Source organism: Euleptes europaea, chromosome 13 (assembly GCF_029931775.1).
Source record: "Euleptes europaea isolate rEulEur1 chromosome 13, rEulEur1.hap1, whole genome shotgun sequence".
NCBI classification, from domain to species: Eukaryota; Metazoa; Chordata; class Lepidosauria; order Squamata; family Sphaerodactylidae; genus Euleptes; species Euleptes europaea.
In genome coordinates this window covers 63,183,263-63,244,210 of record NC_079324.1, presented here as the reverse complement: position 1 = coordinate 63,244,210, position 60,948 = coordinate 63,183,263, and the positions used below count along the sequence as shown (strand labels likewise).

Genomic DNA, 60,948 nt, shown 5'->3' with positions numbered 1-60,948 from the left:
CTGGGAGATGCTGGCTCGGACCTCGTTTACTGTCTCTCTGGGCTTGAAGTCAAGGCTCTCACTGGCTGCCGATTATCCCGAGAGCTCTGTTGCCCCACCAGGGACATTTCGTTCTTTATTTGAAACATTTATTAGCCCCCTTTCTCCCTTGCAGAACTCAAGGAGACTTACAATATAAACATTATAACAAACAAAATGAAGAAACAAAGGCACAGAACACGCCGTGGCTGTAAGGTGGGCAGCCGGCAACAGGAAAAGCCACATCTCCCTCCCCGTGTTCCATATGTAGGGCTGCCAACCACCAGGTGGGGCCTGGAGATCTCTTGGATTCACAACTACTCTCCAGACTACAGAGATCATGTACAGAGGAAATGGCTGCTTTAGAGGATGGACTCTCTGGCTTATACCATGAACACATGAAGCTGCCTTATACTGATGGCCCTTGGTCCATCGAAGTCAGTATTGTCTACTCAGTCCGGAAGCAACTCTCAAGGGTCTCAGATAGCGGTCTTTCACCTCACCTGCTTGCCTAGTCCCTTTAACTGGAGATGCCGGGGATTGAACTTGGGATCTTCTGCATGCCAAGCAGATGCGTTACCACTGAGCCACAGCCCCTCCCCTGTTGAGTCCCCACTTCTCAAACCCCACCCTCCCCAGACTCCTCCTCAAATCCCCAGGAATGTCCCCAGACAGAGTTGGCAACCTTATTATTAGCACATGACCCACCTGTAATTCACATTTTAAGAGAAACAGAACCAACAAAAAAAGAAACAATGATCCCCTGCTATATCCCATATCCCCACATTCAAATTCAGCACGAACCCTTCACAGCCCTCAATGTGGGGCCAGCCCAAGGTTTTTTCTTGCCACAGCCACCCCCTTGGGGGTCTGTAACACCACGGGCCTGGCCAGGTCTAAGCCAAGCTCTTAGGGCTGCCACCTCTGGGTGGGGAAATACCTGGAGATTTTGGGGGTGGAGCCTGAGGGTGGGATGGACGTCAGTGGGGTATAATGCCAGAGTCCACCTTCCAAAGCAGCCAATTTATCCAGGGGAACTGATCTCTTGTCACCTGGAGATCAGTTGTAATAGCGGGAGATCTTCAGTCACCACCTGGAAGTTTGCAACCCTACAAGTAGGGTTGCCAACTCCGGGTTGGGAAATACCTGGATATTTTGTGGGGTGGAATAGGCTATAGCTATAAACAAGGGCTTTTAAAAGCAGGACTAGAGGAAGGCATAGTTAGGACCAATTGGCTGGAGAGCATTTACAAGGAGGACTAGAACCTTGAAATAAATAGAAGCCTGCTCTTCAGCTATGAGATCAGTGATGGGGCTGGCAGAAAGTCCCATTGAGCACTTGACTGGACCATTCAATCTGAACCAGACTCTGCTCAGTCCAAGCATTTTGGAGGACTCTGTTGGTTAACATCTCCGCCTCTTGCAGCGGCAGTAGCTACGGGCTTGACTCTTCACTTGCACGGGGCAGCTGTCATCATAAACCATGACACTGTAGCAGCTGTGGAGCAATTTCGGTTGGAAATCTGAGCTGACAATAAATTATTTTAAGGAGCGCATACCTCTTCCAGATAGCAACTGGTGCTTGGCAAGGGGGGGGGGGGAAGAAGTATTTGGACATCTCGTAAACACAACTAGGATGTCTGACTTCCCCAAGATTTGTTGAGGGTGATGGATTTATTAAGGTTCACACATTCATGTATCGTGCCTGCACCCCTCATTGGTCACCACTGCATGGCTTACAGTTGAGCATGCAGAACGGCATTCTCTGGCACAAGACCAGAAACAGCAGACCCCAATACAGCCATCGCTGGCTTGTGGGGGGGGGGAGCATTTGGGACATGATTTTTAACCATCTGGTCTATCCAAAATTATTTGGGAAGAATTAAAAAAAATTAATACAGCCGCTTACAAAAACCCCAGCCGGCAAATGCCGTTTTAGAAGAGGCGAGCCTCTTACACACAAGAGCCTGCCTTGAACCTGGACAGCACCTGAGCAAATCTGGGAGGCAGTACTGAACACATGAAGCTGCCTTATACTGAATCAGACCCTTAGTCCATCTAAGTCAGTATTGTCTACTCAGACCGGCAGCAGCTCTCCAGGATCTCAGGCAGAGAAGGGTCTTTCACATCACTTACTGCCAGACTCTTTAACTGGAGGTGCCGGGGATTGAACCTGGGACCTTCTGCATGCCAAGCAGAGGCTCTACCACTGAGCCACAGCCCCCCTCCGAGGCTCTCCAGGGTCTCAGGCTGGGGTCTTTCACATCACCTACATGCCTAGTCCCTTTAACTGGAGATGCCACTGGGGACTGAACCTGGGACCCTCTGCATGCCAAGCAGAGAGACTTCCACTGAGTCACAGCCCCATGCCTATTGTGTGCAAACACATTATTCCCCCCCATCCCACTACTTTTCTTAAACTTTTGTATCCCAAACATCTGCCTGTGCAACAAACATGCCCTGGAAAAGTTCTTGCCAAGACAATTGTTTGCTCTGAATGTCATAAGGACTAGTAATTTGTTTATAAAGAAGAGTTATTAGTTGGCCACAGCAGGAGATTGTTCCAGACAGCTTTGCTCCGTGCTGACAGTTCTGCCCAAGAATAGCCGCTGATCCTACCCTCGTCATGAGGCAGTTGGGAAATGGAGTGTTGATCTGTCACTATTCCTGAAATGCACAGCTTCCTGGGGCATTCCCACTGGGACTTGGCAAGGCCCCGCTCATCCAGGGAACCAGGGTAGGAGAAGCCCAGGTGAGCTCTTCTGAGAACCAGAACCCAGCTGCAGCAGGGGCAAAATGGGGACAGTGCAATGAATATCACCCCCCCACCACCACCAGACACACACATTGGCCATGGACATGGTAAAGAACCTTTTTGTTCAAGAAATTGCATCAGTTAATATGTTGTGTAGCCTGTGTAATGTGCTGCCCTCTAGTGGGGCTCAGTGCTTTTTCAAGGGATTTAAAATAGCCTGAGGTCAGCCAATTTTGCACGCCCCACTGCAAAGAGCACGCCTGTTTCGCCCGGTTTAAACACCGTGCTGACTAATGTAAAAGCACTCTCCAGCAGGACTTTGCACTTCTTGCTTGCACTGGGCTGCTACCTGGTCAAAGCAGCTATCAGCTTTGCATGGGCAGCCGTCCAGTCTAAATCAGGCGCCATGTGCTTGGATTGGGGCCTTAGTCACAAGTCTGAGTGATAAAGAAGAGGAGTTGGTTTTTGTATGCCGATTCTTTCCCTTTAAGGAGTCTCAAAGCGGTTTACAATGGACTTCCCTTCCTCTCCCCACAAGACACCTTGTGAGATAGGTGAGGCTGAGAGAGTTGGGAGAGAACTGTGACTAGCTCAAGGTCACCTAGCTGGCTTTATGCGTAGGAGTAGGGAAATCGAACCCAGTTTATCAGATTAGAGTCTGCTGTTCATGTGGAGGAGTGGGGAATCAAACCCGGTTCTCCAGATTAGAGTCTGCTGTTTATGTGCAGGTGTGGGGAATCAAACCCGGTTCTTCAGATTAGAGTCCAACCACCGCACCATGCTGGCTCCCTGATGGGTGCCTACAGGGTAAAATCCACCTTCAGGAGGGAACTTAGGCTGCTCCTTCGGCTTTCCTCCCCCAGCTACTGTAAGTCGAAACAATAACTGTGAGGCACCTTCAGGCTTGGCCTTGGGCGAGTCTCCTGTGCTCGGTCCACAGAAACCTTTAGCTGGAATGGCCTCGTTGCAATTCTCCAAGCTCCTCTTTAGAGGAATTCTAAAACTTAAAGCACATCCACTGGCGGAGAAACTCTGCAGGAGATGTTTCCCCAAAACATGGCTTTGTTTACAGAAAAGTCTAGTTTCTAGACCAGTGGTTCCCAAAGTGGGCAGTACCACCCCCTGGGGGGTGGGATTACTTAGGGGGGGCACTAAGAGGCAAGTGGGCAGAAGGGAAGTGCTAGAGGTGGGCCCCTTCAGTTGTGTTGTTGGATAGGGTAGGGGGCGCTGGGGTTGAATTTGTGGAACCAAGGGGGTGGTGGCCCGAAAAGTCTGGGAACCACTGTTCTAGACCATGGCTGAACAATAAACAATAAAATACCAAGTCCACGGTTACACAGCCCGGATAACTTACAAGAACCAATAAACTCTTCCCTCATGATACAAAGGGAAAAAAATGACACGCTGGCTTAGAGAACAGCTATGTATTATTTCTGTGTACAATTATATAGCATATGTTGTACATAAAATAAATCTGTATTTTGTGCATAAATAGCCTGACCAATGCAAAACCCACTCCTATACAACAAAAACTTAACAAGGATGGTGGAAGAGGTTGCCCACATTGGTTCTTGTAGGTTATCCAAGCTGTGTGACCGTGGTCTTGGTATTTTCTTTCCTGACGTTTCGCCAGCAGCTGTGGCAGGCATCTTCAGAGGAGTAACACTGAAGGACAGTGTCTCTGTGTCTTCATTGGGTAGTCTTCAGTGTTACTCCTCTGAAGATGCCTGCCACAGCTGCTGGAAAGAAAATACCAAGACCACGGTCACACAGCCCGGATAACCTACAAGAACCAATGAACTCTGACCGTGAAAGCCTTCGACAATAGGTTGCCCACACTTTCCCCTTTTGGCCCAGGGCTTTGTGTAAGCTCCCTCCTTTATGTTAGTCAAGGAGAACAGGGTAATGCAAGAATGAATTGAGCCAGGGGTCCCCCTCTAACAGTCTTTTTGCCCTGCAGCCCCACAGTCATCTACTTTATTACCTCCCCTCTTTCACACCACAATATCTCATTGTCGGCAGGTGGGTGGGAGCGGCCCATTGCTGCCTGCAGGTAATCAACCCTCCCTGACAGGCAACCTTTTCTTTCAACAGGGAAAGCCCTTCCCCCCTCAAGTATGTAGGCAACAAAAGCCCTCCTCCCTCCCTACTTATTCGATGTTCTCACTAGCGCCTGAGATGATTCTTTGCTAAGGATCAGAGAGTCTAATGTTGAAATCACAAGAAGGTTTTCTTTGCAGAGGTACATGGAAATAAGAACAGAGGGCAGCTAGAGCCAAGAAAGTGCAAAGGTGATTGGCCACTACCCTTGGCCTGCCCCGATGGTTCTAGTACATTGTGCGTATGAGGGGTGCGCTCCCCCCTCCCCCTGCAATTCACTAGAGGCAGGTGGATTGGTTTCCTAATGTGACTGCCCAGTAAATGCAAACGGGAAGGAGAGAGGAGTCAGCTTTGCCACGAAGGGCTCCTGCTACCCGCTGGCGGTATCCTTCTCTGCCTGGCTGCTCTCTGGGTTTTGTTTCAGTTTGTAATCTGCTAAGGCAGCCTTGATGGCATCTTCGGCCAGCACTGAGAGGGAAAAGGGGGAAAAAACCACAGTTAAAACAGATTTAAAAACAGAAAAATCACACACAGAAATATTTTGTTTGGTTAATAAAAACAAGAGAGCGTGAAGGCCAGAACAGCCAGGCTTCTAGCAGGTCACACTTATCAACTCTCTTCATTTCATAGTTTGCAGCTTGCCCAACAGATCTCTCCTGCTGAAGGGTTAATTAATTTAATTTAAGAAGCCCACTCATTTCATATATTTGAGGTGCTGGTTAGGATATAAAAGGACAGAAATATAGCACTTCAGCATTCGAATCATTTGTAAAGGCAAACACCTCTTTTGGAGCCCATCAGGCACTTTGTGTGAATGAGAGAACAGAAATGCACTTCTCCGGAGAAGACCAGAGGTGTAAAACTAGCAGCAGTTGAAAGCTGTGGTCTCTGTTCTTCATTCATGCACAGTGGAAGAGGACCCTACTCTAATGGCAATCCATTTTCCTGGTGTAAGAGCTCTGCAGCGCTGCCATCAGTGGGTCAAAAACATTTTTCTATTTTGGTCTCTTGCCTTTCTTGACTCAGCTCCAATTCTCCAGCTTCACACTTAGGAGAGGAGGGACCCAATGAGCTAACTGAGCAGGTGCAGTAATCCAAATTTACTTACTGGAGCAGTGAAGCTTGACCGGAGGAAGGCAGAGCTCTTTAGCAATGTCTGTGTTTCTGATCTTCAAGGCTTCATCAACCTGAAATGTACAAGTGTCACAAGTTGTTTTTCATTTCTCCGTCTTTCACCAGATACATGCAATCCTGCTCCAACTGCACTGTGCATGATGAGGAATGGCTATCAGGCTTCAACACTGTCACCTTCTTAGGACCAAGGTCCAGAATACAGACCAGCCTTACCGTCTTCCCTTTCACCCATTCGGTAGCCAAGGAACTCGAAGCGATTGCTGACCCACAGCCGAATGTCTTAAACCGGGCATCAACTATTTTTCCTTCTTCATCCACTTCAACCTGAGAAAATTTCAGTGAAGTTAGTTTCCACACACTATATTTTTTTTTTTTAAAAAAAATTCATCTACAAATAATAAAGAATGGAAGATGGGAAAAATTTCATTGCATCAGACTGGGGGGGAGGGGCTTTGGCTCAGGGGCAGAGTATCTACTTTGTTGGCAGAAGGTCCCAGGTTCAATCTCTAGAAAGTCCAGGTAAAGGCAATGTGAAAGACCTTTAGCTGAGATCCTGAAGAGCTGCTGCCAATCAAAGCAGACAACACCGATCAATGGTCTGACTCAGCAGAAGGCAATTTCATGCACAGTGCCTCAAGGTCACAATAACGTACTTGCAGTTTCATGACATCTCCACAAGCTGGAGCTCCCACAAGGCCAGTCCCAACATTCTTGGCAGTCTTGTCCAGAGAACCAACATTTCTAGGGTTCTCATAGTGATCTACAACCTGAAAAACAAAGTTCAAAGGCAAGTGTTTGACAGGTCTTCATCTCTCAGCTACACAAAAGACTTTGACCAATCCCTGAACACCCAGAAAATTATGCTCATCTTCTTCCCAAAACCTTACCTGATCACTCAGACAACAATCAGGTCTGATCTAGGAACTTGTTGTGTCATTAGTGGCAATAAAACTACAGGGCCTAATGCAAAAAACCCTCCACGCCTCAGAGCCTGGCACCATACATGAGGGAAGAGCCACAGCTAACATGCTCTGCCTGTGAGCTTCTCAAGCACATATGGCAGGCACAGACTGTGAAGAGGTGAAGTCATCACTTTAGTGTGCTGAAATGATACAGCAAGAAAAAACTAGGTTGTATGACTGCTACCCTGTGGCGCATGTCTCTAGTCTAAGGCTACGTAGTTTGCTGTTCCTCAGAAAGCTTGTGCTCATCTCTCGCCCACAAGAAGCCCTAAGAATAGTAGGTGACACTGTGGGCATGCAATCAAGCCCCTCCCTTCTTAAGACAGATCTTCAACCACGGCCCTGCAAGATGACAGCCGGTACAAAAAGAAATTTAGTACCATCATCAATACCACACATCAGCAACACTAAACCCAGAGGCCATAGAATGAGCTTAGGAGAGCCACTAGAGGCCATGTTCGTGTGCCAGATCAAAGACTACATTTGCACAGAAAAGTAAAACAGAGTTCAGGTTTCCCAGAACATGGACAAACTTTATTGTTGTACCACAAAATGGGCACAAAGATCTCCTTGCCTGAGAATTTCCATAGCTCTAAAGACTCACATACTTAAAAGGCATGCTCACTCCTCCACTCTGGGTTCAAGGGCAGCCAGTAGCCCCTGGCCCATCTCCTTCCCACCCCACATGGTGGAAGGCTTGCAGTGGCACACCTTCTGATCCTTTAAGACAGAGTGCATGCATGGGGGGTGGGGGTGGATTAAGTAGGCAAAACGTTTAGCCACTAAAGACAAAGCCATGAGAAACACCGCATTTAACAGAGGCACTTTGTTTTCTTGGCCACAATCCAATCCAGCTGGCTGGCCAGCCAGATGCTCTTCCTCAAATAGCCTGTCCTCAGTGCCCTTCACATAGGGCATCACTGTCCCTGCCCCAACTTTAGCAATCTATTTTCCTCCCATCCTCCACACACACAGGCTTGCCACCTAGGCTTGCCAACCTCCAGGTGGAGATCTCCTGGAACAGTGGTTCCCAACCTTTTTTTAACCAGGGACCACTAGGACTTTTTTGTTCGGAGCAGGGACCCCAAGGTTCAAAATAAAAATTCCGAGAATTTGAAAATAAACTTCAATCCTAACTGTTAGTTAAACATTAAACTTAGAATAATATTTGAATATGGTTTTTTTTATAATAGAGAACTTTTAATTGAAAAGATTAATTTATTATGGGTTTATAACTTTGTTTCGCGGACCTTAATTTAGTCCTTGCGGACCCCTGGGGGTCCGTGGACCCCCGGTTGGGAACCAGCGTCCTGGAATGACAATTGATTTCTAGAGATCAGCTCCCCTGGAGAAAATGGCTGCTTTGGAGGAGTGGACTTTACGGAATTGTACCCCGCTGAGGTTTCTCCCCTCCCTAAACCAGCCAGCGAGAGCCAGCGTGACGTAGTGGTTAAGAGAAACAGTTTGGAGCGGTGGGCTATGATCTGGAGAACCAAGTGGGTTTCCTCCACATGAAGCCAGCTGGGTGACCTTGGGCTAGTCACACTCTCTCAGCCCCACCTACTTCACAGGGGGGGTCTGTTGGGGGGAGGGGAAGGGAAGGGGATTGCAAGCCGGTTTGTTTCTTCCTTAAGTGGTAGAGAAAGTCGGCCTATAAAAACCAACTCTTCTTCTTCTTGAAACCCTGCCCTCCCCAGGCTCCACCACCAAATCCCCAGGACTTTCTCAGCCCAGAGCTGGCAACCCTACCGGCTGTAGCACGGGGCGCCCCATGGCCACCAGGCCGGGGTGATTCAGCCCCACCACTGCGGCGGCGGCGGAGCTCCCCCAGGCCGCCCCCGCCCCTCTCTGCTCTCCGTCCAGCCCAGGCCCTCCATCGCCTTCCTCACCTTCTTGTGATATTCAGCGGCCGGCAAGGCCTGCTCGGCGCCCAGGCGGGGCTTCAGGAGAGCCGCCGCCGCCGTCTTCACGCCGCTCGCCCTCAGCGCCGACATCTTGGCTGTTTTGAAACGACGACACAAACCTGTCAGTCGCTGGGAGGGGGCGCGGGAATATGACGCCACGCACAGCGCGACAGAGGGAGCCGCGGCCTATGACGTTGCCAGTCCCGCCCTCTTTCCCCCCCCAAGGAAAGGAATTAACCATTTGCTGCCTGGAAGGTTTGTGCGTGTTATGGGTGTGTTCAGCGCAGTCAAGTCGCTTCCGACTCAAGGCGACCCTATGAATGAAAGTCCTCCGAAATGTCCTCTCTTTGACAGCCTTGCTCAGGTCTTGCAAACTGAGGGCTGTGGCTTCCTTGATAGAGTCCATCCATCCCTTGCTGAGTCTTCCTCTTTTCCTGCTGCCTCCACCTTTCTTAGCACAATTGTCTTTTCCAGTGACTCTTGTCTTCTCATAATGTGACCAAAGTACAACAGCTTCAGTTGAGTCATTTTAGCTTCTAGGGTCAGTTCAGGCTTGATTTGATCTAGAACCCACTGATTTTTATTTTTTTTGGCAGTCCACGGTATCCGTAACACTCTCCTCCAAAGGAATCTACTTTCTTCCTATCAGCTTTCTTCATTGTCCAGTTTTCACACCTGACCCATACAAAGTAATAGGGAATATGATGGCATGAATTAACCTGATCTTGGTGGCCAGTGACACATCCTTACACTTCAGTATCTTTTCTAGCTTGGAAGGTTTAGCGACACTCAAATAACATTGATGAGTTAAAACTCATAACTGGCACGTATGAAGCGGGATCTGAGATCATTTATTACATTGATAAATTGTATTTATTAAAAAATGATTTGCAGTTGTGAAGTTAATGAACTGCATCAATCAAAGACCTGAGCAAGGCTGTTAAAAATAGGATGTTTTGGAGGACATTGATTCATAGGGTCACTATGAATCAGAAGCAAATTGATGGCACTTAACACACACACACATTAATCGAACACAAACTACCTGGGAGTATTACAGGGTAGGTTAACACGGAATGCCCATGTACAGAGGCAGTGTATCTGATCCTGGGGATGAAGGAGAACCGGCTCCAACTTCCTCTGCTTGTGAGAAACGTCTGGCTGGGTGTTGCTGATAACAGACTGCTGAGCTAGGCAGCCTACTCGTTTGATCAGGCACACCCCTTTCTATCATCTTTCCAGCCACCTAAGTTTGCAGTTTGGGCAATAGTTTGATGTCAAGGGCGACCAATGTCAAGGGACGCCCCCCTCCCTGCCATGCCCACCCAATAAAACCAGTTTTTAACTTTGGAAGATGGGACTCAGTAACAACAACTCCTGATATCGCAGTGGATGACCAAGTTCCAATCACTACGAAAACAGTTTATAAATGAAAAAGAAGAGCCTGTAACTCATAAAAGCTCATATTGAAAGAAATGTTGTTAGGGTTTACTAGAGTTGCTAGATGGTTTAAAAAACAAACCCAGCCCCTCCCAAAAGGTTGTCAGTTGACCCGGACAGTCCAGTATTTTTGCTGACTGCCCTGGAAACCCCCCCCCTGAAAAATACAGGACATTTACATGTGTCCGGTTTGATACTGGACACCTGGCAACCTTAGGTGACACTAGATTCCCCCCTCCCCGCCTCGAAAGCAGCATTTCTACTAATGTTGATTTAGATAAAGCTCTCTCTTCCCCATCCCTTATGTGTTGGTCTAGATAGTTTCAGGGAACCTGAGGGTTGGCATCAGTTACCAGGTCCTTTCCAGGGAACCCTTATGCTAAGGATGTTTCCCCTTATGCTAAGACACCTTCCATCGCCTGCTCTGCCACATACGAACCCCTCTATGGTGAGAAGGACTAGGCTTGCCAGCCTCCAGGTGAGACCTGGAGATCTCCTAGAATGACAACTGATTTCTAGAGATCAGTTCCCCTGGAGAAAATGGCTGCCTCGGAGGGTGGACTCTATGGCTTTATACACCACTGGGGGGGGGTCTCTCCTCTCCCCAAAGCCCGCCCTCCCCAGGGTCCACCCCCAAGTCTCCAGGAATTTCCCAGCCCGGAGTTGGCAACCCTTGTTTCCCTAGAGGAGGGCTAGCACGTGCCAAAGCAGGGCCAAGCGCCGCCCGTTCCTATTGGCGCAAACTAGCCGGCCTCCGATTGGTCATAGCGAGGGACGCGGCAGCCCCGCCACAAGCAACGGCGGGCTCTAAACGGACCTCCTTTGAGGCCCCCACGCCTCAGAACAGCGTAGAGGCTGTCCACAGAGCTGCCTGTTTGAAAACGAACTCTGAGACTCGACCTCTCTCGGCCCACCCTGGCTCGCGAGCCTCCTAAAACCAGCCTCTCCCTCGACAAGGAAAACTAGGGATTTCAGAACAGCGCAGGGCGGCGCGGCCATTCCTGGGGGCGGTATTTTTGACTCAGGCGGCGCCGGGGCAGCCTCCTCAGTGGGCAGGGGCGGGCCCGGGGCTTCCCACGGGGGCCGAGAGGAGCGCGGCGGCCCTGAGGCGGCGGCTGTGGCAAGATGGCGGCGAGCGGCGGCGGCGGGGCTGAGGCGGCCGCGGAGGAGCTGCGCGAGGCGGGAGGCTCGGAAGACGAAGGCGGGGAGGGCGGAGGCGACGAGGACGCCGAGGAGACCTCGGAGGAGTCCTCGGGCGAGGATGAGGAGAAGGAGAACGAGGCCGAGATCCAGCGCCTGGAGGAGCAGGTGAGGGCCCTCCGTGGGCGAGGAGGCTGCCCGCCTCTCTGCGTGAGTTTGTGCTCGGGCCTAGCGGCCCGAAGGCTTCTGAAGGAGCAGCTGGTGATCCTCAGGGGGATGGCGGTTTTGAGGTCTGCTGGCGTGTGGGGGGGTCCTGCTTGGGTGGGGTTGCCAAACTCCAGGTGGTGCCTGGAGTCACATGAACACATGAAGCTGCCTTTATACTGAATCAGACCCCTCTTGGTCCATCAAAGTCAGTATTGTCTACCCAGACCGGCAGTGGCTCTCCAGGGTCTCAGGCAGAGGTCTTTCACATCACCTACCTGCCTGCTCTCTTTCAATTGGGGATTGAACCTGGGACCTTCTTCATGCCAAGCAGATGCTCTACCACTGAGCCACAGCTCTCCCCAGTTACGCTTGATCTCCAGTATATAGAGATCAGCTCTAGGGGAAATTGCAGCTTGTGGGGGGGGGGGGGGCAGACCTTGAACTGAGCCTGGAAGCAAATTGGAAGCCCGTGTAAATGGAACAAGACTGGAGTGGTACGGTCCCTTGGACCCACTCTGGGGGCGGTATTCTGTACCAACTGTAGTTTTCGGGTGGTCTTCACGGCTGGCCTTGCAAAGAGTGCATTGTAGTAATCTAACCTAGGTGCTTTTCCTGTCCAGGAAGGGCCACAGCTGGATCATTAGCGGAAGCTGATGAAAACCACCCCGGCCACCGCTATTTGAGTGTGGAGAATTTCCTTGGGTTTTGGGGTGCTTTAATTTACAACCAAAGAAAACCGCATGAGAGGCCTATGCTGAGCATCACTTTCAAATTATTCATCCCCATACTTGAGAGCTACTTAGCTGAAGCAGTGCAGTTAGGGTTGCCAGCCTCCAGGTGGGAACTGGAGATCTTCTGTAACGATAACCGATCTCCAGAATATAGAGATCAGTTTGCCTGGAGAAAATGGCTGTTTTGGAGGGTGGACTGTGTGGCATCATACCCTTCTGAGGTCCCTCTCCAAATGCTGCTTTCCCCAGGTTCCACCCCACAAATTTCCAGGAATTTCCCAACCTGAAGCTGGCAACCTTTAGCACAGCAAAGCTTTTCTATTGGCCGTCGGAACATGCTGTGCCTTAAGGAAACATGTATAGCCCAAGAATTGGCCACAAATGGGGGGATGTGTGGAATGCCACAAAAGAATAATCTTTGCATCTTGATTGAGTGAGCAAATGCTTGCTCCGTTTCCAGTCAGAGCTTATAAATAAAGGCTTGTGTTATTACCTTTCTTTAAGCTGTCCATCAATGCATTTGACTATAACTGTCACCTGGACTTGATCAAATTGTTGCGCCAGGAAGGAGAGCTGGTAAAACTTCGAAGAGCCCGTCAGAAGATGAGCGAACTCTTTCCTCTCACTGAAGGTAGGTGATGTCTTAAAACTTGTAGCTTGTTTTTTTCATGAACACCCTTAAGCTCTTAGGACTGTTATAGGATGAGCACATTTGCGACTTGAATAGGATGTTGTGTGTGTACCCTGTCAGTTATGCCTTTGCATAAACTATCAAAATACCTTCTTTTCACTACATATCCCTCTGAATCAAATATTTGTGAAATCTGTGTGTGGCAGTTAAGGGTTTTTAGTGTACACTTTTGGCCGAGAGGGCCTTCAACAGCTTATCAGAATGCATTGTCAGGAAAGACAGGAGTGGTGTCCTTGTGAGTATCTCCCAACTGAGACTTTTCAACGTTGCGAGAACAAACACTTTTATGATAAAAAGGCATGTATTAAATTTTGATGACTATCTTGGCACAAAACTACACAGAAAGTGGCCACTACAAGAAACATTAGAAATGCTCTGTACCTACATACTAAATTTTGTTTGTTTGGATGTGAATGGCCCAGGCTAGCCCAATCTTGGAAGCTAAGCAAAATTGGCCCTGGTTATTATTTGGATAGGAGACCACCAAAGAAGTCCAGGCTCACTACCCAAAATTAAGCAATGGCAAACCACCTCTGAAAGTCTCTTGCCTTGGGAACCCTACAGGGTTGTTGTATGTTTGCTGCAGCTTCACAGCTCTTTCCACTACCAAATCTTTGAGACTCATAGATATCTCACGCTGAACATATGGTTGTGTTGTATTAACATTGGAAAACTCAGTGGAGGGTTGGTCAACTTGCCCATCTCGTATGCAGACTTACTTGTGACTGTGCCAGTTCAAATATGCCTCATTCAGATGTGGCAGTATATCCCCCCCCTTGAGGACCAAGGGATAAACCCTTCAGGGTCATGCCCCTCACCCCATTGTGCAGCTTCTGAATGTTGACACATCCCTCATTTATTTATTTAAAATATTATATGCTGCTCTTCTGTCATACACTCAGGATGTACGTTCTAAGTTTCAATATCTGTATTGCTTTAAGAATTGCATGTTTCAAATAGCTATATGTTCTCTGGAATGGTGCATTACTTTAAACATGCCCAAGCACTGGCGGGTCATAGTGCCAAAAAAAAGCACAAATTTTAATGCAGGCACCTTCAGGCAGGTTCTGGTATGTTCTGCCTCTTTCTTAGGCTTTTAAAAATATTTTAAAATCTTTTTATTATTTGTGCGTAGTAGAGCTGTATGGATTGTACCCATGTCTTGCAGAGATCTGGTTAGACTGGCTGAAGGATGAGATCCGAATGGCATCAGATAACTCAGAGCGGGAGAAAGTCTATGATCTCTTTGAGAGAGCTGTGAAAGACTACATCTGTAAGTTTTCCTTTTTTTGGAAAAACGTTCTCCATTTTACACATTAAAAATTCATAATCCAATGTTAAAAATGGGTTTTGTTTAGGAAATTCAGGACCTTCTAGCTAAAAAGACTTTTCTGCAGCCAAATGAGTGTGAAGGTTTGGATTTGAAAGATAGTCTGAAGCTAATTTGTTGAGGTCTGGTTCTCCAGCTCCAATTATTCCTCACTGATCATCTCTTATGATTTTTGGTTTTCCTTCCTTGCTAGCTTTGCGCTGTGTTGGTGTGTGTGTGTTTCAGGAAAGACTAAGTAGAATCAGAAGAAAGTAACTCTTAAGTTAGAGCAAATGCTGATGTTTACAAAGTTAAGGTGTGAACTAGGGCCTTGTGCAGAGAAACATGTCAAGCCACTCTTATCAAAGGGAAGTGCAGACTCATGGTCAGGCCAAGCTCTCATCCTGCCCCATTGGCAGAACTGAGTAAATAATACCTCTATGGCTTCCCTTAGGTCCTGAGATCTGGCTCGAATACGCCCAGTACTCGATTGGCGGCATTGGCCAGGAGGGAGGCATTGAGAAAGTCCGCTCAATATTTGAAAGGGCGCTAACCGCTGTTGGTCTTCACGTGACGAAAGGAGCTGCCGTTTGGGAGGCCTTCCGAGAGTTTGAAAATGCCATTTTGGAAACAGTGCAGGTAAAGCCTCTGTGTGAGAGATCCCCCTCTCTGAGTTTGCTTCTCCAAATCAGTTGCTCAGACGTTGATACAGAAACAATAGATTTATTGAAGCCTTCAGGAGATGAGACAGGCACAGGTAGAAAGTTGCAAGTGAGGGGCTATACGGGTTTACAGAATATATTGACTCCAGGGCACTGGGGCACTGGGGTTCACACTTATTGTTATGGGAAGTTACAAGCTTGGCATAATACAAAACATCAGACGGATCCCAGGAAGTCTGGTGCGGCTATCACACTTCCAAGGCCGCACCGGCCTGAGGGAGTACTGGCAGGAAGAACAGCGGGGGGGAAGATACATGGGCCATCAGGCCTGGCGCCTGAGACCAGAAGGTGTGAACTGCTTTTACGAGTTCACTGATAACACCGCAGGTGATGGAAAGCAGAGACACAAAGACAGAGACCCTCACATTCTGCCCCCCTTAAGGCCCCCCTCCGAGAGGACGAGGCTTATCGGGATAAGCGAGGTGGAATTCTCGGACCAAGCGAGGAGCTGCCATGTGGGGTGCGGCCACCCATTCGTCATGAGCGGAGCCAAGGTTTTTCCAGCGAACAAAGTAAAACAGTTTCCCTTTCTTCCATTTGGAATCTAAAACCTTGGATATTTCCAAATGGGTATCCCCTCCTACTACGGTAGGAATCTCATGAGCGGGAGGGGGGTGGAACTGGGGAGCTGCTACATAAGGTTTGAGGAGGCTTATATGGAAGACTGGATGAACTCCCTTGAGAGTCTTAGGGAGACTCAGTTCCACGGTAACCTCGTTGATTACTCTGGTAATGGGGAAAGGTCCTACATAACGGTCGCTCAGTTTTTTGCAGGGGCGAAGAGAGCGGAGGTTTTTGGTGGACAAATAGACTTGCTCCCCCACCTTGAGTTCCCATCCCGGAGACCGGTGTTTGTCTGCTTGTTCCTTGTACTTGCTTTTTGCCCTTTCCAGATTTTTGAGCAACCATGGCCAGGTGGATTTAACCACCTGAATCCACTCCTGAAGATCAGGGGTAGACTGGAGCTCTGGCGAGACGGGGGCAGAACCGAAAGGGCCAAAATCCGTCCCGTATATAACTTGGAAGGGACTAAAGCCGGTAGAGGAATGAGGCGCATTGTTGTACGCATATTCGGCAAATGGCAGCAGGTCGACCCAGTCGTCCTGGTGGAAATTTACATAGCAACGCAAATAACATTCTACTACCGCATTTACTCGTTCCGTTTGACCATCCGTTTGGGGGTGATAGGCGGAAGAAAGGCCCTGTTCCTCCACTCCCATTAACTTTAGGAAAGCCCGCCAGAATTTGGCAACAAACTGGACCCCCCGGTCGGAGAGGACCTTCCTCGGGATCGAGTGTAGCCTGAGGACGTGCGTGATGAACAGTTTAGCTAAGCCCTGGGCTGAAGGAAGACCTGCACATGGAACGAAATGAACCTGTTTGGAAAAGAGGTCTGTGATAACCCAGAGAACCGTTTTCCCCCGACTTGGAGGTAGGTCGGTGATAAAATCCATGGCGATGACTTCCCAGGGACGGGAGGGGTTCTCAAGCGGTTTGAGAAGCCCCGGGGGTTTTCCCATCCGTTTCTTGGCTGTGGCGCAGGTGGGGCAGCTGCGCACATACAACTCTACATCAGATCTCATACCGGGCCACCAGAATTGCCTTCGAACCAGGTGAAGCGTTTTTATGAAACCAAAATGACCCGCTAGCCTGGCCCCATGTACAAGTCCCAATACTTCTTTGCGAAGGGAAGATGGGACATATAGTTTCCCCCCTTGCACCCACCAAGTGTTGGTTCGTTCCAAGCCAGTGGGGAGGAGATGGTGCTCCTCCTCCTGTAAGGAGGCGTCCCGGAGTCGCTGTTGGAATGCTTCCGGGATACCTTTGAGCGTAGGGGGGGTCTCCGGTTGGCGGGCTTGGGATCGGGTGGTGACGGCCAAGCCAGGGACTTCCCCTCGCTGTTCGGGAGTGAACAGGGAGTCGACGGGGCGATCGAAATCGTTGCGATACTGGGGAAGTCGTGACAAAGCATCAGCTAGGGCATTTTCTTTGCCAGGGACATGTTTGAGGGTGAACCGGAATTTTGCAAAAAATTGGGCCCACCGAATTTGTTTGGCATTGAGTTTTCTAGCTCCCTTGAGAGCCTCAAGATTCTTGTGATCTGTGCACACTTCGAACGGCAGCTCGGCCCCCTCCAAGAAGTGTCTCCATATGGTAAGGGCATGTTTGACCGCTGCTGCCTCCTTCTCCCAAATGGCCCAGTTGATTTCGGACTGGGAAAACTTCTTGGAGAAGTAGGCGCATGGCCTCAACCGTCCCCCCTCATCCCTCTGCAATAGGGCCCCGCCCATGGCTACATCCGAGGCATCCACCTGCACCACGAAGGGCTTGGTGCAATCCGGGTGAGCCAAAACGGGTTCGGATGAAAAAAGTAGCTTTAAACGTTCAAAAGCTTGCTGGCACTGGGGAGACCATTGCAGACGGGCTGAGGGGAGTGCGGCGCTAGCCCCCCTGTCCTTGGTACGCAACAGGGCAGTGAGGGGAAGCGCAACTTGGGCAAAGTTGGGAATGAAATTCCGGTAAAAGTTGGCAAACCCCAAAAACTGTTGAAGTTGGCGGCGGGTAGTGGGGGTTTCCCAGTCCCGCACCGCCTGGACCTTGGCGGGGTCCATTTCCAACCCTTGGTGGGAAATCACATACCCCAGAAATGTAATAGAAGGTTGGTGGAATTCACACTTGGACACCTTAGCATACAGTTTGTGCTCCCGCAGCCGCTGGAGCACTTCTCGCACTAGGCGCACATGTTCTTCCATGGTCTCAGAGTAAATAAGAATGTCATCGAGAAATACCACCACCCCCCGAAACAGTAAATCATGCAAAACTTCATTAATTAATTGCATAAAGACACTCGGAGCCCCCGAAAGTCCGAACGGCATGACCAGGTACTCAAACATCCCAAAACAACTGGAAAAGGCCGTTTTGGGTTCGTCTCCTTCTTTGATGCGAATGCGGTGGTAGGCTTCTACCAAGTCCAGTTTGGTGAAGATTCGGCCCTCCTTTAATTGTGCTAGAAGGTCAGGAATAAGAGGGAGGGGGTAAGCATTAGACTGGGTGACTGCGTTCAGTCTGCGAAAGTCAATACACAGTCTTAAATCTCCCGTCTTTTTCTTTACAAAGAAAGCTGGGGCTGAATAAGGAGCCTTGGAGGGGCGTATGAAACCCCTCGCCAGATTGACATCCAGATAGTCTCGCAATACAGTCTTTTCACTAGGGCTCATGGGGTAAACCTTTCCCTTAGACAGTTTGCCTTCCCCTACAATCTCGATGGCACAGTCCGTTTCTCTGTGGGGAGGCAGTTCGTCGCACTCTCTAACATCGAAAACATCAGTAAACTGCGAGTACTCAGAGGGTAATTGAGGAGAGACTGGGGCGGGGGACCCCACCAGTGCGGCGGCTGGAGTTCTGAGTACCCGTTCCTTGTCATGCAACCCACAGGGGTTTTCGGGGAAGGAAAGCACCCGTTTAACCCAATCAATGGAGGGATTGTGTCCCCTTAACCAGTTCATCCCTAACACCACAGGGGTTACAATAGGGGCGATGGTGAAATACAACCGTTCCCAATGTTCCCCCACGGACATAATCACGGCTGCAGTTCTGTGGGTCACAGGGCCCCGTTTAAAGTCACTCCCGTCCATTTGGGAGAAACGGAGGGGTCCCGGAAGCCGCTTGCGCCGGACACCCAACTTCTTGGCAGTTTCCTCATTTATCATGGTGCGGGCACACCCCGAGTCGACCAACGCGGGGACCTCTAACGGGGGACCCCCTTTGGGTAGGGACAGATGAACACGCACAAATACATTGTCCTCTTGGGCGCTTACCATCGGTGGAGCTCCTTGCACAACGATAGGGACGGTCTGCTGCGGAGCCCCCTCTACAGCAGACCGACGGCGTTTTTTGCCGGCTGTTCCCACTCTTCCTCCTCGCTGGAAGAGGGGGACGGGGTGGTGGCTTCCGGGGAGCCGTCCGAATCAAAGACGGTATTTGTAATCCGGGACCCCGATGGGACCGTAGAGTCGGATGCCCCATCCTGGGGGCGCGCGTGGAGAGCGGAGGGTGCGCCGGAGCGCCGGCTCAGTGGTCCACTTCTGCGGCGAGGCTGGCTGTCGGCGGCCGGTTTCGTCGGCTCGGCCTGGGTTTGGCGGGGGGGGGGGGTCGGACGGCCTGAGCGAGAGGGGCATTGCGATGCAAAGTGACCCTTTCCCCCGCAGATCAGGCAGACGCCGGCCTCGAACCGCTTGCGGCGTTCCGCGGCCGAGAGACCCCCGCCACCCCCTTGCCGGAGTTCCCGGCCACGGTCACCTCGGGGCCTGGGGTCTCGCCCAAGCCGTTGCTTGGACAAGTTCAGGAGTTGTTTGCGATTCTCGATGTCAGCAGCATGGCGAACCCAACCTTCCACATCCGGGGGGTTCCCTTGCATGAAGGCCCAATGTTGGAGGTCTGGGTTGAGACCCTCCCTGAAACATTGTACCAAGGTAGCTTCACTCCAGTCCAGAATTCGGCTAGCCAGTGACTGGAACTCACTTGCATACTGCGCCACCGACTTAGTCCCTTGGCGCAGTTGCATCAGGGAGGCTTTAGACCGCTCACCCAGAGTCGGGTCCTCAAAACGGTTTCGGAGTGCTACCATGAACTCGTCCAGGGTTCGCAGCACCGGCGAGCGGAGTTCATACTGCAACACCATCCAGGCAGCCGCCTCCCCTTGCAGTAAGGAAGCCACGTACTGCACCCGGGACTCCTCAGAAACGAAGGTTCGGCCTTGTTCCCGCATAAAAATGTCTACTTGGACCATAAAAAAGGTCAACTGGTCTCCCGACCCGTCATACGTGACTTTCAGGTCCCGACGGGCCGGGGGGGCAGGGGTTGCGGGCGGAACTACCGGCGCCCCGTCTGGGGGAGCACCGGCTGGAGGTTGCAACTTCAGCGCATCTAGGGTCGTGGCCATCTCACCCATTACGCGTTGCATGATCTCCATCTGCTCCTGCATAGCCCGGCGGTCTTCCTGCCACTGCTTTCGTTCTTCCTCCATGAGGGCTTCTTTGCGGGCCGGGTCCCCTTCGAGTCCCGTGCTGGGGAAGGCCAACCGGCGATCCTTCGCCGCAGTCCGCGAGAGCGACCAGCCCTTGGGAGAGTCCAGCCAATAAGTAAGCCCCCGGGGACGTCCGTCCCGATCTTGGTCGGGTGCGCGACCCTTCGGTTTCTTTGGCTTGGCTCCCTCCTCCTTCGGGTCCGGCTTCTCCGGCTCGTCCGGTTCCTTGGGGGCATCGGGGTTAGTGGTGGTGTCCTCGTCGGCTGACATTCTGTCCAAAGCGGTACAGCTGCAGTCCGAGAGGCAAGGACTTGCAACTTAATATGAGAGATCCCCCTCTCTGAGTTTGCTTCTCCAAATCAGTTGCTCAGACGTTGATACAGAAACAATAGATTTATTGAAGCCTTCAGGAGATGAGACAGGCACAGGTAGAAAGTTGCAAGTGAGGGGCTATACGGGTTTACAGAATATATTGACTCCAGGGCACTGGGGCACTGGGGTTCACACTTATTGTTATGGGAAGTTACAAGCTTGGCATAATACAAAACATCAGACGGATCCCAGGAAGTCTGGTGCGGCTATCACACTTCCAAGGCCGCACCGGCCTGAGGGAGTACTGGCAGGAAGAACAGCGGGGGGGAAGATACATGGGCCATCAGGCCTGGCGCCTGAGACCAGAAGGTGTGAACTGCTTTTACGAGTTCACTGATAACACCGCAGGTGATGGAAAGCAGAGACACAAAGACAGAGACCCTCACACTCTGCCACCTTGACCACTATGAGTGTGTGCAGTTGTTTAGTGAAAGGAAAGCCTTGTGGTTAGGATGCTACTCTGCAACCTCATGGCAAGTCGTTTGGCCACTAGCGGGTGGGGTGGGGTGAAGGCAATCTGAGGGCATTCACCTTCTCTTGCTGCCAATTCTCTTCCTTTGAGTTTGGTGACGTTCTGCAGAGAGAGGAAGGCCTGTACCAGAGTGAGGATGGAGACTCCATCATCTCTGCAGGTCTCTTCTCCTGCTTTCCTTTTCTCCTCTCTCTTGTCCCCTCAGGGGGCTGGGGCTGGTTTTCCCGTTCATTGGCATTGGGCCCATTGACAAATCTCATTGCTGGTATGGCGTTTACATGCTTTGGATGAGCATGTGGTCTTGTTTGTGGCCAGGGGAGGTAGGCTGTGCTGACTTACGATGCCTCTTGACTTCTCTTCGTCGGTGGGTGGTTTCCAGTCTTCTACTGCGGCAGGAAGCTGCTTGCCTGATGCCCCCAGCCTTCTCTCTGTCCCAACAGCCGGCAGCTGGCAGCATTCCATCCCCTGAGCAGCAGCAGACTGTCGGTGCTCAGCTTGAAAAGATCCACGCGCTCTTCAGGCGCCAGCTGGGGATTCCACTGCTGGGTAAGAACTCCTGAGCTTTAATGGTTGCCCTCTGAGGCTGCCTCTGTTGGAAGGAGCGTAGCATGTGGCAAAGCTATTCTGCTGGCAAAGACCCTTCCACCAGAGGAAGATGTATGGCTGGAACTGGGTGGGTGGTGGTTTGTAGGATTCCTTTGGGCAGTACCATCAGAAGAACACATCCACTGGGCAACCAGGACTGTTTCTCTTGCAGGGGTCCTTGGTATGGTGGCAGTTTTCTGGTTGGAAGGGGTGGCTTTAGGGGGGTGTAAGGAAAGCTTCTGGTTCAGGCTCGCAGATGTTGAACTCACCAGGTGCACAGGAGCCTTGGTGTTAGTTGCGGACTTCTGCCTGTAATCTCAGTGTACCTTAAGAGGGAGATGGGCGGGAGGACAGAAGCCCATGAATTCTCCAGCCTACGGATGCTGAGGTCAGAACTGAGCCTTCTGTCTTTCGAGAGGTGCTCCAGCAAAGGGTTCGTGGAGGCTGCTATGCTTTCTGCTTGGCCTGTTCATGGCTCTCTTTGAGTGCCTCAAAATCAGCAGAACTGAACTTGTATCCTGCTGCTAAAGACCTTGGCCTTCCAATGTTTTTATACTTTTCTGCCCAGACATGGAGGCTACTTACGCTGAATACGAAGAATGGTCAGAGGAGCCGATCCCAGAAGCGGTGGTCAAGAATTACAAGAAGGCTTTTCAGCAGTTGAAGAAATGTAAACCCTATGAAGAAGCTCTGGTAAGCCGGGTCCCTGACTGCTGGCTACAGGAGGAGATTTTTTGTTTACCCAGCTGACAGTGGTGCAAACAATGTTGGGAAAACTAAGTATATAATAAAACTTTGCTTTATTGGGTCGCTGTAAATATTGCAAGCTCCTTTGAATTCAGGGAGGCCTTTAAAAAACACATTAAGAATTGTTTGGTCACAACTTTTGGAAGTCTTGGTAAGACAACGCATAATTTTTAAAAGGCTTTCTGCCTTCCAGACATTGTTGTGGTGTTCTTACAGTTTTCTAGTGGAACAGAAGCTTTCAGAGTGACTGTCGGCAGGGCTTTTCGTACAGGTCACTGGCAATGGTCTGTACACGTGCATTCTCTGTCTGGTATTGTGGCTCTGGTCTTGTGGAACATCTTGCCCCGGGGTGGTCAGGAAGGCTCCCACAAGTCTATCATTTTGTAGAATGAAGAACAGGAATCTTTAAGGGACACTTTTTATGAAGGGGTCCGACCTGTAGGGAACACTCAAGAGTTTGCTTTTATAGGGGATTAGGATTGTTGTCTGTTTTGCAGTGTTTGTTATGTGTATTTCCTTCCTTTTACGGCATTGTTTACAGTCTTTGCAGCCCGCATTCTGGCATTGTCATGCCTTAGGACGATTTTTGTTTTTGTTGTAGTTTGTGGCCTACTACGTTGTTTATTGGAGGTCCTTACTGTCTGATCAAGTTTTTAAAAATTTTTGTATCCGCCTTAAGCATCAGAGAGAAAGGTATAATTACATGTAGATGAAGTCAGTAAATAGAGGGATTTGAACCCAGGTGCAAGTCTCTGTTTCTAGGTTCTCATGTATCCCAAACAGCCTCCCTCATAGTATTCATAGCTGTGTTTGTTCCAAAACCTTGCTCACCTTTGGGTCTAGTACACCTGAAATCTTCCTGTGCTTGTATCACACAGTCCAAACTTTATATAGAACAGATTGTTCCGTTCCTCCTCCCCCCCCCCCCGCTAAGTGTGCTGAAATGGCTTCCTTTCTCTACTCCTGCTTGCTTTACAGCTGGTAGCCGAGACACCGAAACTGGCAGAACATCAAGCCTACATTGACTTTGAGATGAAGGGTGGGGATCCGGCTCGCATCCAGCTGACATATGAGCGAGCACTGGCAGAGAACTGCCTTGTGCCAGACCTGTGGGCTCAGTACACTCAGTATCTGGTAAGGAGCCCAGAGCTGGTGACTTCCTTGGGGGTGGGGGTGGGACTATACACTTCTGTTTTCTCCCAGCTTCACTGCTGTTCAGCCACAGCTGTGTGAGCTAATATTGAGCGCACATGAACATACGAAGCTGCCTTATACTGAATCAGACCATTGGTCCATCAGGGTGTACAGGGTATTGTCTGCTCTGACTAGCAGTGGCTCTCCAGGGTCTCAGGCAGAAGTCTGTCACATCACCTACTACTTGGTCCTCTCAACTGGAGATGCCGGGGATTGAACCTGGGACCATCTCCATGCCAAGCAGAGGTTCTGCCCCTGAGCCACAGCCCCTCTCCTCTACATGTTAGCAATCCTGAGACCTGCATAAATGTTCCATATTTGCATTCAGACTATGCGTAATTTTAATATTGATAATTGTATGTGTGGGAATAAGCAGGCTGCTGAAGACATTCCTCTTAACCCCAAAAACCCTACTCTACTACTTTTTTTGGATTTTATTACTTTAGCAGCTATTACCCATAGGCGTTTGAAGAAATTTCTCCATAAGTGTTAAAAATGGGCTTTTTTAAAAAATGGACATTCCCAGGAAACAGATTTTTGTGGTGGAAGCAGAACACACTCACAGCCCTGGCCTGAATCCTTCAGTCATGGTGTTTTATTTCCCAGGACAGACAGCTGAAGGTGAAGGGGCTGGTCCTTTCTGCACACGAGCGGGCGGTCAGGAATTGTCCTTGGACTGTCAAGCTGTGGAAGCAGTACCTGCTGGCCATGGAGAGGCATGAAGTAGAGCATCAGCTCATTTCTGGTAAAGAGACGCCTTGAAATACAGATTGCATCTTGTAATCTTTCCCTTTCCAAAAACTCTGAGAACTTCCCTGCCAACCCTTCTTTTTGTACAAACTCGAGTTGTGCAGGCAGGGTCAGGGTGCAAAGATGCCTTATTCGTTTTGACACTGTCCTGGGGCTTCATTTCAGCCCAGGTGAGTTCCTCTTGAGGAAGTGTGATCTTCAGAACATAATGGCTTCATGCACCTCTGGTTTGAGGGAGGGTTCTGAAGCTATTTTCTGGGACCGAGCCCTCTGCTGCTAAATGGGTTTGGACGGAGGCTGAAGTCGCATCCATACTGTTTTTTGTCTTCCTTATCCTTCTTAGAAAATTTTGAAAAGGCTTTAAACGCTGGCTTCATCCAAGCTACTGACTATGTGGAAATCTGGCAGGCGTACCTGGACTACCTGAGAAGACGGGTGGATTTTACTCAAGGTAATTGTGTTGTGGCTCAGGGCTGGGGAAACTTTGGCTTTGCTTATTGGTAGCCTTCAGGCCTGGCCTTGTTATGAGGCCTGGTTTTCACAGTTGGCTCATGGGGTGGTCAGGCTGGGCAGTATCGCTTCTAGTGCAAGTCAACTGAGTTCTTTTCTCTACACAAAATGTCTCCTGCATGTTGCAGACTAACATTGGGTGAGGCGAGGCTAGAATCCTCCTCCCTGACAACCAGCTTTCTATGTGTAGGGAGCATTCAAGCATGCCAAGTCTCATCTTATGTTCTCAAATGGTGCAGGCCAAGAACAGGCTTATCCCCTTACTGGTTGTGTGTGAGAATGAAGGCCGCCTTGTCCAGGGTATTCCTAGTTTCTTCCAGGAAGCCTTGGAGGCCTTTGGAATTTTGCTAAATGGCTCTTCAGTGGGAACTGATAAAGGCTGAAAGCTGGTCAAAGTTGCACTGGGGGGCGGCAAGCAAAGGGAGGGCCTGGAGGCCCAGCAACCACCCTGCTCGTCCTTTCCGTTCCTATATCTCACGATGCAGCTGCTGTTTTAATGGTTGCTAAGCGTAGAGAGTTGCCCGCTGCAAGGCCCAAGTTCTGTCCGTTGCTCTCACTGTTTATGCAAAGGGTGACCTCGATCGCAGAAATTGCTCTGAAACATGCATTTACTTCTGTATCTTTGCTGTGGTCACTTTGGCCGGCCCTGCAAGCAAATTGTTCTTTCCCAGTTCTTCCCATCTGTCCCCTCTCTCTCTCCCAAATACATGCCAGTCGCCTAGAGAACTTGTCCTTTGCTATCTGTTGGGTGTAATCTTAGTTTCCACTGTATGAGCAGACTGCTGGACTTGATGGATCTTGATCTGATCCAGCATGGCCTTTCTTATGTTCTTATGACTGTGGCTCGATGTCTTTCAGACTCCAGTAAAGAGCTGGAAGAGCTGAGGTCTGCATTTGCCCATGCTGTGGAATACTTGAAGCAAGAAGTGGAAGAGCGTAAGTTGGCGCTTTTTATTTTAAACCCGGGAAGGTGTGTTTGAGCCTGGAGATGCAGAACTGAAAGCTTAAAAGGGGTTTTAAGCCTCTTTTTGCACAAGAAGCCAGAAGGATCTCCCCTTCCGCCTGGGGGGGCCTCCTTCAGGTAGTGGAAGCAGCAGATTGACCTTCCCTCCTCACCCTGAGGTCTTTGCTAGAGCAGCGCTGCAGAATCTGACCTCAGAGGCCATGCTGCTTAGCAGTACGTTCTTCTGGATTCTCAGAAGCTTGACCCCATCACCTGGTTTTCAGAGATGGACTGCCTCTGAACAAGGAGGTTCTAAGGAAATATGTCATCCTTGCTTTTGCTACCACTGGCTTCCTTGTGGAAGACCTGCCTGTGGCAGATGGGGCGGGAAAGAAGGTGCCCAGAATGGGGGGGGGGTGGTTATGGGAAGCCCCAGACAGCATTCAGCCACCCTGAGGGGTATTCCTCTGGTGGACCACATTTTGGGCCTGATTTCAAGGGATCTTCTTCAGTTTTTGGTGCAAGGCAGCTGGATGCCTCTGCACTTTCATCCCCTAGAGAACTTGCTTTCTCCATTGTTTTCTGTTGGGTGTAACCTTAGTTTCCTTTGTCTGCAGGGTTTAGCGAGAGCGGGGACCCTTCATGTACCATAATGCAGACCTGGGCGAGGATTGAGGTACTGTTGCTCTTTTGAAACAGAGATCGTCTCACAGTGTACAATAACTCTTACCAGTCTTCAGAGCTGATCTTGTATCGAAATAAAGATTTGATTTGAATTGGAACTCTTACCAGTGGGGAAGCCTTTTTCAGCATACCTGGGAGGGTGGGAAGCTCTTGCCACTGACGAGCCTGGCCCAGCTGTTCCTGGCCACTCTGCAGAAGAAAGTGTGTGTGTGTGGGGGGGGAGACTGTGAGGTCCCTGCCACTGGCCAGTTTTCACCAGATGCGCCCTTTAAGCTTTCTGGCTTGGACACCATTGGTTTTTCCTTTGCAAAAGGAAGCTGGGATATAAACAGCAGGGAGCGGGAGCCTAAGAGTCATTCGTTAATCATAATTAACTGTGAACATAAGATAATAGTAGATTACCCTTTGGACAATACTAAAATGCGTTGCCTGTGCATCTCTGTCACAGGAAGTTCTTGGTGTCGTTGCATCACATTATGAACACAAAACTAGAGAATATTCATTAGTAGACACTCTTGGAACTGTAAACAGCACTATCAAACTTACCAACCCTCTGATCTGAGAACCGGGTTGGTTTCCCCGCTCCTCCACATAAAGCCAGCTGGGTGACCTTGTGCTAGTCACAGCTTTCTTAGTACTCTCTCAGCCCCATCTACCTCACAGGGTGTCTGTTGTGGGGAAGGGAAGGTAATTGTAAGCCGATTTGATTCTTCCTTAAGTGGTAGAGAAAGCTGGCATATAACAACTCTTCTTCTCTACCCCAAGCCACCTTTCAATCCATTAAAACAACGAATCAAACTTGCCCGGATCAGGCTCACTTGTACTGCCTTTGCAACTGCATGCCGGCGGTACAGGTAACAGCCAGTTCAAGCACCTGCTGTATCTTTTGGCTTCCCCGTTTCAGGGAGAGGCAGCAGTTTCTTTTTGTGAATGTATTTCAAGAAATGCTTTGAAGCTCCGTTAGGCCTTTTAAAATCTCGAGTGGGTAACTGGAACCACTAGGGATTGGAGCTCACAAACAGTCACAGCCCCTCTGGTGTGAAGCTGCTCTCTACTTAGTCAGGAGTTGGTCCATCTTGCGCAGATTGTTCTGACTGGCGGGGGCACTCCAGAGCAGGGTCTTTCCCGGCACCTGCTACTAGGGGGCCTTTGAACTGGAGAGTCCTGAGTTTGAACCCGGGGCCCTCCTCATGCAAAGCAGGGGCTCCATCTCTGAGCTGTGGTTCTTCTCCTGGCTTCTCCGCAGGCCCGCCTGTGTCACAACATGCAGAAGGCACGAGAGCTCTGGGACAGCATCATGACGAAAGGGAACGCCAAATATGCCAACATGTGGCTGGAGTACTACAGCTTGGAGCGGTGAGAGATTTTGCAAGGGCGGCTGTGGAGTCCCCAGCCAGGTGTCTCCGTCTGTAGAATGTGGGGGCTGTTCGAACACTGAAGGAGAAAGTGGGCTGGGACCCCTGGATCCGATGCTTCCTCTTGGTTTCAGGAGCCTCCTTCTGTTTCAGCCAGTAGTGGAACAGATCTGCAGGATCCTACCCGGCGGTTCAAAGTCCCCACGGTGTAACTGAGAGGCAACTGTCAAAGTACCAGAGATTCTGATGAGTTGTAGAAGCAGAGAGAGCAAAACGAAAATTCTCATCACTCTCTTAAAAACAGCCTATTTGAAGGCGATTTCCTTTTGCAAAAGCACACTTAACATTTAAGCAAACGTTTCATTGCTTGTTCTCTGGGATTTCCTCTCCCCCTTGTCCTCCATTATTCTGTCTGTTGCTTTCTGTTCCCTTTTTTTCCTGCCTCTGACAGTTGTGAGTTTTGCATCAAGTGTGAACTGCAGGCCATTTTTTTTTTTTAGTTAGGGTGTGTGAAAGATCCTGTGGAGGAGCCACAGTGCAAGAACAACTTCCAGGCAGTGTAGGCTGCCTGCCTTGCCTTCCTGAGTAGCTGTAGCCTCCAAAGTTGGGTGAAGTGAACGTGTTTAGAAGGGTACCGCTCAGCTGAGGATGCCATTGCTGCAGCAGGAAGCTCACTGCGCTGTGTTCTGCAACACTAAAGCCCTCTCTTTCTTTTGCTCTCTGGCTGCAGGGCACATGGCGATACCCAGCACTGCAGGAAGGCCTTGCACCGGGCTGTGCAGTGCACGACGGACTACCCGGAGCACGTCTGTGAGGTGCTGCTTACGCTAGAAAGAATTGAAGGTGAGATGCTTTGGGGCTCTCCAGGGTTGCATGATCAGCTGGTCCAGCATGACCCTCTGTGCAGGGAAGAGCGTGCTAGACTCACCTGGGCTGCTGGCGGCATGGAACAGGAGCCTGTGTCTGTGCCGTTGGTAGGCTAGCGGGGCCTTCCTCTAGGAAACACCCACAAGTTGGGGCTCTGTTTGGAAGCCAGCTGCAAAGTTCAATCCCACCACAGTTTTGCCCGTAACAAGTTAGTTCCTATGCTAATTAAACCTTATTCTAACTGTGGGGATTTATTTATTTATTTCATGATTTATAACCCGCCCTCCCTGGCTGAAGCCGGGATAGAGAGAAAATCTTTAAACTGAAAAAAAAAATTCTGTCTTTACTGCCTTCAATCTTCAGTATTGCCCAATTAATGAACTCATGAAATTTTTCACTGCTAAGATGTGATTAATTTTTTTAACAGTGACTGGATTGCCCTTCCAAGTTCTTAGAATTAAGTTCTTAACATTTTGTTAGTAAATAATGCCCAGGTTTTTTTTTACTTAAGCTCAGTTACTGTGAAGGCTGCTGGTGTGGCCATTATGTCCCCCAATGCTGACAGTCTTTCTGGCTGGGTTATTTATATGTTCTTTCTTTGATGTAGCTATACTCCATATTTCATTCTTGAGAAGGACTAGAAGCTCTTTTTTTAAAATTTAAAAAATGCATGTTCAGAATCAAAAGGCACCCCCTTGTATGTCGGTCCTGCAGTGTTTTGACTTGCTTATTCAGTTGTAAGGTTTATTATGACTTTACCTCAAGTCTTGGGGGACCCTTGCAGGATGGGCAGGGAAGCTAAATCGCCTTTTCTTTGGTCTCTCCCTCTCTCTCTTAGGCACCTTAGAAGACTGGGACGCCGCCGTTCAGAAAATAGAAAACCGGCTTGCGCGAGTGAATGAGCAGAGAGCCAAGGTTGGGGCAGCTTCTGAGGTCCTTTTGAAAAGCAGCATGCCTCTTTTTGAGGCATCCTTGCCTAGAGTTCACTACCTAACCAGGAGTTCCTTCAGTCTGTGCTTTGCATGCATGATCCCACTCATTGGATTTGCAGCTCTCTCTCCTGCATTATGAGCTTGGGCGGCAGGCGAAGAAGCAGCCACTTTTGTCCTCTCCCCACCAGTTCCTAGCTGGTAACATATTGGAGAAGCCCATCTGTGGTACTGGGTGGGTTAAGCCTGCCATGTTCTGCTTTGGCCCAGAGAGCTTCACTAGTCGTTGCCAAGGCAAGAGCATTCCCCAGATCCTTTTTGATTGATGTCCCTTTTTCTCTCTTATACACGTGTGTCCCTCTCTCATTGACCCTGAGCAGGGCTAGCCCAAGAGAACAAGCCCCCAAAGAATTGTTTAGGGGTTCTATATTTGGAGGGGGGGGGCTTCGGTGAAGCGGCATCGCAATCTGAATATGCTCCCCAGTGTTCCCTGTGGTCTGAGAAGGTCTCCGGGGGCTGCAGCCCTTGGCTCTGGGTAGGGCAGTTGGGGGTCAGCCTTGATCCTAGTGCCTGGCCTTCCATCCATGCTTCCACATTTCACTGGGCTCGACATCCCTCCGGTCCAGTTTCCATCTGTCCCATCATTCCCTCCAGGCCAGATCTTCTGCTTTTCATTTACTGCCCCGTTTGCCCCCGTGCCACCTAGGCTAGGTAGTTCCTTCCCCGCTCCCGTGCTGGGCGTGGGCTCCATCCCAGGGTAACGGAAGAGCTCTGCTTCTGTTGGGAAGGTGGACATTTCTTCTGGTTTGTGCCTTGCTCTCCAGGCTGCTGAGAAGGAGGCTGCCCTCGCTAAACAGGAAGAAGAGAGGGCTGAGCAGCGGAAGCAGACTCGGGCGGAGAAGAGAGCATCCAAAAAGTCTAAGAAACCCAAGGCGGGAGACAAGCGCAAAGCGGACAACGACGATGATGAGGAATGGGGGCAAGAGGAGGAAGGTATGGACCCTTTCTGAGCAGACAGCCTCTCTCAGCCCCTTCCTTGGCTAGCACAAAAGAGCTGCTCTGCCCTGTGCTCTGAAGGAGCCTGCTCTCTTGGCTGGGGTAAGGAACGGGGGGCGGGGGGGGGGCTTCATTTGGCATTTGGAATCCTGAGTACGTTTGCTGGGGAATAGGTCCGGTTCCCAGTAGGACTTAGTGCTAAGCAATCATGGATGGGATTGCACAGGACGCAACCAGCATCTTTACGAAAATCCACAGTTCGTTATTTGAATAAGTTTTGCTACTTAGTGGATCCTTCCACTAAGATTGGTTGGAGCTGCCAGCTGGGGAGGGGCATTGCCCGCCTCTGCCCCTGGCACCTGAGTTTCTCTCACATTCCTGGGAGGCCTGAAGCGGTTAGGCCTGTGGGCATTTTCCTCTTGCCCCCCTCCTCTTTGGTCCATAAGAGAGTATTGGGGGGCTGGGAGGAAATATATTGAGGGTTCTGCGTTGCCTTTATAGGACGGGAATGTGATAGGCAGAGAAGAAAGCAGGATGGTATCTGGTAGTAGCTTGTGCTCTTGATCTTGCTAACCGTGCTCCCTGCCCAGCTGCCCCTCCGTGGGTGAGATGTGGAGCATGCAGCTGGCACCAGAGAACGGTGAGACAAGAGCGCTCGTTCACCTCTCATATATACCAACTAATTAAATTAATGTATACCATTAATTAAATCAAAAGAGTTTCCATCTAGACATTAGGAAGAATTTTCTAACAGAGCAATTCCTCAGTGGAACAGGCTTCCTTGGGAGGTGGTAAACTCTCCTTCCCTGGAGGTTTTGAAGCAGAGGCTAGATGGCCATCTGTCAGCAATGCTGATTCTATAAACTTAGGCAGTTCATGAGAGGGAGGGCATCTTGGGCACCTTCCGGTCATGGAGTAGGGGTCACTGGGGGTTGGGTGGGGAGGTAGTTGTGAATTTCTTGCATTGTGGAGGGGGTTGGACTAGATGACCCTGGTGGTCCTATCCAACTCTATGATTCTATGACCTGCTTAACCTGTGTGCTGGAAGTGATCCTGTGCTCATGGGGAACGTCTCAGCTTCTTGACTTTCCTTCCACCAGCTGACCGGCCCAGCAAGAGGCAGAAGGGAGGCGGCGATATGCCAGATGAGGACAAGGTGGAAGACATGGAGACGGAAATGGGGCTTTTTGGGCGGGACGGGTCCACGAAAGCTGACCCAAAACCAAAGGAGGAGGCGGCTTCCAAATGGAAAGAAGCCCCCAAAATCCTGCACGACCGCGAGAAAGAGAACGTCACTGTCTTTGTCAGCAACCTCTCCTACAGCATGGTGGAACCAGACGTCAAGCTGCAGGAGCTCTTTGAGAGCTGTGGGGAGGTGGTGGAAGTCCGGCCCATCTTTAACAACAAGGGGACTTTTCGGGGCTACTGCTACGTGGAGTTCAAGGAAGAGAAGTCAGCTCTGCAGGCCCTTGGCCTGGACCGCAGAATCATTGAAGGGAGGCCAATGTTTGTGTCTCCTTGTGTTGACAAGAACAAGAACCCAGATTTTAAGGTACCCAAATCTGGTTTGTAAAGCCCCCACACCACCTATAATGCAATTGCTAGTCAGGGGCTTTGGAAGGCAGTAGGTGCAAGTGAGTGCCCCCAAAATACCAGCTTTGGTTTAAGTGTGTGGGGGGAGGCTTCCCCAGTGATTATCGTAGCGTGGTTCAGATTATGACCCTCTGCTGGCCCAAGGGGACTAGCATGGGATGCGGCTGCTTTATCTGAACTCGGGGGGCATCTGTGGCCTCGAGCTGTTCACACTCCCAAGCCATGCCTGCCAGGCCGATGCAGGGAATGAGGGAAAGACAGAGCTTTGCAACAGTCGAGTTAACTCCTGTCCTCGATTCATGGTCTGTGTAGCAGCTTGCCCTCTGTTTCCACAGAACAGATGCTTTCTCTGTTTAGTACCGTTATTCAACGAATTGTGCAGAAAGAGAAGCATCCCTTTTTAAATGGGAAAGGTGAAATCCTGCATTTGCATCGGGAAGCTGCAGTGCAGAATGCAAAGCTGGATTTAAAAGGGAGGAGGACAAGGCAGGAGTCCTTCTCCTGCGGAGCTTTGCCCTCCTGCGGCCTCCTCTCTTTTTACCTGTGCGAAGTGGCTGTGCAAGAGGTGCAGCTGCTTTACACAGGTGGCGGCCTGCTTTGAAGGAGACGGCTGTGGGAGCCCCGCATCCAGAGGTGGGATTGCTTCTGCCCGAGCCAGCGTCATGTTGAGATCTGGCCTCGGCTCGTTTGAGCGCGAAGGGCAAAAAGGACATTTATTTTCTCTGCAGGTGTTCAGGTACAGCACTGCCCTGGAGAAACACAAACTCTTCATCTCTGGCCTTCCCTTCTCCTGTACGAAGGAGGAGCTGGAAGAAGCGTGTAAGGCTCACGGGAACGTGAAGGAGATCCGGCTGGTTACCAACCGAGCAGGAAAACCCAAGGTATGGTCACAGCCAGAGCCCTGCTCCACACAGACTCCCCCAAGAGGAGTTTTTGCTGGGTTCCTTTTGAACATGTTCCTTCAGTGGAATTGTTGACTTTAAAGGTGGTTTGGCACAGAGGAGAGTGAGGACACCTCCTGTGTGTCACTGAATTATTTATTGGTAACCCTGCCTTAATTCAAAAATAAATACTAAAGGCAGCTTACAAAGGAAAATTTTTTAAATGGCGCAAAAGATTTTAAAAGCAGGTTCACAACCATTATCATCCAAAGACTTGTTAAAAAGCACCTTTCAAGAAATTAACTTAACCTCCCCTCCAAATCTGGAATAAAAGTGTTTTCAGGTGATGCTAGAAGGTCTCCAACAAAGAAACCGCTTGTGGTGCAGCCCCCCCCCCCATTGTAGGGGGAAATCTGTTGAGTCCAGTTTTCTGAATGCCACAGATGTGTGTCTTAAGTGCCCTCAAGTCGCTTCTGACTTATGGAGACCCTACCAATTAGTGACCTCCAGAACATCCTGTCGTTCACAGCCTTTTTTAGGTCTTGCAAACTGAGGGCCGTGGCTTCCTTCCTTGAGTCAATCTATCTCATGTTGGGTCTTCCTCTTTTCCTGCTGCCTTTGACTTTTCCTAGCATGATTGTCTTTTCCAGGGACTCTTGTCGTCTTATGATATGCCACAAATATTCGTAGAGAATGTTTTTTAATCAGGTTACCAACCTGTTGCCTTATTTGTGAGTGTTGTCTTTTAGTGGTTAGGGGTGTCATACTAGGACCTTTGAATCCTTGAAATTAATTCAGTGACCTTGGCCTAGTCAGGTTCTGTCCACCTAACCTGTACTGGGGTGGTTGGGAGGATAATTGGGAGGAGGGGGAGGACCATCAATGCTGTCCTGATTTCCGTAGAGGGAAGGGCAGGATTAAAATGTGATATGTTAATCGCTGGAATTGCTGTCAGGGTCAGGACTGTGAGTTATACTTGTGCATTCTTGTATACGTTTGGTTCTGATTCCTTGCGTGGCGCAGTTGCTGACCAACTGGGTCCTTTGCTTCTTTAGAAAAGCTACACTTGGTTCTTGAAACACGCCAGGCTGCATTGCTTCCTCATGCTAATGGATGTGTCTAGATCGGCATCCGCTAAATTTCCCGATTCCCTTTCGTTCTCTCAGGGCCTGGCTTATGTGGAGTTTGAGAATGAGACGCAGGCTTCCCAGGCCGTGCTGAAGATGGACGGCCTGACCATTAAAGAGCACGTCATTAAGGTGGCCATTAGCAACCCGCCTGCTCGAAGATTCCCTGAGAGGTCGGAGGCTGCAGGGAGAACTTCCCAGGTGCCGGGCCTACGGCAGATCTATGGCGCGTGAGTATTTTTGAGGGCTGCCTGTAGATGCGGGGCAGAGAGTACAGGAGGTGATCATCTTGCCTGTGTCAGGAAGTGTTGTATATTCTGGGGACACTTTTCCCTTTTGTTGAAATAAGTGGGAGCTCTGCAGAAGTTCCCTGGGAAGTGCGGAGCCCCCGAAATGAAGGGGGCAGTTCTCATGGTTCTAAAGACTTCTGCTTGGAGGCAGAGCTGTCGTGTGGACGTTCCTAGAGATTCACTTTCTTCCAAAAAAAAACCCTCATTTGCTGGAGGGCTTGAATTTCCTGGAGATTTTGAAAGCGCAGGACCACGTGGGGCTTTTGGGAGGAGAGACCTTGAGAAATCAGGTTGCTAGACCTTGTAGCTGTGAACCAGTTCTTAAATGACTGGGGAGAAAATGTAGGAGCTAAATTGAGGTTAAAGGTAGTCCCCTGTGCAACCATCGGGTCATTCCTGACCCATGGGGTGATGTCACATCCTGACGTTTACTAGGCAGGCTTTGTTTTACGGGGTGGTTTGCCAGTGCCTTCCCGTCATCTTCCCTTTACCCCCAGCAAGCTGGGTGCTCATTTTACCGACCTTGGAAGGATGGAAGGCTGAGTCAACCTTGAACAGGCTACCTGAAACCAACTTCTGTCAGGATCGAACTCAAGGACAGCAGGATTTTTAGTGGTTGAGGGAGGAGCATCAGGGCCCTGCCTGGTCCTTGTGTTTCCTTGTGGTTATCAACACCAGATGAAGGTGTGCAGTAGGGTTCCCCAACCTGGTGCCATAGGCGCCACCAGGCTGCCCACCAGTACTTATCTTGGCACCCACCATGCTTTTCAAAAAGTGGGCTTTCACTGGGAGGTAGGGCTTTCTGCTGGTTGTCCTCATTCACACAAAAGGGTTTTTCACTGAAGGATCAGGACAGGCGAGCCCCTGTGCTTTTTTTAGTCTGTGTGTGGTTCCATTCCACCTTCAGGTGTTCCTTCTTTCCCGGAAGAGGGAGGCGTTCCATTTGGCTCTGCCTCCTGTGGAAGGCATTTTGGGTTTGCCTCCGTCTCCTGCGGCAGCCATTGTGGGGTGGTTCTCATCACCTGTCCCAAAATTCCAAATGTGCCCACAGGCTCAAAAAGGTTAGGGACCCCTGGTGTACAGGGTGCCGAATCCTGCTTTTATAGCATGGAACTTGCATGGCAGAATTTAATTCTTTTATTTCAGTGTCCAGTACTTTGTGTGTAACTTTGGCCCTGTCATCTTTGTTCTTTCCAAAGCCGGGGGAAAGGAAGGACCCAGCTGTCGATGGTCCCTCGCGCTTTGCAGCGTCAGAGCAATCCCACAGCCAAGGCAGCCAATGGAATGGCCCAGAACCCACCCGTGACTCCGCCCTTTTCTGCAGAGGAGCCCAAAAAGATGTCTAATGCGGACTTTGCCAGGATGCTCCTGAACAAATGAGTCAGAGGTGTGAAACGCCACCTTACAAGCCTCGGGAAGTCACAGCCACATGCCTGTTCTCCTCTGCACTTCTGCACATACCAAGCTCAACAGAGCATGGACCTGTTGAAATTGAGAGCGAGGAATGGGGTGCCTTGGGTTTTATGGTGTGGGGGGAAAGCAGAATCTGATGAAATGGCTTTAAATAAGTGCTCCCTCATATTGAGGGGTAATGTGAGAAGAACTCACATCGTAGGTTGGGGTACAATTCAAAGTTTAATTGAGGTCCTTTATTCTTTAGAAATCTTCTGAACAACAGAGGAGTTTAACGTGACAGCTTTATTACTGTGACTTGCAGAATCCCACCATGGCCACAGATATCCAGTGAGTGGTCATTGGCAGCACCTGGTGCCGTTTGGGTTGGATCCTGTGGATCTGCTCTGCCGACGTTGGTGGCTTCCTCTAGTAAAAGGAGATCTTGGGGTGGAGGAATGCTTCTCGCCCTGGGGGAAGGTACTACAGCGTAGCAGAATCCAGCCCTTTGTACACAGACGTACCCGTGCCCCTCCAGCTGTGGCTATATCCACCTCCTTCTGTATAAAGTTGTTATAAAATAGTATAACCATAATGGCCTATTTTAGTACTGGGCTGCCAGGATTGGCATTTATAATGAACCTGGATTATTGATTTGCTCAAGTTGGTATGTTTTTATATATCTATATAATATATATATAGTGTATTTGTAAATGACATGCCAGTTATTTTTAAGCATTGCTCAGCACAATGCTAGGAAGGTCTCCTATACAAGCTTGGATGTCCTGCTTCAGTAGACCATTCAGTGTTTCGTTTGGTGAGTCTACTTTTTTTGTGTATATACATATATCTTGGCCATTTAATTTTCTGAGTTTTGTTTTTGGACTGTTCAGGTTTTTTTGTTTTGTACACAATGTGAAGTATGACCTTCCATTCTTCCCTGCTGGGTTCATTAAAGTATAGTTCTGGAAAACTTGTTACTGGTGCTGAATGCTAGTGGAAAGGGTGCGCTATTTAAGAACATAAGGCCCTGCTGGATCAGACCAAGGCCCATCAAGTCCAGCAGTCTGTTCACACAGTGGCCAACAAGGGGCCCTTAGGAAGCCACAAACAAGACGACTGCAGCATCACCATCCTGCCTGTGTTCCACCACACCCAAAATAATAGGCATGCTCCTCTGATACTAGAGAGAATAGGTATGCAGTATGACCAGTATCCATTCTAACTAATAGCCATGAACACCCCTCTCCTCCATGAATATGTCCACTTCCCTCTTAAAGCCCTCCAAGCTGGCAGCCATCACCACATCCTGGGGCAGGGAGTTCCACAATTTCATTATGCGTTGTTGTTAAAAATTTTTTTCCTTTTATCTGTTTTGAATCTCTCGCTCTCCAGCTTTAGCAGATGACCCCGTGTTCTAGTATTATGGGAGAGGGAGAAAAAGTTCTCCCTGTCCACTCTCTCCAAACCATGCATAATTTTATAGACCTCTATCATGTCTCCTAGCCGCCTTCTTTCCAAGCTTAACAGCCCTAAGCGTCCTAACCGCTCCCTTAATTTCTTCATGTTCTGTGCTTCTTGTAGGAAAGCTTCTGGCATCATTGTACCAGGCTTTAGTGTTTTGATTGCTACTTTTGTGGTTCCATTCCATACTTCACCAAAGCATCCTTGCCCCAGCTTAACTTCTAGCTGTAAGGATTCTCTAGGAATTTCCCAGGCATCTTTCGCTAAACCTTGGATGGAGAAAAGCTCCAAACCATCGCTCTTAACCACTACACCACACTGGCTGTGAGTGGGATTGCCTATAGTGGTCTCAACAGTGAATTAAAAACACACACACAAAAACTGGAATTGGAGTGCCTTGTTAGAACATGTTTAAGTAATCAGCCACAAACTAATGTTGAACTGCACTGGCAAATTCTTTCAGATCGAAACAAACCTGGGGCCTCTTTCTCTACTGCTCCTTGCCTAGTGGTTATGAAGATCCCTTTCATAACCACTAGGCAACCTGGCATAAATTTTTTTTTTAAGCTTTTTTAAATAGTTGCCAGCCATGGCAATTCTCATGCCAGCCCTGAGGCTTTCAACAATTTGCTTTTGTGCAATGAGGGCTCCATAACTTAAACCAGGTAGGCACATGTCTCTGGAGGAGGCCTGCTCAGTAGCTCAAGAAGAGTTGGTTTTTATTCGCTGACTTTCTCTACCACTTAAGGAAGAACCAAACCGGCTTACAATCACCGTTCCTTTCCCTCCCCACAACAGACACCCTGTGAGATAGGGTGGGGCTGAGAGAGCTCTAAGAGCGCTGTGACTAGCCCAAGGTTACCCAGCTGGTTTCATGTGTAGGAGTGGGGAAACAAATCCAGTTCACCAGATTAGCCTCTGCTGCTCATGTGGAGGAGTGGGAAATCAAACCGGGTTCTCCAGATCAGAGTCCTCTTCTGTTGTTACCACAACTTATCAAATGGGAAAGATGGTTCCTCTTGTTTCATCAGTGCAAGAATTCACATCGAAAGCTTTACAAGCTTTGTCCCTAACCCTTAGCAGATGGCTTTCCCCACAGGTAGCCAGTATGCAAAACCTTTTATCTGTTTTCACGTGCTACAGAATAAACTTTTGCCGGTTACTAAGTAGAACATAAACCGAAGGATGAGAACTCCGGTGGCTTTTTACAGATAGGAGATTTCAGTGCTTCAATGTGGCCTCGGCTGTTTCTGTGAGATTACCCAGTGTCGATTACTCTGGTGCAGAAAACTGCCTGCAGGCACTGAGTATTCTTTTAAAACAGCTATGCCAAAGGACCTCTTTGAAAGCACGGTGTCATGCCCTGCAATGCTACGTCAAGCTGAGTGTCACCTATTCCAGTTCTCCCCAGCTACGAAGGGACAGGACAGCCCTGCTTTTTGCTGCTGGTCTCCCCTTGGGTTTCCTTTAGCTGTTAACGCGTATCATGGTTTTCTAATAGATATTTCATATAACTCTTCCAAGATCTGGATTTAGACTTTGCAGAGAGGAGAATGTGGACAGATGAACAAAGAATAGGGTGGGGAGGAACGGGCGAGAGGAAGAAGAGCCAGAAAACCAGTCATGCAAGGAATTGCCACTCTCTTGCCCTCTGAAAGCATTGCTAGGTAAGATCCTGACATTTCAAAGTCTTCCCCAAGTAAATTCCTTCTGTTGTTAAGCAGAAGGGGTAGAAATTTTTTAATTAAAGAGGGTGAGGTGTGTGCCTATGGGTACGAGGAATACACCCTCTCTCCCCTCCAATCAGCAACATAAAGCTGGATGGTACCTCAAAGGTCATCTAGTCCAACTACCTGCACAACACAGGAAATTCACAATTACCTCCCCCCTGCTTTATGGGCAGAGGAAGGCAGAAAACCTCCAGGATCCCTGGCCCACCTGGCCTGGAGAAAAATTCCTTCCTGACCCCAAAGTGGCAATCAATTGGAGTTACCTGGGCAGGTAAGAAAGGGCCACCAATGAAGTACAAAATGTTTTGGTGCTGGAGCAGTCTTAAGGGCCTTTCTTTATTGTTAAGTGGATTTTGGTAAAGTGCTATCAAAAAGGCTTTACAAAATCATTCAACTTTAATATAACTTTTCCTTGAAGGGAGAGGGAATCAGCCAGACCCTAAAGTCAACTGGACAGATAATCAGGATCAAGCTGAAGCCAGATTCCAACCATAGGATGCCCAGACAAATGTGTGCCGCCTTCTCTGGAACAGCCACTCTCTTCCCGCTCCCCCCGTTCACAAATTATTTTTAAAGTCCTTGTCTATTCCAGAAGAGACAAAGTCCCCTTGCCGCAGAAGTAACAGGGACCTTCTACGGAGCTGAGCTCAGGTTGAGGAGTGTCACAGTATTGGAAAGAACATAAGGCAAGAGAACATGTGCAGCAGGACCAATACACTGGGCTGCAGAGGCAGTGGTTGGTTGGCTTCAAGCTCGGAATGCAACTGCCCAATGCACACACCCAAAGAGCAGCGGGGATGATTCGGTCTAACAGTGACCAAGTTGTGTTTTTCTGGTGCTTTCGTAGGTTTCCCTGGCTTTTCTCCAATCTTTCTCAAACCTACTTTGCTCTGAAGTGTCAGGAAAGATCACAGTAAGGCCTAAAAAGCTGCTAGGTGGATAGAAAATTCAATTTTCTGGTCCACCTGGCAGCCATTTATCTTAACCCTGTCTTCACGGTAGCCAATTCCTCCCCCCGTTATGGGTTTTTAATTTTTTAAAAATTGCATTATAATATCACTGTATCAATACACTGTTGTACTGACAGGTGTAGCAGTTTCTCTGAATTCCCAGCTTTCATTTTAAAAGTCTTAGCCCCTTCCCATTGCAGAGATATATTGGAAAAAGGTGTATCTCTGCCAATTTTAAAAAAAATTGCAAAAACCCTAGTGGTCCAGGGGAGGGGTGGCCACTGCTGGGGGACAGAGTCAAGAAAATTCTAGGAAAACCTGCCATGCGGCAGCCCCCGTCACTCTTTTATCTGCAGTAGTACACAGAAACCACAAAATCCTGTCCCTGTGTGGAAGACACCCAAGCGTTGACTCTCAAGGGGAACTACTCTAGAGGAGGGGGAGCGTACACAGTGGCCGGAGTTCTCTGGACAAGTGGCAACAATCCAGCAAGCTTTGGCTGTCCATCCCACACTGAACTTATTCCGGGGATGTAGTTCCACTTGACTGTCTACTGCTGGTGAGTTTCAGCATAAATATCTCTTAGGAAAAACACTGGATCCAACTCCCTCTCAAGTTGCTGTCAGTGCTGGGTTTCTCTTGGCAACTGGTCTGCTCCATGAAAAAACCGGACAAACTGGACTGCAGACGGCCCTTCATACTTGGCCTGACATAATGGGATAATAAATACTTTAAGATATTACTGTACATAAGGTATAACTTAATCTCATTTAAATAAATGAAATGCTTAAAGTGCCTCTATTCTGCCCGCTTGAGATGTTTGGACACATGCCAGCCCCACACCAGTCCCAGTCCCACACCAGTGTTCATGGCCGGGTTTTCACTGAGATGGTCTGCTTGCAGTCCGTGGTGCTGCCATGTGCTTCCGGTAGGCCCACTGAATACTCTGTGGTAGCAATGAGCAACATATCTAAGGTGGTCTCAGTACATTTGGCAATAAAACGGATGAACGGCCGGACGTCTCCTTCGTTGGCCACCTCCAAGACGTGGTAGTATTCCGCTCGCTGTTCCTTGCGGATGGTGATGGGCGGGTAGCCGGCCTGCATGAGGATGAGGTTCATCAAGAGGCGGGAGGTCCTTCCGTTGCCATCTACAAAGGGGTGGATGTACACCAGTTTGTAATGGGCCAAGGCGGCAAACTCAACCGGGTGCAAACTCATGGCGTCCTCGGAGTTGATCCACTGCACAAACTCAAGCATCTGCTTCTCCACGTCTCGTGGGTGGGGCGGAAGGTGATGCCCCACAAATACCTGGGTAGTCCTAAACCGCCCGGCCTCCACAGGGTCCACATACCCCAGCACCCTCCTGTGGATCTCCAAAACATCGCTGAGAGTCACGGCCCCTATCCTAGACACCAGCGTGGCGTTGACGTACTTCATGGCGGCGTGCATGCCAATGACCTCGTTTTGTTCCACCAGGCTCTTCCCAGGGACGGCGTAGCGGGTCTCGATGATGTGGCGTATTTCAGACAGCGTCAAGGTGTTCCCTTCGATGGCCACTGTGTGGTAGATGTGGTGGTAATAAGACTCCTCCATCACCCGGCGCAGGGCAGAGCTGCCCTTCGGGATGGACATCACTTTCTGGACCTTGCTGTCGATGATGCTGAAGTATCTCTGGTCAATCTCCTCGACCAGGGGCAATGTCCGGTCGCGACTGATCAGAGCCTTCTCGTTACGAGGAGAGATTGTCAGCGCCTTGGAGTACAGGTAGTCGGCCTGAATGATGTCCTTCTCCTCCTCGGAGAAGAGGCCAAACTCCGTCAAAGCATCAACGTAGTCCGGATCCATCTTGAGGGCGTGCAAAAAGAGCTTGTGAGCCTTCTCCCGCTTCCCTTGCCTTTTCATCTCCAGGGCTTGATTCAGCGCTGCTCTGGCTTCCAGCCGGACCTCTGAAATGACATCACCACCATTAATTAGCACGGTAGAAGATCGTGTTCTTGGACAACTCAGCTTCTCCGGTAATGACCCTTCCTAGTAGAACAGAGAGAACTTAGGTGTCTACAGGATGGCACGAAACTGTTTCTAGCCTTACTGCTTGGATTTTTTTTTTTACTTTCAGTCTTGGAGAGGGGTGTTTAATCCTTTCCTCTCACATTAATTTGTGCCCAGTTAGCACCTTTGAGACCAATAAAAGTTTCAGGGTATAAGCATTTGAGAGTCAAAGCTCCCTTTGTCAGATATCTGAACGGATATTGTTTCCCCTGATCTAGATCCTGCCCTCTGAGCTGCTGTTGGCACCAAAAGGAAAAATGTATGCATTTGATTTGTGCCTGGATTTGTTGGGGTGCAGAGCAGCAGCGGTGGTGGCGAGGTCAGGAAAATGCTATTGGGGAGAGGGAGGCTTAAATCCCCCATCACTACAGTCCGGCTCTTCATACAAGCTGGGAGTTGTTTTTAAAGCAAAAATTAAAATACCAAGTGATCCAATAGACCTGATTTTGTTTCTAATTTGCCCCCACATTTGTTTCAGCTTTTAGGCTGTTTTTATGAGCTCGCTGTAAGGGGAGGGGGTGTGGCTCAGTGGTAGAGCATCTGGGTGGTATGCAGAAGCCCCCAGGTTCAGTCCCTGGCATCTCCAGTAAAAGGGACTAGGCAAGTAGGTGATGTAAAAGACCTCTGCCTGAGAACCTGGAGAGCCGCTGCTGGTCTGAGTAGACAATACTGACTTTGATGGACCAAGGGTCTGATTCTGTACAAGGCAGCTTCTTGTGTCTTAGCACTATGGCAAGAGAAACCCAGTTAGCATGCCTTTCAAATGTTTTCCCTGTAATATTTGCCACATTTCAACATGAATTTCCAAAGCGGCTAATAGTGGAAAATATAAAATCGCATATGATACAACACACATAATAAATCCGACAAAGCCAAGAATGCTCTGAATATGGCAGCCTCATTCAAGAATGCTTGTCATCCTCTGCCACTCTCCACACACCTGCGGGGACTTTGGGCTTCAGCACCAGCAGCTCCAATCTGGAGGAAGTCACGCTGAGGCCGGTGGTCTGCCCCTGGTACGTGGCGATGCCCACGTAGCCCAGCCCCAGCCGGCCCTTCAGGAGGGACAGGCCCTTGAGGACAGCCTGGCACTGCTCTTCGACAGAGGGCAGCGGCGGCAGCAGCATCAGCAGTGAGGCCAGCAGGACCACCAGAACCGCCGCCCAGCGGAGACGGGGCCACAGCGACAGCCATTTCAGCTCCGGCTCGGCCACCGCCACCACGGCTGCCATCGGTACGAGGTTCATCTGGCCACAGCGGTAAAGGTGAGGCACATCTCTTCCGGTGAAGGAGCCGTCTGGGAACAGAAAGCGTCTTAGTGCAAAAGTCTCCCGGCCCATGAACTGAGCCAACTGCCATCTGCATCGCCCATAAACCTCAACGGCTCTTGGCCACCTTTTCTGGCGGGAAGACCCTGATGGACCTTAAAAGGAGTGCTTATGGCTGCCAAGGGGTTTCTTACCATGGCCAGCCCACAGGATCTCCTTGCCCACATTTTTTTAAAGGAGGGCATGTCCCCACAGGGTTGCCAACCTCCAGGTGGGGCCTGAGCATTTCCCAGAATTACAGCTGGTCTCCTGCCATCAGTTCCCCTGAAGAAAATGGCAGTTTTGGAGGGTGGATTTTCCCCCATCCCAACTCTCGCCCTCCCCAGGCTCCACCACCAAATCTCTAGGAATTTCTCAACCTGGAGTTGACAAATGTACAGACACAGCAAGTGTTTCTGGTCTCCAGGGAATTTCTTGACCGTCCATCGACACGTCCCTGATCCTCCTTGCCATTCTTATACACCACAGGGAAGCACCAGCAGGGTTGCCAGCTCTGGACTGGGAAATACCTGGAGATTTGGGGGGGGGGACGCAGCCTGGGGAGGGGAGGGTTTGTTGAAAGGCTCCAATGGAGTATAATGCCATATACTCCACCTTCCAAAGTGGCCATTTTCTCCAGGGGAACTGATTTTGAGAGATCTCCAGGCCTCACGTGGAGGATGGTAACCCTAGTTTTTCCGTCATGACTCTGGTGGTCCCTTCCAACTCTATGATTCGGAAGAACTTTCTAACAGAGCGGTTCCTCAGTGGAACAGGCTTCCTCGGGAGGTGGTAAGCTCTTCTTCCCTGGAGGTTTTTAAGCAGAGGCTAGATAGCCATCTGTCAGCCATGCTGGTTCTGTGACCTTAGGCAGATCATGAGAGGGAGGGCATCTGGGCCATCTTCTGGGCATGGAGCAGGGGGTCACTGGGGGTTTGGGGGGGGGAGGTAGTTGTGAATTTCCTGCCTTGGGCAGGGGGTTGGACTAGATGACCCCGGTGGTCTCTTCCAACTCTATGGTTCTATTCCTTGGGCGGTCTATGGGGCTGGGGAGAGCCATGGGGGCGGAGAACCCAGTCCGTCATTTCTATTTCTATGGGGCTCTCTCCACTGGGGCAGAGGAGAATAATGTATAGATCTCTAGGGGGGGTTGAATGTCGAATGAATTCTGTGGGGCACAGGAAACGACAAAGCATCTGGGGGGCTTGTAGGGGAGCCCGTATCCTCCCTAGGAGCTCGGTGGGGCTGAGTTAGGCTTGCCACCTCCGGGTTGGGGAATTCCTGGAGATTTGTAGGCTGGAGCCTGGGAAGAGGAGGGTCTGGGGAGGGTCCTAGTGCCAGAGAGCCCCCCCCCCCACCTCCGAAGCAGCCAAGTCCTCCAGGGGAAGGATCCTCTGCCTCCTGGAGAGCCCTTGTGATTCCTGGCAACCCTACAAGCAGGTGAGGTGTCCCATCACTTCCGCCCCCCGCCTGCCCTTGACCCACAAGCATAGATCCCCCCCCAAATCCTGACACCCCCAACTTCAGCCTCCCCCCCCCATCCCTCTGGGCCCTCCAACATTCTCTCCCCTCCCCCCAGCTGACTCCCCTCCCCCAGCCCGGCTTCTGGACTCCCCTCCCCCAACCCTTCCCCCTCCCCCAGCCCCTCCCCCAGCCCCTCCCCCTCCCCCAGCCCCTTTTACCCAATACAGAAGCTCAGTTTTCCTATTGCCACATTTGGGACAGCCCCCCCCCCCCCAAACACACACACTTGGGAGACCCTCTCACCGCTCCCCCACAACCCCTCCCCCAATTCCCCACTCCCCCCCCCCCCAATACCTCCAGGCCGCCCGCCGGTCCCTTCTCTCCTTCCTCCACCTCTCTCCGTCTCCCATTGACAACCCCACTTTCCTCCTCCTGCCCCTATTGGTCGCCGCCCACGTCCATCTCCCTCCGCCCCGCCTCCGCCGAGCGCTCGTCTCGCCCCGCCCTCTCAGGCCATTGGCTCTCCCGCCTGCTCCTCTCGCTTCCGTTCCCTCCGTCTTCCGCGATCCCCCCGCCCCTCCGGAACAGAGCGGACGGGAGCCGGACTCGACGCTCGGTCTTCGTGGAGCGCCCTGATTGGTCAGGACGCCTGTCCATCTGGAAAGCCGGCTTCGGCCGATGGGGAGGATGCAGAGGCGGCGATGCGTGCTTTTAAAAGCCTGGGTTGCCTAGGAGACGGGGGTGGGCTTGCCAACCTCCAGGCGGGGCCTGGAGTTCTCCCGGAATTTCAGCTCCTCTCCAGACTGCAGAGTTCAGTTCCCCTGGAGGAAGTGGCTGCTTTGCAGGGGGGAGTCCATGGCGTCACATCCCTGCTCTGGTCACTCTGGTGACGTTGGACCAGTGCGCCATACACGCTCAGCCTAGCCCACTTCTCAGGGTTGTTGTGAGAACAAATGGAGCAAATGAATAAAACTGGAGTTGGCAACCCAGGGGGGGGAGTGTACCAGATGCTTTTTAGAAGCCTAAATTTAGGGGAGTCTGGATTGTTATGATTGCCAACTCTGGGCTGGGAAATTCCTAGAAATTTTTGGGGTGGATCCAGGGGGCAGCAGGTTTGGGGAGGGGAAGGAGAAGGCAGAAATAGGCACTGGGGTGCTGGGGCTGCCATCCACCAGGTGCTAGCTGGAAATCTCCCGCTATTACAACTGATCTCCAGCCGATAGAGATCAGTTCCCCTGGAGAAAAGGGCCGCTTTGGCCATTGGACTCTATGGCATTGCAGCTCCTCCTCTCCCCAAACCCCGCCCTCCTCAGGCTCTGTCCCAAAACGTCCCATCGGTGGCAAAGAGGGACCTGGCAACCTCTATGGGGTGAGAATGCAGATATAGCCCTACAATCCAAGTCTTCTAGGTTGGGGATGGTGGAAATGGGGGGGGGGAGTATTTGGAAGAAAGAATAATTTATAAAACAAAAATAATTTTTTTTCTTTCACCAGCAGGTGGCAACAAGCGATTTTATTTTGCCTGGATACGGTTTATAAAAATCTCCGCTTGACTCCTGTCAGTTTTGGATTTTGTCGTCTTAATAATGAAAAATGGAGTGTGAGGCCGAGAGGGGCCTCCTGTGTACGTACAGCTGAGACGGAACGGTTCTTGCAAGTCAGCCGACCCAAACTTCGGCATATTCCCATTTGACCCTTCCCAACCGTGCTAGTCATCTTCCAAGCAGTGTTGCTAACTTTGGCCTAGGAAGTCCCTGGAGATGTGTTTGCTGTTCGTCCGACTTGGCCTTGGCTTCTGATGGCTGAGAATTTTGCTTCCTCCCAGAGGTGGATGTGTGGACTGTACTGCAGAAGGCCTCCTTGCACTGAGCTGGCTTCTTCCCCCCACCCACCTTTTGCTGGCTTGTCATGTTTATAGCCTGGGTTTCTATGAAAACTGTTTGCTATTTCCGGGTAGGGCCTGGAGATCTCCTGGAGTTGGAACTGATCTCCAGACTACAGAGATCAGTCCCCCCCAGAGAAAATGGCTGCTTTGGGGGGGGTGGACTCTATGGCATTATACCTAGCTGAGGTCCACCCTTTCCCAAACTTTGCATTCGTAGGCTCCCCACCCCCCCAAATCTCCAGGAATTTCCCAACTTGGAATTGGGAGCTGTAGTTAGACTGAGTGTGTGTGGCTGGCCCGGGCACACCCAGCAAGCGTCTATGATAGAGTAGGAACTGGAATCTAGGTCTCCAACACTCTAACCACTAGACCACACTAGCTATCAAAGATTCTCAAGCCAGGCAAGAGTCAAAGCTGCAGTCTTCAGATCTGTAGTCTGATCTGTAGTCAGCTGTGTCGTATGAAAGATCAGGCCCCTGTCAGCACTAGTCAACCAGACACACAGTCTGCAAAACTAACACATCTGGTCCAGTGGCAACTTCCTGAAGTGCTTCTCTGGGGCAGCACGTTTGATGTGATGCTTGATGGGTATTCTACCGGGATAAGTCTCCCAACATCTGGCCACACCCAGATTTTTCCTTGCATGGTGGATTATGTAAATAATGATTGGATTGAGCTCCTGTAGGCCAAAGAGAAAATGATGCTTTTGTGTTACACGTGGCTGAACTAGCTTGACCACAGCATTGTTTTCCAGTTCGTAATGGGGCGTTGCGTTGGATACTGATTGCATGGAGACAGGCGGGTTGAGAGAGTTCTGCATCCCATATTGTATCCAGAGGCCATGAACCTTTGCTGCAGGGGCTTTGTGCATCTCCCCTGAGTATTGTGTTCAGTTTTGGGCACCACAATGTAAGAAAGATGTAGACAAGCTGGAACATGTCCAGAGGAGGGCAACAAAGATGGTGAGGGGTCTGGAGACCAAGTCCTATGAGGAAAGGTTGAAGGAGCTGGGTATGTTTAGCCTGAAGAGGAAAAGACTGAGAGGGGATATGAGAACCATCTTCAAGTACTTGAAGGGCTGACATATAGAGGATGGTGCTGAGTTTTCTGTTGCTCCAGAAGGTCGGACCAGAACCAGTGGGTTGAAATTAAATCAAAAGAGTTTCCGTCTAGGCATTAGGAAGAACTTTCTGACAGTTAGAGCAGTTCCTCAGTGGAACAGGCTTCCTGGGGAGGTGGTAAGCTCTCCTTCCCTGGAGGTTTTGAAGCAGAGGCTAGATGGCCATCTGTCAGCAATGCTGATTCTGTGACCTTAGGCAGATCACCAGAGGGAGGGCATCTTGGCCATCTTCTGGGCATGGAGTAGGGGGTCACTGGGGTATGGGGGAGGTAGTTGTGAATTTCCTGCATTGTGCAGGGGGTTGGACTAGATGACCCTGGTGGTCCCTTCCAACTCTATGATTCTATGAACGAGAGCATAGTCCTCTGCTGGGTAGGAGTGCCAACTCTGGGTTAGGACATTCCTGGAAATTTGGGGGCAGAGCCTAGGGAAGGTAGAGTTTGAGGAGGGAGGGAAGCTCATCAAGGATGTATGGCCATCCTTCAGACAAGCCATTTCCTCCAGTGGAAGTGATTTCTGTAGTCTGGCGATTAGTTGTGATTGCAGGAGATCCCCAGGCCCCACCCGGAGGCTGGCAACCCTCAGCAGTGGCAGTTGGCTGCCACTGCCAGCCGTTACTTGCATGTGTGAATACAGGAAGCAAGAAGTCATCATGCAGAGTACCTGGTGCCAGAAGGCAGCCCCAGCCCTGCACTGCTTTTCCGTCCAAGAGAAGCCCCCTTAGGCTCCAAGCCACATAGCTTGGGAGGTCTGCTGCCCCCCACACCCCGGGCTCTGATTTGCTGCTTGTCACGCTCTGGAAGTGACCTTGGCCAGTAGATCACAGCCCTCTTCATGGACTGGTCCCTCCACCCGGCTGCAGCTCACTCCCTGAGCACGGTTCCCTGTCTGTCACTCAGGAATTATTTAGATCCACTTGGCAGCTGACTCCCAGGAAATAATTGGCTTGTTTGTTCCTAGGGGTTTAAGAAATTCAAAACTGAAATTAGATTCCCCCCCCCCCACTTTTGCTTGCTTTAGATCAGGAGACTGACTTGGCAGGTGAAAGAGAAGAATTGGTTTTGAATTCCAATGGCTAGGCCAATAGGGTGGGAGACCCACCCCTCTTTTCTCCCTGGACCACTGTTTAGAGTGAGTCCCGCCCTGGGGTGGGACTGGGTTAAATTACAAAGGTCTCCTGCGACAGGGTTCAGCTGTCTAGCCCCATGGAGATCCCCACATAGAGGGCCGTTGCTTGGGAGATGGCATAGAAATCTACTTTGTACTGACTGTGTAAGACGACCTTTCCCGGCAGCATGCCCTCGGCCAGCTCTGTCTTTGTGGAAGTCTGGGACCCGACTCCGCTGGCTGTTGAACCTCTGCTGTTATCCTGTCAAACCTCTACAATTATAAAACAGTTTTGAAGATGCCAAGAGCTTCTTCCTGTGGAGTCTTGTCTTCACTGAAGAGAACCAGCCTTACTGTGACCTTCCTACTAATCGGCACAGGATGCCCAGCTCAGTCTGTTGTGCTTCCTCCTGATTTCCCTTCCCACTGCCTGGAATAATATTTAGTGTTTATGGCATATTCAAAGTGCTTCATATACTTTAATTCAGTTATCCTTTACAACAATCTTGTAAAATAGCTAGAACTGACTCCTGTAGCACCTTAGAGACCAGCTGGATTTTCAGGGTATCAGCTTTCAAGAGTCAAAGCCCTATTTGTCAGATACACCAGTTCCCTTGTAAGATGTGTGTGTGTAAAGTGCTGTCAAGTTGCAACCCATTTATGTCAATCCCAGCTCAGGACCAAGAAGGATGCATCTGAAGGCTTGGATAATGAACTGTAGAGCTGGGTATCATCTGTGCATTGGTGATATCCAACTCGAAGGCTACAGAGGATCTCTTTCAGTGACTTCATATGGCTATCGAAGAGCAAAATGGAACATTGAGGTATCCCGACAGACTGATTTGTCTGCTCACACCACTCCTCTGCGGAATCTCTCTGGGTCCAATCAGACCCCAAACACCAAAACCACCAAACACCGTTCCAATATTCTAACCAATGAATAAGGACCGAGTGGTCGACTGTCTCAAAGCCAGCGTGGTGTAGTGGTTAAGAGCGGAGGTTTGGAGTGATGGACTCTGATCTGGAGAACCGGGTTTGATTCCCCACTCCTCCACATGAGTGGTGGAGGCTAATCTGGTGAACTGGATTTGTTTCCCCACTCCTACACACAAAGCCAGCTGGGCGACCTTGGGCTAGTCACAGCTCTCTTAGAGCTCTCTCAGCCCTACCTACCTCACAGGGTGTCTGTTGTGGGAGGGGAAGGTGATTGTAAGCTGGTTTGAGTCTCCTTTAAGTGGTAGAGAAAGTAGGCATATAAAAACCAACTCTTCTGCTGCTGCTGCTGCTGACGATGACTGCCATCTTTCCAACTTTAAGGCATGACTGTCCATCAGTGTAACCCACGATATATCCTTTCTGAATCTGGGCCTGATGCCAGGCTGAAACGGGTCATTCTTATCATTTGGTAAACTGACTCGTCATGATCATCTCTCTTCTTATGGACATTTGATTCAAAGGAAAACCTGTATGCCGGACAAAACTGTAGGTCTGGATATCGCCCTAGAGTTTGTGAAAGAAGCCATTTATATGTGTACAGCAATCACATCAGAAGCCATAAGACAAGCCTGGCTGGTCTTTCTCGGGCAAACGTTCTCCCAGGGGCATCAGCACCTTGGACAGGGGTCTTTGGCACTGGAGCCTGTGGGATTGGTATGAAGCCTCTAATGCAGGGGTGTCAAACATAAGGGCCAAGGACTGGATTCGGCCCCTTGAGAGCCCTGATCTGGCCTACAAGCCAGCCAAGGCAGCCACCACCACCCACTCCCAATCTGGCCTGGCGAGGCATGACCCGGCCCGACCAAGTGACTTTTATGTCCTATCCGGCCCTCGTAACAATTGTTCACCCCTGCTCTAATGGGTTAAGGTGTGTTTCCAAGGTGTTTTGTGAAGCCCATGGATTTAATTTTGAAGTAAACCATATCTCGAAAACCTGCTCTGGTTTCTCTGGGATTCTGCTACATGGAAGGCTTTTAAGCAGCACAATTTATGGAAGGAGCAGGCAGTTCTTTGCTGTAGGTGTGTAGAACTTTTATGCCCAGTAAAATTTGATGTGTTATCATAAATTACTTTTTGGCTGTGGATGCTGCAGGATGTAAAGAGAGTGTAATTGTGCTTCCTGCCCTTTCCAAACCAACAATGGCTTTTCTTCCAGATGTCAGATTAGGCAAGGCACACTTATGTGGTTTCCATCTTATGTTTATTTTTTTTTATGTGGTACAATTGTTATTTCACAACAGCATGTACAGAAAGCACACTAAAAACAGAGAGATACGGTCACCCTTAAACTGACTCAGTGGCAGAACACTCGCTTTGCAGAAAGATCCCAGATTCAATCTCCGGTACGACCTTTCTCTGTCTAAGACTGAAGAAGAGTTGGTTTTTATATGCTGACTATCTACCACTTAAGGCAGAATCAAACCAGCTTACAATCACCCTCCCCACACAGACACCCTGTGAGGTAGGTGGGGCTGAGAAAGCTCTAAGAGTGCTGTAACTAGCCCAAGGTCACCCAGCTGGCTTCATGTGTAGGAGTGGGGAAACCAACCCGGTTCTCCAGATTAGCATCGGCCGCTCATGTGGAGGAGTGGGGAATCAAACCCGGTTCTCCAGATCAGACGCCACTGCTCCAAACCACTGCTCTTAACCACTACAGCATGTTGACAATCCGTTGGTGCAGGTCAGGGCTACCTTACCAAGCCTGTGGGCACTTTTGGAGTCCGGACAAACACACAGGGCCATGGGGGCCAAGCACACAGTGTCGGGAGGTTCCAGATCAAGCGTCTTCCTGTGTGGAGAGGAGCTCTTTCCAAATAGGCCCTCCCTGCAGATCCTAAGGTCCTGCTTCCTGAAGTCTTGATCCGAAATGGGGAAAGCTGCAGGTAGGAAGCGGTGGTACCAGCTGACCATCTGGGTTTGTAAGGTAAAATACCGCCAGAGAAGATCTTGGTGTATTTGGTCTTACTGGCATTTGGAAAAGTGGGATCTTCCTTATTAAATGAAACGGCAACCTTCTTTTCAGGACGGCTTCATGTTTTCAGGAGGTTTGCGGCTTTTCCGTGGTTTTTTTTAAAGCCTGCAGTCTCTTTCATCTCCACAGGGAGTCAGTGCTGTATGCAAAGTTCAGGGAGACGCGCTGAAATGTTTTTTGTAGCAGGTGGGGGGCTCACCTAGGGCCGGTTTATTTCGCACATGTTATTGTGACCTGGATGGCCCAGGCTAGCCTGATCCCGTCAGATCTCAGAAGCCAAGCAGGGTCAGCCCGGGTTAGCAATTGGATGGGAGACCACCAAGGAATGCCAGGGTTGTTGGGCAGAGGAAGGCAGTGGCTGACCACCTCTGTTAGTCTCCTGCCGTGAAACCCCTACAGGGTCGCCATAAGTCGACTATGCTTTGACGGCACTTGACACACATTGTGAACAAGACCTGTGTGTTCCTTGCCCACATGGCGGAGCAGGCAGCCCAGCTCTCAGAGCAGTCTTTGACTCAGCCTGAAGGGACCCGCTGCTCGTGCTAAAGCCAGCCCTTGCAGGAACGTGTTGACATGGACGAAACTGCTCTCTGTAGCTGCCTTTTGGGAGCAGGGCCTTCCAAGTGTGAACTTCTGCAACAGCTGCTTGCAGGATTCCTGTCTGCAAGATCATTCCCCCTCCCCCCCCCAAAGTTGGTTAGGCTGATCTATGTGCTTGTGGTGTAAGGATATACTAGCCTCTGACACTGGTTGGAGGAATAAAGGCCTCTGGGAGAGTAGCCCCCCCAGGAAGAACACCGTGCCAAGAGGAAGACCGGCCTGGCTCTGCCATTGGCCACAGAGGGGGACTTGCTTCCTCCTCCTTGGCAGAAATGGCTGAACTCCAACTGCCCACCGGGTAACTGTACCACCTCCATCCAAGCAAGACCACCAGCAGAGCTATCAATTCTAACTGTCAAGCTGTCAATCTCCCTTTCCCCCCTTCCCCCCTCCACTCCTCTTCCCTGGTGTGCCTTGCCATTTTAGTCTGTAACCCTGCAGTTGGGACCTGTCTCAACCGATGTGAGACATGTGAAAAGACAGGGGTCTAGAAGGCAGGACGTAAATCAAAACCACAACGGATGCCCCAAATGCAGTTAGTTTCAGAAGGTATAGCCATGTGGGTCTGCAGCAGAAGAGCCAGATTCACATGAACATAAGAAAGGCCCTGCTGGATCAGACCAAGGCCCATCAAGTCCAGCAGTCTGTTCACACAATGGCCAACCAGGTGCCTCTAGGAAGACGACTGCAGCAGCATTAACCTGCCTGTGTTCCAAGGCACCTAATATCATGCTCATCTGATCCTGGAGAGAATAGGGATGCATTTTGACTAGTAGCCATGAATAGCCCTCTCCTCCATGAACCTGTCCACTCCTCTCTTCAAGCCTTCCAAGTTGGCAGCCATCACCACATCCTGGGGCAGGGAGTTCCACAATTTAGGCATTGTGTGAAGAAATACTTCCTTTTATCTGTTTTGAATCTCTCACCCTCCAGCTTCAGCAGATGACCCTGCATCCTGGTTTTATGAGAGAGGGAGTACCTTCAAGTCCAGCAGTACCTTAGACACCAGCAACACGTTCTGGTGTGAGCTTTCAAGAGTCAAAGCTCCTTTTGTCCGATACCTTGATGAAGAGAACTTTGACTCCCAAAAGCTCATAACCCCAAAATCTCTACTGGATGCGAGTCTAGCTCATAAACGCAGTTGTGAGCATCAAAATGTTGACTGGTCCATTTGGCCAGCAAAAGAACTCCTGTGGGGCCCAGACTCAGGAAGAACTCTGTGGCCTTTTATGCAGGTACATTTCCCATGGTCACCCCCGCTGACTGCTTCGGGGCTTCCTTTTGATTAGGCATGCCTCATCCTTCTGTCAGAGGTTGCTCCGCTCTCCCTGCGTGTTTTGCCCACATTTTCCAGATGCTGTTTTAGCCAGAATCTGAAAAATGTGGGCAAAACGCACGAGGAGAGCGAGACGACCTCTGACGGGCAGATAAGGGATGCCTAATGAAAAGGAAGCCGTGAAGCAGTCGGTGGGGGTGACTGCGGGGAAACGTCCCTGCATAAAAGGCCTGTGTTGTTGGCTGAAAGTCTAAGTGGAGAGGAAAGGAGGTTCAGGATGGTGGACTGAACAGCCAAGGGCACAGGGGCGGGCACGGCATGCAGGCAGCACTGGAGATATTGGCTTGAAATGAATATGCAGCTGCTGGTCTCGAGCGTGAATACATTTGCATTAGAGTATCTTCTTCCCTCTGCCGGCTTCTTGTCAGAAATTGCTATGCATATGCATTTGCCCCAGGTACTGGAGGGAGCCCATAGAAATGGAGTCCTCCATATCACATGCCAGTTAAGTTTTTCTCTGTACATGCGAGGCAGCTGGTGAAGAGAGGGAGTGCTTGCCTCTTCCCTTGCGCAGAGCACTCTGCCCATGCACCTAGTCACATCAGCCAAGGCACAGCCAGGGGCCATGACTATTATTGTCAGTGGTGATTTATGTTGAGCATGGCTTGCATGTGGTGCGGTTTCAGATCCTGCGGTGTCACTAGCCACAGGCTGGCGTTAGTCCTAGAGGATCTGTGCTTGAACCCTTGAGGTTCTGTTCTTGAACCCTAGAGGATCTATGCTTGAGCCATAGATGATCTCCTAGAGGACCTGAGCACTTATTCAAGCATCTTTTTTATGTGGAGGGGAGCAAAATGACCCTGCCGGAGAACGCTCCAGCTCTCAAGCCCCCACAAAACATGACTAGGCATGGTCAGAGTTATCCTGGGAGTCCACGGCAGAGTCAGAGAGGCACTTCCAGTATCTCCAAGGCTCTGGTCACATGAACACATGAAGCTGCCATATACTGAATCAGACCCCTCTTGGTCCGTCAAAGTCAGCATTGTCTACTCAGACTCCAGGGTCTCAGGCAGGGGTCTTTCACATCGCCTACTTGCCTGGTCCCTTTAACTGGAGATGCTGGGGATTGAACCTGGGACCTTATGCATGCCAAGCAGATGCTCTACCACTGAGCCACGGCCCCACCCCCAATGGCTGCCATGGATTTTCATATGAACACACAAAGCTGCCTTATATTGAATCAGACCCTTGGTCCATCAAAGTCACTACTGTCTACTCAGACTGTCAGTGGCTCTCCAGGGTCTCAGGCAGGGGTCTTTCATATCACCTACTTGCCAATCCCTTTAACTGGATATGCCGGGGATTGAACCTGGGACCTTTTGCATGCCAAGCAGATGCTCTACCACTGAGCCACTGCCCCTCCCCCAATGGCTGCTATGGGTTTTCATATGAACACACAAAGCTGCCTTATATTGAATCAGACCCTTGGTCCATCAAAGTCACTACTGTCTACTCAGACTGTCAGTGCCTCTCCAGGGTCTCAGGCAGGGGTCTTTCATATCACCTACTTGCCAATCCCTTTAACTGGAGATGTCGGGGATTGAACCTGGGACCTTTTGCATGCCGAGCTGATCCTCTACCGCTGAGCCACAGTCCCTGCCTTCCTCTCTTCTCCAGAAAAGCTAACTCGGGAGCATAGATCACTTGGATCTGCCATGGCCTCGCTCAGCTGCTCCTCCCAGAGCAGTCCCATGAATAGGAACAAACAGTGACTTCATAGTTCACCAGCAAGGGTGGGGTGGGGGACAGCTCTCCCTTTTCCCATTTCAGCGGCCATCTGTTCTTCTCTGCCTTGCTGGTGTTTTCTATTGTCAGTGTCATTTTAATACAAAGCATTTGACAGCTGCGTTCACAGCAGGCATTAGGGAAATGTCCCGGCGTCTATTAGATTACCTGCTTCTCCTGCCAGCATTGGGAGGGGGGAGATAGAGAACAGAATCCTCTGGGGTTCCATCGCTCTCCTCCTTCTCCCCCCCCCCGCCCCTCTGTCTCTGCAGAGTGTGAAGTCAATGCTGGGCTGGAGGAGAATATGAGTTTTCAGTGTGGTTGCTGTTAAAACGTGTTAGCTGGGGAAAATCTCATTAGCACCAGGACTGTATCAGGAGACAGCAAATGGAGAATGCAATTTAGCCCTGTAGGTTCTGATTAAAACGGAGTCTGTGGCATTGAGGGGGGCATGCCGGCCGGCATCCTCACCAATCACCAAGTGCCGTGAAGAACAAAGGGGGCAGGAAGGGTGGAGGAGTCTCCCAGTTCTGCTCCTCCTTCTGGGCTGGAGGAAGAAGTGGATGCAGAGATGGAGGAGGAGAGGGGGAGAAAAAGGTCCTGAGCCTGGGAGAGGAGGAAGAGGCTACAGGAAAGGAAGGCACCTCTGCCTCTCCCAGGCAGATCTTGCCTGCATGGAAAGGGCAAAACTGAGAGACAGCCTGGCACAGTGGTTAGAGTGATGGACTAGGGCTGTAGAGGCCTGGCTTCAAGGGGAGGGGCTGTGGCTCAGTGGTAGAGCCTCTGCTTGGCATGCAGAAGGTCCCAGGTTCAATCCCCGGCATCTCTAGTTAAAGGGACCAGGCAAGCAGGTGATGTGAAAGACCCTTGCCTGAGACCCTGGAGAGCCTCTGCCGGTCAGCGTAGACAATACTGACTTTGGTGGACCGAGGGTTTGATTCAGTATAAGGCAACTTCATGTGTACTTCCTCTTTTTGGGGAGGGACTGTGGCTCTGGTATGCAGAAGGTCCCAGGTTCAATCCCTGGCATCTCCAGTTAAAGGGACTAGGCAAGTAGGTGATGTGACAGACCTCTGCCGGAGACCCTGGAGAGCCTTGAAGAAGGGCCGTGGCTCAGTGGTAGAGCAGCTGCTTGGCATGCAGAAAGTCCCAGGTTGAATCCTTGGCATCTCCAGTCAAAGGGCTAGTGTGAGGGCCATGTGTCTCTGACTCCCCTTCCCCAGTCCTGCTTCCTCTATCTCTGTTCCTTTGAACTCGTAAAAGCAGTTCACACCTCCCTTGCCTTCCTGGGCCCCGGCGCCTCATCCGTCTTTCCCAGGTGCCGCTCTTGCCCTCCCCTGCTGCGCTTCCTGCATGCACTCCCTCGGGCCGAATATGGCCTTGGGGATCTGATAGTCCTAACAGTCTCTCTGGGACCTGTTTGATGTTTTGTATTGCACCAATCTATCTTGTAACTTCCCACGACAAAAGAGACTTGTAGTAGATATATACTGTAACCCCGATAAGCCGCTCACTTGCAACTTCAAACCCGTGTCTGTCTGGTACTATCTGAAGTCTTCAATAAATCCTTTGTTTCTGCATCCAAGTCTGAGCAAGTGATTTTGCGAAGTTAGCACAGCTAGGTTGAGACTCTCACAGCTAGGCAAGTATGTGATGTGAAAGACCTCTGCCTGAGACCCTGGAGAGCCGCTGCCGGTCAGAGTAGACAATACTGACTTTGATGGGCCAAAGGTCTGATTTCGTATAAGGCGGCTTCATGTGTTCATGTGTTCAAGGTTGCTCTCAGCCATGAAACTTGGACCAGTTGCACATTCTCAGCTTAACCTCTTGCGCAGATTTGTTATGAAAATCAAATGAGGAGGGGAGAACCTTTGCATTGCCCTGAACTCTTGGGAGGGAGGGAGGGAGAACACTTGAACAGATAGAATTTCAGAATCCCAGAACTGGCACCTTTTGGAAAGCAATTCATTCATCTACTTCTTCTTCATCATCATCATTCTTTTCAACTACTCCTAACCAGAAGGACTGGACACACTCATGTTTTTCACTTCCTGTCAGCAGGGTTAAGTTCACTTAGTAGTGAGTAAGTCCCATTGGGGAAGGACATCTGGGTGAACCTGTTGAGGCTCACAAGGGGTGACTACAGCATCAGGCGGTGGCTGGAGTGAATGAATAACTGACTGCAAGTCTAAGCCCATGAATGGAATGATAATAATAGATCTTCAAATGCAGGAGCTTTTAGTTTTGCACATTCAAGTGTCAGGTGACCAATTGAGGTGCATACACAGGTGTCGCAGCCCAAAGATCTGTAGGATTCTGGGTTCTTTCCCAGTGCCAGACTTGGATCTGCGCAGCGCACCAGAGAGGAGAGATATCCCACACCTTCTTTAATCTGGGAGCTCTCCATGGTCTTTCTTGCAAGCTCTCCTGCCTTTGCAACCACCCTGGGCTCCACAGCCTGCAATCCCCATCCAAATAATATGAGATTCTTCATGGGCAGAATCATTTGGGGCTAGGTCAGGATTCATTGTCTAGGATCTTTCAGGCTAGGATTGGGTTGGTTGCAGCCGATGCCCCCAAGGCAGCGTTTTCCCCCAGCTTGATCCTGTTGTCCTCTGGCATAATGTGAGAATAGACTTAGATAAGAACCCAAGAAGAATTCTGCAGCTCTACCAAATGGTCCATCGAACCTGGTGTTCTGATTCCTACAGGGGATGGCTCAGAAGCAGGGCAGATTTTTAAAATGAGACTTTATATATGGGGTGGGGGGAGCATGTTATTCCAGGGCCGGGGAAATAATACCTGACCCATATTAAACCCCACTCACCCCTCTTCTCTGCCTGGGAAATTTGGGGGCTTCACTAAACTTTGCATGCTTTCAGTCAATCTCAAACGAAGTCCATCTTATTCCTATTGGCTGGTGAACCCTTTTTTTCTTTTTCTGTGTGAATTTAGACAAAAAGAGAGAGAGCAGAAATCAAAGAACCTGAGTGAATCCTACACAAAAAAATTCAAAGGCCCTGGTTTCCACAGCAACTGAAGTGACACTCCATCTCTTAATGTAGCATGTGTGGGGGATAGAAAAAGCTATTCTTTCCAAAGACCAGGGGTCCCCTGGCTGATGGTATGCCCAATTTCACTGCTAAATTAAGCCTTGTTGGGACACTAATGTAGGGGAGCAGGAATGGCTTTGTTAACAGAGGTCTTTTATGCATGGCTGTTTCACTCGCCGTCACCCTTCTGATGCATTTGGGTTTTTGTTTGGACTATGCATGCTGTTTCCAACCGTCAGAGCTTGCCTGGCTCCCCCCGCCCTGCGTTTCCCCACGTTTTGCCTGTATTTTCAAATTTGAGATAAAACAGGTCCCTCAAAGCGCAGGCAAAATGTGGGGAGATGCAGGGGGAGAGCAAGGCAATCTCTGATGGTTGGAAATGGCACACATAATCAACACAATGACCTGAAGTCATCGGAGGGGAGACGGTGAGTGAAACAGCCATGCATAAAAGACCACTGGAAGCCCCGCACCCAGCTCGGGAGAGTTAGTGAATCAGCCATTCTCTTTCTACAGAGACCTTGCCCTTTATTTTTAGCTTCCTTTGGAAACTCATTTCTAAATGGATTCAGGGAAGTCATGCTGCATCTTCCGGTGGATGAGATACCACTTGCCCGTGGCCTGTGCTTCCTCAACATGCAAGGGCAGAATTTGGTATTGGGCACTTTAAAGAATCTCAGCATATATATATATATTTAAAGTTTCTAGTTCATTTGGCTGTGAAGATACACTTGAGAATGTCTTTGGCAGATTCTCAGGAGCTACACGGGGAGAACGTCTAAATGGCCGTGGGCCAAACTATAGACATGATGGCATCCTCGTGACCACTGCTAGGATACTGTCGCCATTTTAAAGACATTTAAAATGCTGTGTGGTTATTTAGGCTCTTGATAAGGTGGGCGGGAGACAAGCACATCCCAGCTCACGGCATTTTAAAATGACTTTAAAGCAGCAGTGGTGTCTCCATGGTGGCCACAAGGACACGAGGTCCCATCTAGCGCATGGCCCTCTGAGGAGGCAACTTACAAAGAGAAGGAGACAAATTCTGCAAAACAAACCAAGATTTAACCAATTTGAATACTGGGCATCATTTATTCAAGGTACAGAGTTCAGAATGTCTTGACCAAGGTTCAGGTTTTTTTTTTTTAAGTGTAGGATATGCTCAGTCGGTTTGCTGGGAAATTGCACCAGGATTCCCCACCCTCTCTAATTAAAACTACATTATTCATTTTTAGGAAATGCTTGGCAAGCAGCTATGTGTGCTATTGACAAATCTCCTGCTGCTTCAATTAACTTCCTAATTTAATTCAGCAGCCTGCAAAAATTCTGGATAGCTACACAGCATCCCAAGCTGATATTAAGGTGGACACCCTTTCCTTTCCTTTCCTTTTTTAAAGAAGCTGTTCAGCTACAGAGTTACTTCAACACATTTAACAGAACCATTAAAAAGCTCCAGTGATGGGCAGTTCACCTGTGAAGTCTGCTTGGGAGAGAATGCTTGAATGGACCTCCGCGAAGTAGGAGGCAGGAGCTCTCCCTCCTGTGGGGTTCTGTCCCACCTCCAGTTTTGTGCTGCTGGATGGAGCCTGTAATGGGGCAGGCCAAGGCAAGGCAGAGGGCTCCCTGGCCAACCCCCCACCCCACCGGCATTGTCAGTGGGGCAGGGGCTTTCAGGGGGCCTGCGGGAGATCTCTGCTTAGCACTGGGGTGGCATGGCCACCCCTGCCTGGTGATGAGGTGGTGCAGCCTTCTTTGGGCTCCATCCCCTGGTAGCGGCAGTCTTGGGAAGCCCTGTCTGCTCTGTGGTAGCACCCATATTTCCCTCCTCTCCAACACCCCCTCTCCAAGCCCTACTGGCTGTGCCTTCAGGGTAAAGTGGGCGGGCATCTCAGGGTGCAACGGAGACAGTCATTGGAAGGAACTGGGAGGGGCAGCGGCACCGGGGAAGGGGCTGCTAGAGGAGGAGACTTTCTAAGTTGAGTGGGGGCTTTGCCCCATTGCCCCTGTGACCATGGGCCTTTACAGGGGAGCCCTGATGTCCCTTGCAATTTTTTCTGTTGTGCTAATTTAATTCCCTGAAAGCCTTATGCTTTGGAGTGGCCTTCTCAAGTTAAAAAGCCATTCTGCCCGAGAGGAAAACCACCACTGAGATCCATTTAATCTTTCAAAACAGGCTTTCGTTGGATGCACAAAAATCTGTGGGGGTAGATCTGCTACGGAGCCCCTCCCCTCTTCACATGATGCTCAAACAACGGATCTGCAAGATCCAGACCAGGCTAGAGGTTTATACAACGCTGCATGGAGCGGAGGAAGTGGGGAGAGAAAGCATTTCTTCCTGTCCCATAATATCATCTCTGCCTAC

General features: G+C 50.1%; 3 protein-coding genes across 3 annotated transcripts; 1 reads left to right on the top strand and 2 right to left on the bottom strand.

The window, feature by feature from the left end:
* Positions 1-5,217: 5,217 nt before the first annotated feature.
* ISCU (iron-sulfur cluster assembly enzyme) lies at positions 5,218-8,989 on the bottom strand. Its single transcript, XM_056859622.1, has 5 exons — positions 8,859-8,989; positions 6,661-6,774; positions 6,221-6,331; positions 5,982-6,060; positions 5,218-5,341 (listed from the first exon to the last, which is right to left on the bottom strand). Exons 1-5 carry the CDS (start codon positions 8,961-8,963, stop codon positions 5,244-5,246), a joined length of 507 nt encoding a protein of 168 aa, XP_056715600.1. The 5' UTR covers positions 8,964-8,989; the 3' UTR covers positions 5,218-5,243.
* A 2,449-nt stretch (positions 8,990-11,438) lies between these two features.
* Positions 11,439-35,814, top strand: SART3 (spliceosome associated factor 3, U4/U6 recycling protein). Its single transcript, XM_056859637.1, has 19 exons — positions 11,439-11,621; positions 12,896-13,022; positions 14,251-14,355; positions 14,846-15,030; positions 21,424-21,529; positions 22,137-22,261; positions 23,294-23,449; positions 24,116-24,254; positions 24,603-24,710; positions 25,628-25,705; positions 26,330-26,388; positions 27,643-27,752; positions 28,482-28,594; positions 29,457-29,533; positions 30,372-30,540; positions 31,644-32,095; positions 32,865-33,017; positions 34,184-34,374; positions 35,634-35,814. The coding sequence occupies exons 1-19, from the start codon at positions 11,439-11,441 to the stop codon at positions 35,812-35,814; spliced, it is 2,817 nt and encodes a 938-aa protein (XP_056715615.1).
* Positions 35,815-40,824: 5,010 nt separating this feature from the next.
* FICD (FIC domain protein adenylyltransferase) lies at positions 40,825-43,268 on the bottom strand. The gene is made up of 2 exons (XM_056859527.1): positions 42,962-43,268; positions 40,825-41,918 (listed from the first exon to the last, which is right to left on the bottom strand). The coding sequence occupies exons 1-2, from the start codon at positions 43,266-43,268 to the stop codon at positions 40,837-40,839; spliced, it is 1,389 nt and encodes a 462-aa protein (XP_056715505.1). The 3' UTR covers positions 40,825-40,836.
* Between the last annotated feature and the right edge of the window lie 17,680 nt (positions 43,269-60,948).

Coding starts and splice junctions, on each gene's coding strand:
- ISCU (XM_056859622.1), bottom strand. CDS start 8,963: ATGTCGGCGCTGAGGGCGAGCGGCGTGAAGACGGCGGCGGCGGCTCTC. Junction 6,775..8,858: donor CCGCTGAATATCACAAGAAG/GTGAGGAAGGCG, acceptor TTTGTTTTTCAG/GTTGTAGATCACTATGAGAA. Junction 6,332..6,660: donor GAGATGTCATGAAACTGCAA/GTACGTTATTGT, acceptor AAATTTTCTCAG/GTTGAAGTGGATGAAGAAGG.
- FICD (XM_056859527.1), bottom strand. CDS start 43,268: ATGAACCTCGTACCGATGGCAGCCGTGGTGGCGGTGGCCGAGCCGGAG. Junction 41,919..42,961: donor GAAGCCCAAAGTCCCCGCAG/GTGTGTGGAGAG, acceptor ATGTCATTTCAG/AGGTCCGGCTGGAAGCCAGA.
- SART3 (XM_056859637.1), top strand. CDS start 11,439: ATGGCGGCGAGCGGCGGCGGCGGGGCTGAGGCGGCCGCGGAGGAGCTG. Junction 21,530..22,136: donor GCTGGGGATTCCACTGCTGG/GTAAGAACTCCT, acceptor TTTTCTGCCCAG/ACATGGAGGCTACTTACGCT. Junction 27,753..28,481: donor GAGTACTACAGCTTGGAGCG/GTGAGAGATTTT, acceptor CTCTGGCTGCAG/GGCACATGGCGATACCCAGC.